At 35.3% G+C, this 72,089-nt stretch overlaps 4 protein-coding genes across 4 annotated transcripts; 3 read left to right on the plus strand and 1 right to left on the minus strand.

Annotated features, from left to right (window-relative positions):
• The first annotated feature begins 13,069 nt into the window (after positions 1 to 13,069).
• Positions 13,070 to 17,426, plus strand: LOC132643494 (signal recognition particle 14 kDa protein). The gene is made up of 4 exons (XM_060359929.1): positions 13,070 to 13,227; positions 14,361 to 14,454; positions 14,565 to 14,674; positions 16,976 to 17,426. The coding sequence occupies exons 1-4, from the start codon at positions 13,225 to 13,227 to the stop codon at positions 17,144 to 17,146; spliced, it is 378 nt and encodes a 125-aa protein (XP_060215912.1). The 5' UTR covers positions 13,070 to 13,224; the 3' UTR covers positions 17,147 to 17,426.
• A 29,821-nt stretch (positions 17,427 to 47,247) lies between these two features.
• Positions 47,248 to 49,166, minus strand: LOC132615348 (endochitinase PR4-like). The gene is made up of 2 exons (XM_060329971.1): positions 48,746 to 49,166; positions 47,248 to 47,777 (listed from the first exon to the last, which is right to left on the minus strand). The coding sequence occupies exons 1-2, from the start codon at positions 49,164 to 49,166 to the stop codon at positions 47,365 to 47,367; spliced, it is 834 nt and encodes a 277-aa protein (XP_060185954.1). The 3' UTR covers positions 47,248 to 47,364.
• A 2,396-nt stretch (positions 49,167 to 51,562) lies between these two features.
• LOC132643503 (endochitinase PR4-like) lies at positions 51,563 to 53,825 on the plus strand. The gene is made up of 2 exons (XM_060359937.1): positions 51,563 to 52,063; positions 53,241 to 53,825. Exons 1-2 carry the CDS (start codon positions 51,625 to 51,627, stop codon positions 53,651 to 53,653), a joined length of 852 nt encoding a protein of 283 aa, XP_060215920.1. The 5' UTR covers positions 51,563 to 51,624; the 3' UTR covers positions 53,654 to 53,825.
• A 13,001-nt stretch (positions 53,826 to 66,826) lies between these two features.
• On the plus strand, positions 66,827 to 68,453 carry LOC132643513 (RHOMBOID-like protein 13). Its single transcript, XM_060359944.1, has one exon. The coding sequence runs from the start codon at positions 67,350 to 67,352 to the stop codon at positions 68,163 to 68,165; it is 816 nt and encodes a 271-aa protein (XP_060215927.1). The 5' UTR covers positions 66,827 to 67,349; the 3' UTR covers positions 68,166 to 68,453.
• Positions 68,454 to 72,089: the final 3,636 nt, after the last annotated feature.

A 72,089-nucleotide genomic window follows, 5' to 3' on the forward strand; every position in this document is an offset into this window, starting at 1 on the left:
AAGCAAAAGAAGAACATAACAATGATTCGGAGGACCAAACAAACCACGTGCTGCACTCTTTTTCCTTCGATCGATTTTTATCCCTAAACAATTGAATAAGCGTTTTCCGACAAGGTTTTTTAACGAGGCAGCAACAAGTATGTCACTCTGAATGATGGTCAAAATTTTTAGTTTGATGAAAATATCAAGAAAGACTCCAAGGAGAATGGCTACAAGAAACTTTGATTGACTCAAGAGTCATGTCTACAAATATTTTTCAAGATAAATATTGTAAGAGCTGGGGATTGTGTACTAGATGCAAAGTCAAAGTATAAATTGCAATAAACTTGTTGTTCAGATTGCCAGACTCATAACAAAAAAAGAATTGTGCTGATTGAATAAACCTCTTTTCAGCCCAAAACATCGACTGAATGGTTAATTATTTCCAAGTAGTATACGAAATGATAAGTTTGCATTCAAAGCAAATAATGCCTAAATGAATCGGAGACATCTGATTCATTAGCATATTTATAAGGCCTTATTCAAAGAAAATTAAACCGGATGATTTATTCCCTATCAACAAATCATAAATAAAGGTAAAAGAACCCTCACAAAAGACAAATTCGAAAAAATTTGTGCATAAAAACCCGAATAAGTCAAGTTCTTGATACAGGCTCTTGGATGTTTAATCTTGAAAAGTCAAGCTCGTAATCAACTGAGTCCAAGATTATCGAGGTAAACTTTAAAAAATAATAAACAGCTCATCCCGAACAAACAATAAAATTATTTTGCAGTCCAATAAAGAAATAATTTCACCAGAAGAATTATGGCGGAGTGTGCAAAAGTAGTGAAGGGAACGCCTTTGGAAAAATAGCATATCCGGGTAAGTAACGATTACTTACATAAGTTACGATTTATTTTGCATTAAATCTCAAAATTATAGACAAAAATGCAACAAAACTCATGCTACTTTAGCCAAAAACAAAAAGACGTCCATTAAATGCAACCGGACCGGTGATTAGTCTGCTTCAAAACATCTATTATCCTCGGAATAAGAGTGAAAAATTCTTCCTGTATAACTATGGTAAGACAATGACAAAAGGATATTTTGCAAAGAATTCCTTTATGGCAAGATTAATTCTATAAGTCCCCTCCTCTAAATCTATGAGTCTCCTCCTCTTCAAACCTCTCTGGAACCTTCTGCAAGGACTAGCAGGGAAAAGCTTAACAAGCTCATCGGTAGACATATCGATAAGAGCATCAACATTTACTCCTCCGTAGCTTAAAGATCTTATCGGTTGATATATCGAGAAGAGCATCAAGATCTACTCCTCTTTAGCTGAACTTCTTAAATGTTCTTTTCTTTGGTTGCTGTCCAGCAGTTTGGATCCAGTTTTCCTCTTAAGAAGCCTAAGAAGCGAAAATAACTGAAGGATTGTCAAGTGTTCAAAAAAGAAAAAGAAATAAAATTACAGGTGTTTAGAACAAGTACATGGGCTAGATGTCTGGGGAAATCCCGGCAGCCGGAGGAGATTCGGAGTCTTCACCTTCCCGGTTAGTTTGTCTCTGGGTCCTGGATGTCCTCGAGAGCCATCTCTGCAGCTTCCAAATCAATTATCGCTTCAAGAAGCACCGTTGGGAGATCGATCGGGAGCACTTGACTTTTCGAGTGTATCCCTCCTTGTCTCGAGAATGGCTAAATCACGATGGAGTCGCAATTTTCGACATCGGGCCCTCAAGTGTTCACGGGAAATTTTAACACTAAGAAGCTGGTCTCGGATATTGTTTAAATCATCCTCAAGACGGGCAGATTTGTTCTGAAATCCTACGTAAGAGGAAGTCATAGTTTGTAAAGAGTTTTCCCGATCCCGCAATGAATTGGCTGCATCTTCCAAAAACATCCTCAGAGAAGCCTGGTGGGAATCAGAGTCCTGGATCTCGGCCTGCAATCTTTCTACTTCTGCCCGAAGACGGTCATTATCTTCCTGGAGCTTAACCTCCTGATGGAAAGAAGCAAGTGAGCGTGCAAGATTAGAAATGGAGATAGCAGCAACATGTCCCTTAAAAGCATAAATTGCAAAGAGGTTATTCGAAGATATTGGGGACTGGCATAAAAGATCGGAAGAAGTGATGGAATGGGTACCTGAAGGAATAAATTGGCGAGGTGAGCCAAGGAGGCTTCCAGGCTAGCAACCAGAGGCTTGAGGCGAGGAGACGAACCTGAGGTCCCTACTTTAACAGGAGGAATAAAGCTTCTTTACGATGGCTCGCTAACCGGAGGAGTAGGACGACGCTGGTTGACAGGAGGAGTCCTGACTTCTCCGGACGCTTTGCTAGCATCACCAGGTATGGACTCGGGGCGCCATCGGCTTGCATGTCCTCATAATTATCAATAAGAACTACCCCGGGAGGGGTGTCTTGTTGAAACTTTCTCCAAGCTTTCATGAGCAAGCGACGGCTGCGCAACCTGAAACCAAAGCCCATCTAAGTTACTCGGACTCGGCAGTTTCGGTGCCGTACCCGTGTCGACACGACACCGACACAAGTAAGGGTATGGTATCTGTGTCGGATCCGTTCAATCGAGATCGGGTGTGTTGATCAAAATTTTGGGGAAAAAGTTGAGATTTGATTTCCCAAAGTAAAATTTTGAAGGGATGGGAAGCGAAACACCTTCAATTCCGCTACTATGTAGTAATTTATACTAGTCCTTTTGTTTCCTTTGAATTTTTTTTCTTGGTCAATCTTCTTGTTCATGCTGCAGGTTTCTGAAATCAAGAGCTTGTGGTGTTCTTTTAAGAAGCAGGGAAGCTGAGGATAAGTGGATAGAATGGATTGTGTTGGGGAGGGATCGAACGGGTCTCGTGTTGGGGAGGAAAAAAACAGAGACATGGAATACGTTTTGTTGGAGAAGAAGACGAAGAACACAAAAGGAAAGAAAGAAAGAATCGAACGGGTCTCGTGTTGGGGAGGAAAAAAACAGAGACATGGAATACGTTTTGTTGGAGAAGAAGACGAAGAACACAAAAAGAAAGAAAGAAAGAAAGAAAGAAAGAAAGAAAGAAAGAAGAAGAAGAGGAAGAAGAAGAAGAAGAAGAAGAAGACGACGAAGACGAGGCTAATTAGCCCTTGTTAATTTCAATTGACCCTTTGCTACCACGTTGCTTTATGACTTATGAGATAAATATTTTTTTACCGTAATTATGAGATAAACATTACATATAGAGATCTCTTATACTCCATCCGTTTCAATTTATGTGAGCCTTTTCGGAGTACGAGGGTCAAACTTTATAACTTTGACTATAAAATTTGACATAGACTTTTCAAGTTTGTAAAATTAAAATTTATATATTTAAAAACTACATGAAAAATACTATAAGTCATGATAATTTATAATTCAGATAATTTAGCAAAAATGTAAGAAAAATGTGGTCAGAGAGTGATCTCGTAGACTCCTCAAATAGTAATAGGTTCAAATAAATTGAAATAGAGGAAGTATATACTATCTCTTCAAGATGTTTAAGTTGGTAAAAATTAAAATTAGAGTTTGAATTGTACCAATAATAGTTAGAGTTTTAATCTAAACAATAAACAATTATTTAGTTGTAAATTAAAAATAATTGTATATGCTATGATTTGAAGGCACATTTTTCATTTAAATAAACTTCACATATATTACAAATAAGTATATGCTCTAAGTAAACAAATTTTATTAATTAACCTAATTATGCTATTTATGAATATTTTTTTTCTCATAGAAAAGAGGAATTAGCATGTTAATTTTTTGACAAATTAATTTATATTTATGCTAAATTTATTAATTTTACGGAATAAAATTGACCCTTTTGTTCTCCACTATATGCTATGTTATGACACATATTTAGAAAAACGACAATGAAGAATAGTCGAGAATTTTAGATAACTAAATCAACAATTAGAGAATTTAAGAAAATTTAATTTATATTAGTTAAATTTAACTAGAATTATTCAAAGACTTGTATTGTTATGGTATATTTGATTATAACCACCAATTAATATTGAGCCATCTAAATACTTGAAATATAATTAATTAATTAATGATTAAGATTATATAACTTTCAGACAAATCACATTAATCAATTAGAGTAGGAAACTCGTCTTGTTAGATCATTAGATAACAAGATATATATTCACTATCATATTAGGGATACCGTCTTGTTAGATCATTTGATTCTTCCTATCAGTACAAGTTCCGAACTATCAAAATACTTGAAATGTATATATATACAACTGAAAGTAATTGACTTAATCTAACTAATTTAACCAATAACAAGATATACACACTATTTTATTAGGGATCCCATCTTGTTAGATCATTTGATTCTTCCTATCAGTACAAGTTATGAACTATCGAAATACTTGAAATGTAATTATATATTCAACTGAAACTAACGATTGGCTTGATCTGAGTGGTTTAACCTATAACAAGATATATACACTATGATATTAGGGATCTCATCTTGTTAGATCATTTGATTCTTCCTATCAGTACAAGTTATGAACTATCGAAATACTTGAAATATAATTATATATTCAACTGAAACTAACGATTGGTTTGATCTGACCGATTTAACCTATAACAAGATATATACACTGTGATATTAGGGATCTCATCTTGTTAGATCATTTGATTCTTCCTATCAGTACAAGTTATGAACTATCGAAATACTTGAAATGTAATTATATATTCAACTGAAACTAACGATTGGCTTGATCTGACTAATTTAACCGATAACAAGATATATACACTATGATATTAGGGATCTCGTCTTGTTAGATCATTTGATTCTTCCTATTAGTACAAGTTATGAACTATCGAAATACTTGAAATGTAATTATATATTCAACTAAAACTAACGATTGACTTTATCTGACTAATTTAACCGATAACAAGATATATATATATATATATATATATATATATATATATATATATATATATATATATATATATATATATATATATATATATATATATATATATATAGGGATCCCATTCTTGTTAAATCATTTGATTCTTCCTATCGGTACAAGTTATGAACTATAGAAATACTTGAAATGTAATTATATATTCAACTGAAACTAACGATTGACTTTATCAGACTAATTTAACTGATAACAAGATATATACACTATTATATTGGGGTTTGAGGTTTGAAATTTTAATAATAATTATATTTCTATTATAATAACTAAAAAATATTTCAAATTAAAATGATAAAACCAAGTGGGTATAGATCTCATTAATGCAACATTTGTACTATTTCATTGAAAAGGGGAGTCGGAAGGAAATTTCTTGTCAAAAAAGTCAACATTATGCCAAAGCCCCTTCACAGCAAATTATCTTTTTTTTTTTAAAGGAAACTTATCAGCAAAGCCAAAATATATCTTTAAGACTTTTCTACACAGACTTTCCCTCCAAAAGCCCAAGAAAAGAGACAAAAGAACTATTCTCTCTCTCTCTCTCTCCCCTTCATCCGACCCTCTGTTTCTCGCAAAAGCCAAAGAATTTCAGAATTTTTTTCATCCAATATCTGTTAAAATGGCATCATCAACAACTACGAAACACAAAGGAAAGGGTATTTCAAGACCAACAAAAAGTGTTGGATCAGATTTTGATGACAAACCTTTATGGAATCATGTAAAGGTTCTTTTTGTTCTTCCTAATGGTGGTGGAAACAGAATGTGGTCTTGTAGTTTTTGCAATAAACAAGTCACGGGTTCATATTCTAAAGTTAAAGCTCATCTTCTAAAGATATCGGGTCTTGGGGTTGCAGTATGTAGAGAGAGTAGTCAAGAAGTATGTGCAACATTGAAGATGGAGAATGAAGAAGCTGAAAAGAAAAAATCAGATGCACAGCAGAATGCAAGAAAAATAGCAGATTATGTGTCTCTACCGGAAGGCTCGGATTTATTACAGCCGAAAAAAAGAAAAGGTTCAACCGGTAGAGCACTGGAGAAATCTTTTAACATATGTAACAGAAACAAAGCCGACAAGTTGGCGGCTCGTATGTTCTATGGATTAGGTTTATCATTTAATTTGCAACTTCTCCTTACTTTAAAGAGTATTCAGAGTTTTTGGCAGCGAACCCTATACCTGGTTATGTTCCACCAACTTTTAATAGGTTAAGAACGAGTCTTTTGGCCTCAGAAAAGGCTAATATAAATAGAAAATTACAACCTATTAGAGATACATGGAAAAGAAAAGGATTGTTGATTTGTCCGGATGGATGGTTGGATATTAAAAGGCGACCATTGATAAATATAATGGGAGCATCTAGTGGTGGACCAATATTCCTGAAATCGATCAATTCTACTGGGATTGTCAAGGATGGTGACTATATTGCTAAGTTGTTTATTAAAGCCATAGGAGACGTCGATGCAAAAAATGTTGTCCAAGTTATCACCGATAGTGCAAGTAATATGAACTTGCCGGTTCTATTGTTGAGAAAACTTTTCCACACATATTTTGGACACCATGTGTCGTTCATTGTTTAAATCTTTCTTTGAAAAGTTTGTGCCAACCTTCGGACAAATCAACTCACTTCGATAATCGCAAATGGATAGTAAAGTTGATTGGTCAAGTGAGTAGCTTAAAGAATTTTGTCATGAATCATGACATGGCATATGCCATTTTCCAAAAACATTCGGAGTTGTCTTTGTTGAAAGTTGCGGAAACAAGATTTGCTTCCCATATTATTATGACTTCTCGTATTAAAACAGTAAAATCGTCATTGGAAAAAATGGTGATGGATGACGAATGGAAGAATTATAAGGGAGCTAATATAATTGAAGCTAAAGCACACGACATAAAATCTCTTGTGATGGATGACAGATGGTGGGATACTGTTGCTTACTTTTTGAGGTGTACGGAGCCAATTGTGTCCATGTTTAGAAGTGCCGACCTTGATTGTCCAAAATTTCACCTTATTTATGATATGTGGGATACAATGATTAAAAAGGTGAAGGTGATTGTATTTGAGCATGATGGGAAAGATCTTATTACCGGCCAATCGAATTTTTTTGATACCATTTATGCAATTCTTTTGGCTAGGTGGAATAAAGTAATACTCCATTGCATAGTATGGTACATTCATTGATTCTGAAATATTATCATGAATCGTGGGTTAGAGGTGAAGGTAATGGGATAAGAAGACAAGCTCCTAATGAAGATATAGAGAATTTACAAAATAGGGTCCAATGCTTTGAAAGATTAAGGGTCCAAAATACTTAAAGCAAGCTTTTTTGGAGTATGGGGTATTTTGTTGTGAGAATGGTTACGTTGGTCAACCTCATGTGCTTGATGCTATGGGGTATGAGGAGCCTCTATCTTGGTGGGCTAACCATGGTGTAAATGCTCCACTTTTACAAAGTTTGGCTTACAAATTGGTTTCCCAACCGGCTTCTTCATCTTGTTGTGAAAGGAATTGGAGCACTTTTTCATTGATCCATAGTATCAAGAGAAACAAGCTAGCTACCACTAGAGTCGGAGATTTAGTGTTTGTGCATTATAATCTTCGCTTGCTCTCTCGAAGAAAGGAAAAATATACAAGTGGACCAACCAAATATTAGGATAAAGGTATATCTACATATCCATCATTTGATATTTCTTGAGTAATTCTTTTAGCATGATAAGTTTCTTTCACAATCTTCTAAATTCATTTTGGTGTTATTATAGGTGGAGATCATTTTAATATTGATGAAAGTATCGATGGTCTAGTTGAATTGTAAATAGACGAACCTCAACTAGAAGGAATCTTCTTTGAAGAGGAAGTTGAAGATCTGCAAGAAGTTTCCATTGAAGAGATTGAGGAAGACGACCTTTGAATAGAATGTACTCATGTAGAGTGGCTTGAGTGACAAGTCTAGATTAGTTTAAATGTGCTTGTTATGTACTTATTTTTGGTTTGTGAACTTGCAATTTGTGTAACACTTTTGGTGGTCATTTGACTAACTTAATTTCATAATTTGAATAGCTAATTATTTAAAACTTTTGACTTGTGGCTCTCCTGACTCTCTGTTAGTTTGTTTAGTTCAAACTTCTAAAGGTATGTTTCATAATTTCATTTGCTTTATATCTCTATATCTATTTTTTAAGTTTTATTTGTTTGATTTCAATAGGTTTATAATATCTTATTTTAATACTTTGTTGTGTGAGTTGTAGGAAAATTGATGAATCGTGCCATTTTGGAGAGATAGGCATAGGCTCCTCGGTCCTCATAAATAAAAGACTCAGTCACTACACTCTACAAGGCACAAGTTACATGTAAGTATTTTACATAATATCTCATAATTATGCATATTTTTAGATTTATATTTTTAATTTATTATTTTGCCGTATCCCCGCACCCGTACCTAGATCCGTATCCCTGAATCCTAAAATTTAGATCATGAAAGATCCAACCTTTCAATCCGTACCCGTGTCAGACACTAGCACCCGAGTCCGAGTAACTTAGATGCCCACCGGAGAAACAAAGACATCTTTTGGTTTGCGTTTCTGACTGGAAGAAGCAGCATTTATGATGTTCGACAGGGCAACCTTCTGCGTGTGGATTCTCCGGGGAATAGGTTTTCGAACCGAAAGATCTGCAATTGCATAAGTGTTTAAATAGGGAAGGAGAGACTGAAACAAAGATAAAGGAGATATGGAAAGTTCATCTCACCATGGTTCATCCCTCTCCACCAGTCAGTCGTCATGTTCCTCTAGAAGCGAATCAAATTGGGAGAAGCACTCAATAATGCTACCACCCATTCAAATATCCGGACTATAAGCTCTGGCTCAACGAGAACCACTGAAGAAAGAAGTACGAAAGTATGACAATATTACGAAAGGGTAAAATGAATATAATTAACGGTGTCAAAAAGAAAATGAATGAAAGAAAAAGACTCACGAGTGGGATTCCAGGCTTCCGAGAAGGGCTCAAGATCAAACCGGTGGAGGTGACTAGTTCAGATCATGATAAACCTATGGAGCCAACCTCGACCAAAAACGTCCTTAGGGTTAACCAGGCTGCGCCTTCCTCGGGGGTACAACTGAACTAGCCCTCCCCGAAAAACTGAGGGGCGTATAAGTGCATCAGGTGATCAAGGGTAAAATATACTCCTGATATGCCAAAAATTGGATACAATGGAAAATGCACCAGATTTACAGAGCAACTTGTCCCACGCATGCACGGTATCGGCGACAGAAGTCCTCAATTATTTGTGGAATATGAAGACTGAAGCCTATTGTAAAAAGGTAAGTATAAAAAGTGGTAAAACCATCCGAGTGATGATTCATCTTGGCCCCATCACTAACGGCAGTGATTGCAATTTCGAGAGTAAAATTGCAATCTGCATGAACTTTGGGGATAATATTAGTGGTGATAAATGACTCAATCTCTTCAACGCTTTGATGGTGATCGACATCACTGAAGTCCTCATGATATTTGAACCCAGCAGGAAGAATGTCAACAACAAGAGAATTCAAATCAATTTCTTGATTTGAAGGAGAAACTGGAGCTTTTTCGAGGGATTGTCAGTATGATCCGACATGGTTGAAATTTGGTGAAGACGGAAAAGATATGAGTGAATAAGGAAGTATTTTTGAAGAAGGAAATGTTTTGCTTTAAGAATAGAAAGGATTTGATTGAGTTTGGTGGCTGATTTCTTGCCTTATTTATAATTAAAGTGGGAAGATGAAACGTTTGGCATTCAAAGGGACACAACTTCCAATGAATGACAACTTTATGTCAATCGTGGTGACTGAAGGGTTGCCGGCGCTTCGCAATAGGTTATTAACTTCAAAATTAGCAGTTGCTTTTTTTGTTGTTGAATGAATCGAGGGGTCGATTCATCTTCCCGCCATTAAGTGGCGGATCCAGTGACGTTTTCAATTCCACTCTCCGGTTTCACTTCGTTATACCGGAAAGTGGGGGGGACTATCTGTATACATGGCAAAATATAGCTTTACACGTGGCAAAATGTTATTAGAACGCGTGACAAAAGGCGATGAAGCGATGTACGTTGCTTCATTTAATTCGGGTAGGGAACACTGAAGGCACCCAGAGTAGAATTGCAAAGATAATAGCACGGGGTCATTAATATAATGATAGCTATATACGGTCGGTCCGGATATGAAGCGAATATTATTATTCAACATTAAAGTAGTATTAAATTGTCACTATCAGCATTTATTAGGTTACTATTAAAAGGCTGATGTATGTTGTACTACAAAAGGGATTCTCTGGCTCTGAAGTAATCATCGAATACAACATACTATACTTTATTCTTACAAGCTTTTTCTATTTAAATTGACCCTCTTAAGTTATTCTTTTGCTCCAGAATATTGCTATAGCTTTGATACTGTTCCCACCGGATAAAGCTCATCAAGAGATTTACTCCGGGGATTAATCAAGACTAGGCTTAATCATTTCATTATTATTTATTTCAATTATTTTATCTGCTTAATATCACGTTCTTTTCTGCTAATTATTTATTTCATCTCTGATAAGGAAACAAATCACGTATCCTTTAAATCCCTAAATAAATTTAAATGTTCCCTCTATTTTTTGGTTAAACATAGTGCAAGTAAAATCTTTTTGACGCTGAGAGGAGGAAAAAAGGGCACATTACAATATTATCTTCAGGATTTAGAATAATTGACAAGCGTTCAAAAAGCACAAACTTCCATAGCGAAATACCTACGGACTTATATTCCTTCCGTCCCAAAATAAGTGTCATCTGAGTAAAAATTACGTCCTATTAAGAAATTAACAGATACAAATTATAATGTGGAGTTTACTAAACCACCCTTATTTATTAGATGTTTTTTTTTTTTTTTAGAATTGAGTGAATACTGCTTCTTTCTGGAAAAAACAGAGGGCTACTTCTTTAATGCTAAGGGCATAGTTGGAAACAACTACCGTTTTTTATCTTGAATTTCTAAGGTGACACTTATTTTGAACAATGTTTTTTTGTGGCTAAGATGACACTCACTTTGCGACGAAGGGGGTATCAGATATTTGATAATCTCATCATTTTTACTTATCCACAAAAAATTTGTACTCCTCTTGTTATAAAAAAATGAAGTGGATATTTTATTATAATACCAATATTTATTAGTGTATAGTCTCTCAATGAACTTGAGAAATAATTTGGGGAATGAGAAGTTAATGTTAAGGAAAAATATAAAAAAATACTATTTTTCTAGGACTATGCTGAAGTGGACAAGCAAAAGCGAAAATTTATATTTAATATAGCGGACAAGTCAAAGTAAACGTAGATAGTAAAATTTAAGGCTTAAAGTTTTGGACCCCTTTAAACTTGACACGTTTTGTTTAGTAAGCACATGTACTATTGTTGGTCCTAATTACCCCTCCGAACATGGTGTTTTGATTGCCTTCACCCCTCCTAAAGGCTTACATGGCAAATAGCGTGAAAGCACTCTCTTTTAGGCACAACGACAACAACAATGACATATTCAGTGTAATCCCACAAGTAGAATTTGGGGAGTGTAGAGTGTACGCAGACCTTACTCTTTTTTAGGCACGTGAGAGTAATTTTTTTTTTGAAAAATTAGCTTCAAAAGCAGATATTTTTCAACAGATAATTGCCACATAGTCAAATAAATAGCTTATTTGTTTCAAACTTGGTATTTTTTCTTACTTCTTCTTAATATACCACACCAATACTACATTAATTATATGGATGTTACTTTTTGTTATGCGATTGATCAAATACTTTCTTAAATAAGACTAATTTTTATTATGTTGCATCAAAATATTATTATTTATGCAGAATTTCATACATGAATTATCTAACTAATGGGCCAACCAAACGACTCTTCTATATTATGATTGACCGCATATTTATTTTTATATTATTATTTATGAAATAACAATTTAATATTATCTTATACATAAATAATCTTTATATTACAGTGAGTTTCACTTAACCTCCTTAACCTTTAAGGGTTAGAAGATAATAACCCCTCACATCTGAAACCGATACTCCCTTGAGCAATATTTTCCGGTGAGATTTACAATTTTAGTCAAGGAAAAAGGTTATTGATATCTTTTTACTCCTTGGTATAAGATCATTATTCTAGTAATGAATATTGGTAACAAACTTTTAGTCTAAGAATTTTTGCCAGTGGGATAGCTTGGAGAATCAAGTCTTTGGAAGTAAGCTAAGCTGTAACATTTTTTTCCCAATGTGAATTTTGAGTAAGGGTATATTAGTTATATATGATAGAAAAAAATTAATTATTTCACAACATTTAAAAGATCATGGTCATAAAATTTATCATGTGTTTTACATCATCAAAGGCCTTACAACCAGACACAATCGTTAATATCTCAATTTCAGTAGTTAGAGAACTTAGAATGTGCTGCCTTAATTTATAATTTCATATTTGTATTTATAGCAATAAGCAGTATGCAATCACATTAGAATTAAACAAACTAGTCTTATATATGTAGAGATAGCAAATTGGATCGACAAAAGGTCTGGCATTTCTCCATAAAGATAACAAACTAGTCTTATATATGTAGCAATATCAAGGCAAAAACTAGCCTTCCACTTCTCCTTATTTCATAGAATTAAACATTTCACATCCAAAAAAAAAAAAAAAGAGAGAGAGGGGGGAAATAGTAATACTTTTTTCGTATTAAAATTTTCAAGTTCACTGAAATATATTGTTCAAGTGGGTTATCGTTTCATTCGAAAAGTATGTGGGGGTATTATTTCCCAACCTTTAGGGGTCGTTTGGTTGAGAAACAACTTATCATGGGATTAGTTATTCCGTCCTCCCACAGGGATAAAATAACACTACAATCTTGTGATAACTAATCCCGAGATTAGTTATAATGCGATTTTGTCCCAACCAAACGTGTGATAAACCCATCTCAAATTTAATCCCGAGATTATTTATCCCTCGTACCAAACCAGCCCTTAAAGTTTTAGGAATTAAGTGAGACTTACTTTATTAAATTAATCTTTACCTAGTAATTGTTAGTTATCTTATTTTCTCCTCATAATTCGCTAATTTTCTTCATTTTTTTAGGTCCTTGCAGGACAAGAAATATATATATTTTTACGGTTTTCCCATAGGCTTTTCTTTTGACCCATTTATAAACCTCACTTGTTTTCCGTCTTCCTCTTCATCGCGCTGTGTTTGGGTTTTGCTGCTGTTGAAATTTTGACACGAAAACACAAAGGGCTTCGAAAATGGTAAGCCCAAACTTCAATTCGTCAAAATCAGTTGATCTTACTACTCCTTTATTTAATTCTTTGAATCAAATCTGAAATTCAAATAATATTTTGTATTAAGAATTGGTACATATCTGTGTTAGTTTTTCTGATAAATTGTACATTGATGTTAATTTTTTCTTGTTTAAACCGTTTAGAGATTTGTTTTGATCCCCAGTTTGCTATGTTTCTTTTCTGAGATTGTGGGGTTTGTAGATTACAAAATTCATGTTAGATTCTTAGTGTTCTTGAGTGATTATGTATTGTAAATTGAATTCCAGTAGTTAATGCGAGTTCGAATGTGGTTGTTGATTGAATTGACTGCATCCCAGTTCCAAACTAGTTTGGGTTTGATGGAACCCTTTCCCATTTACTGATTAAATTGCACATTGATGTAGCACGTGTTTAGGACAGAACGTAACCATGAATTTCATGTGTAGGGTTAGAATTTGTGGAATCCGATATTTTTACTCTGGTTATCACCCTCCTTTTTACTGGATAAAGGAGGAAGGATTACATGGGTTGATAGCCAGAGTAGAAATAAGCTATGTAGCTTGGACTCTTCAAAAATGTCATCAGGTATGCGTGTCGGATACTCCAAAAGTAGTGTATTTTTGGAGTATCCGACACGCTTGCGGCATCTAAAGTGAAGAGTCCGCGCAACTTAGGAAATAAGCATAATTCCATGAATCCTCTAATTCTACACATTGAATTCATCCCTAGATGGTCTCCTGAGCATGCACTAAAGTTATCGACCTATCTTATCCTTTCTTTCTTTATCCGGGATGCTGTATTTCCAAGATTGGATTTCATATTCGAATAAACCTCATAATGATAAGAAAGTGAGCTTTTTAGTTATGGGCCTAGCAAAAGAAAAATTGGGATAGGATTCTATAGGATCTATCCTCCTTCAAAATCGGTTGTGAAAGGAAACGGCACTGATAATGCAAACTCACATTGGTTATGTCAAATTTACATAGTGGAGCTCAATGTGCTTCACATTTGTGAAATTATATGGTACTTTTGCTTATTTTAGGGAGTTTGAAGGAGTGGGGTTGTCCTTCTTTTTGGTAGAATATAAGTTGACAGTTATTGATCTGAATTGAATTTGTCAGGTACGATTACAGCCAGACCCATTTCTCAATGAACTGACAAGTATGTTTGAGCGAACTACTGAGCATGGTTCTGTTTGGGTTACTCTTAAACACTGTGAGTTTGCTGTCTTCATTGGTCTTTCTGTATTTTGTTGTTATGATTGATTAACGATAAAGCTGTAGATTGAAATACTAAATGAGCAATCTTGTCCTTTGTATCTACAGCTTCTGATAAATCTAAAGCCCAACGGAATAAGATGAAGACAGCTGGCGAAAATATTGAATTTAAGTGCCTCATCCGAGCAACTGATGGGAAAAAGAATATTTCCACAATGGTAATCACAGTAGAAAGTATTTTATCCCTTTCCATTGCTTAGTTTTGATTGGAGTGTGGTTACGCCTTCTTTTTGCAAGTCTTGCCCGTTTTCCCTTTCTTTTTGCTTTGTTGATAAACACTATGTTCTCTGATAGGAACATTTGAGAGTGTTAATTTCTCGTATGAATTAATTCTTAAGCATAAGTTTAGACGTGCAAATACGAGTTAGATAGATTCTAGCTCCTGGCCTTTATCTTTGAGATTGAGAGCAGGAAATTTCAAATAGGGGATGTTAGCCTTTTGGTGAAAAGAGAATGATAGTTGCGGTCCTTGTTTACCTGATTGATAACTAATAGTCAACGTATATGCTTGTAATATAATATTAGGGCACCTAAAGGGATAATTTATTTTTGCTTCCTCGTATTAAACAAAAACACTATATTATTCTAGAGACACTTTCCTTCCTACTTATTTTATGCCTCTGATCATCTCTTTCCCCTACTACCTGACTACCTCTGACGATGTCCAACTTAAAAATTAAGATGGAAGGAGAAAGAAAACAAGCAAAGGAAGAAAAACTGGAGATTGATTGAGCATTACTTGGTGGAGAAAAATGTATAGTTACTAGTACTTATGCATAAGTGATTCTATAGTTCTGGTTTTAGAAATCTTATACATCTTTCCTTACTAATAAGTAATAACTAAAAAGACAGATGTAGACTAGTATCTGCAGGTGCTTCTGATGCTTCTAGCATCTAAATTTGACAGCAAAAACTTGATTTTGTTTACGTTTTGGCACAAGTTTTCCGAAGCAGGGGACAATGGAGTTACTAGTGAGTGAGTGGTCACATGGGCGACTTTACGTGGGGTTTGGATAAGTACCTGCTAGTAACAAAATCAATGCTCTGAAGGATCTATGTATTTTGCTGTTGAGGCAAAAATAATGTTGGAAGGCCTTCCCTATTTGACCGGAGAACTTGAACACCACTAAGACTTTAGTCTAAGTAATTGCCTATTGGATTTGTATAGAGGATTGGGTGTCTTTTGGGAAGAATCATATTTTGTAGTGTTTTCCCTTTTTCGCTATACCTCTTGTATATGGCCGAGTTAGCCTTGTTATTATTAATTACTTGATTAAAAAAGAAGGTCTAACTAAACATGTTAAACACCATTTCGAATAAAATACCATTACATAAAATATGGCCAGTGAGTACAAGATATTTATTCTTGCAGTTGGGCAGCTCACATGTTTTGCTTGTTAATTTATTTCTAATATGCACGTGAGTGTGTTTCTTCGTTTACTATTTTTTTTTTTTTGGTTTATTTTGGACGGGGTATGATGGTAGTAGGTGGGAGTGGAGATCAGAATCCTTGACGACTCATCGTCAAGGCCCATAGGAAGAATTGAGGTTGGAACGGGAGAACTTGGAGCCTTGGAATATGATAGTGGTCTGTATTTTTCAGTTGATTTTAGCATGGAGTTTGTGAGTTAAAATAACATGGTTAAGGTCATCACCATCCCAAAATATAAACATTGTCAAGTTCGTCAAGCTTTCACTGCTAAAAATAGCGTGAAAGTTGTAGTTCAGTTCGTCTCTTCAGTTCACATGTTGGGTTTGTATAGGTTTTTTCTTGATGAGCCAGTTGTATTTTAATCTATCCAGAAGGTACTGATTAGGTGTTCCTGGTGTAAATTTCTTGTGGCATTCATCATAGAATATATTTGTAGCAGTGAAAGCGTTTGTGAGGGTTTGCCATTTTTTCACTGTTCTGAATTTTGCTCACCTGCACATGCAAATACACTTTGGTTTGTTCTTGAAATTGAGAAGTTGACAAGGTTTTCCACATGGTACATATGTATGGCATGAAGTTTGGGCTGAAACAGCTCGTCATTTGTCTAAGAATGTGTTATTAATCCCTTTAATATAGATCTGGTATGTCTGCTAAGCTAGCCTTTCCAGTTTTACTTCCTAAATGCCTCCCCACATCCTATAATGGAGACAAGTACACCAACTTAAGTTGTTTTTACCTCAGTTGTCTTAAATTTTCTTCATTTTATGTGTTTTCCTGTCTTGCTTGTTGCTCTTTTTGATAAGGTAAATAATTTATATACAAGCCGTATACCAAAAAAAAAGAGAACCTAAACCAAAATATTGTTCTCTACGAAAGAAAACCAATTACATCTGTAACACAAGCACCTTATGGGTGGTGCCATTTATTTGTATTCATGATTTGCTTGTTGCTTTTGTAGTTTATATGATTATTATTTATGTTTTGATGTTTTAACTTTTTGTGGCTAATGATGCACTTGGACTAACAGGTTGGAGCAAAAGATCACCAGCGTTTCCAAGCATCTTATGCAATTTTGCTGAAGGCCCGCTTGACTGCACTGAAGAAGAGGGAGAGGAAGGACAAGAGGAAAGCTGCTGATTCTGACAAAAAGACTGAAAATTCAAAAAAGAAATCTGCTGCTACCAAGGCCTCTACATGAACTTTAGTCCTTTGGTTTATCCCCCATTTTGTTTCTAGGATAGAGTTGCAGGATTTGAACCCCATTTTGGGTGACAATTCTGAAACTGCATTACAACTCCAATGGCATAGAATGATGAAAGGAGGTGTTTTACTCATTTGTCTCCCTTGAATTAGGCAAACTTCCTGAATAGCTTGTTGGGATTATGGAACATTTGAAGAAATTTTGTCATAATCTTGATTTTTAATTTCTTGAACTACAGGTTTGGTAATTGAAAGTAGAGTGGAACCAATTGGAGTAATCTGCTTACCTACTTCAACGTCAGTTGCATCTATATATACTTTTGGTTGTCGGAATAAAATAGTTTTGTAGTAGTTCTTATTCAACCACATTTTTGCTGTCTTTAGACTGTTCCAGAACCATTAAGTCATGAAATACACATTTTTTTGGTGGGTTTTCTTCTAATCTTGACTGACATATTTTCTTGTGAATGTTTTGGTGATTAGTGATGTGATCTGGTAGAGATATCGAACATTTTGTTTACTACAAGTGTATTACTACCATTGTTTTAAAAGACAGTGTCAGGACTCGCCCCGGGGCTTGCCTCGGGGCAAGGCAGTGGCAAAACGCCCTGGGGCTAACGTGCGGGGCTTAGTTCCTATGAGGCTTACGCCCTAAGCGCTCAACCGTACGCCCTAAACACGCCTAACACCCAACGCCCAGGGCTCGCCTAACAGTTCTTACACAAATTATATTTTAAATTCCTTAATTAAAATAATTCACCCTCATAATTGTTTAACAAAATAATGATACTTAATAGTTTTTCATCTATAGAAATAGCAGATTGGGTGTAACTCATTTAACAAGTCGTAGTATTGGATATTTACTATTTGAGAACGTCGTGAGGGTGAATATCACTTAATTTTTTTTTAAAAAAACACATAGCGGAATTGTACATTTTCACTTGTCATTGGTCATAAGTCCTATGTATCAGAATTATCATATAATTTTATTTTTTGTTCATGAAGAAGTTATGTTTTAATTGTAATATTGATAAATTTTATTGATTATTTGCTTATAGGGAGATAAAATGAATAATATGATAGTAATAGTGTTTTAAGAAATTGTGTTTTTTTCCGTGTTTGAAAGTTAAAATGTTAGAATTGTTTTGCATTTCATAATAGCTTTTATTTCATTGTATTATTTATACTTGTAAAATTATGTTATATATAATTACAAGTTATAAGCGGTGTATAATGGATTGATTTGATCATTTTTTTGTGAGGATCAAGCGCGCGCGCGCTCACACACACACACACACACACACACACACACACACACACACATATATATATATATATATATATATATATATATATATATATATATATATATATATATTTCATTTATTTATAGTTTTTTTTTTATTTTTTAATGTAATTTTACCAATTTAAAAATATTTATTATAATTATATTATTTTAAGAAATACTAAAAATTAAATACCCATGGGGCTTACGCCCCGTGCCTCGAGGCTTACGCCTCGTCGAGGCATATGTAAAACGCCCCGCCTTACGCCCCCACCTTTTAAAACACTGATTACTACTTATATAGAAGCCGCTAACGGGAGGAGCTTAGGGTCGGGAGGGTATTTTCGGAATTTCAGATGTAATTGCTATTTCTTCGATTTTTTTCTGTTTTGACACGTTCTCCAGCTTCACGATTACATCAGACTGATATCTCCATAATTTTGATTTCAAAGGTATCCCGTTTTGCTTCGTCGCTTCATTCTTCTCTGTACCTGGTCAGTGCGTTGCCTGTAGAGTTGTTAGGTGACGTTTTTTTTGCCATTTCTCCTTTCTTTATCCCATCTTTTCTGATTATCAGTGTTATTTAGATTTAAGATTATGTTTAGATTTAATTTGAAGAATGTTTTCTTCTTATGTTTTGAATCTTACAGATTTAAGATTTAACTTACTTTCGCCTAAAATTTTAAGTTAATTGGTGATTAATTGTTTCACCTTTGTTCTGTGTGTTCTGCTTCGCAAATCCAGATTGTCTGACCAAAAATAGCTTTGAATAGGATGTTTCGACAGTTGGCCCAGCCGTGTAATCTAAGAGCTTAAAAAGGTGATGCATTATGCTTAGGATTAGGGCTGTACATGCATCGGGTTGGTTCGGATTTTTTAAACACCAAATCAAATCAATTGCGTCAGGTTTTTAAATTTATACACCAAATCAAACCAATAAAATTTGGATTTTTCAATCTCGGGTTTTCTCGGGTTATTCGATTTTCTTGGATTTTTTTTTTCCGGAATAGTCTTGATACAATACATATAACTTTACTTCAAATATTTCTGTCCTAGTAAGATGCAACTATATAATTAAGGTGTTTCTTAAAAAAATAACACAAAATGTAAAAAGAGTGATAACATTGTATTAAAATATTCAACAAAAACTAATAAAATCGGTTAAAATAAATATTGCTAATTACCAAGCCATAAAGAAAATGACCATAATCTAAAAATACTAAGTCATGCTAAAATAAACACGGCTAATAAGTATTAGTTACATGAAAAAGAAAAAAAAACTTAAGTTATGTATTTTCACTCTCTAAACTAATTATGCAAAACTAAATAATAGATATCCAATATTATTGTCATTCCTAGTGGTAAATTGAATTTCTTTTGCTAGCGTTAGTGTTGAGCTGGTTTTGGTTTGAACTTTATTTGAGTTACAAATATCCATAGGATATAAAACTTATTGACATTCAAAATTCTAAGTTCAAGCTTGAATAATATGATAATAGATAAAAAAAACTACGAAAAAATAAAAGAAATCTCTATAAATTCCATTACAAATAAATATTTTTATGTATAAAATATTTTAAAAATTGAATACATGTAATGTCGGGTTGGTTTGGTTCGGTTTGACTTTTTTTAATTAAAACCAAACCAAACCAATTATGATCGGGTTTTTTTTCTCAACACCAAACCAAGTTAAACTAAACCACTAGTCGGGTTTTTTTCTCGGTTTATCGGTTTAGTGCGGTTTGTCAGTTTACTTTGTACACCCCTACTTAGGATATGTGAATAAAATAAAAAGAATGAATTAAATTATGGTGTTAAGTTATAATTATTTTTGCTTCAGATCACTTTGTCCGCCCCCCCCCCCCCCCCCCCGCCCCTCCCCCCGCCCAAAAAAAAAAAAAAGGAGATCTTCAATTTCTACATGGCTTTTTGGATTATGCTATTCAAATTGTTCGTCTTACCATTGGTTTAATCGAGCTGTCTGCTACTCTCAAGAGCTATAATTGGTCTTTCCACTCACCATGACAATCACTTATCTTCCATTCTCTTCTTTCAACTGTAAGTAGAATTATAGTAGGTTAAAGCGTTAACTCTGTTAACTCACAAATAAATAACAGTCTAGAATAAAGCTATGCTGGAAACTACTCTTTGTGGAAGTAAACCAGTTTCCTGTTCTTCTCAGGAAGAGTATCTTAAAACCGCAGCTACTACTGCCTACACTTAGGAGGTCTAATTTCAAGTCACATAGGACGGTATGCCGTAATTTAGATGTCTCACATAGCTGAGTATGTGAACTGGAAAACATAAACATAGAATGTTATGTCGAAGAAAAGGTTCTCTTGAAGTTCAACTGCACATTGAAAAGCGCCATGAAGGGAAGCAGCCTCAACTCATACTACTTTTTTATACTTGCCTTTTTGTTTGTTGTTGTAGTAATGGTGCCTTTTTTTTTCCCGGCGGATACCAATCTATACATTTCGTGTCTCAAAGTTTCATCTCAGCATCTGGTTTGGCTGAGCAGGGATGCTTGCTCTTTTCTGAAGAAGGCATTAGTCCTGCAGATTATATCGTATTCAAGTTGTATATAAAGTATTAAAATAACTATAGATTACCCCATAGTCAGGAAAAATAGCAACCAGCAAAAATTAAGTTAGCTTATGTAAATGCACGGAAGAATGGAGTTCACCAACTTTGAGAGGTTATTGCTGGTATAGCCAATCGATGCCTTCAGTAATGAAGGATTAGAGAGGAATTTCGAGTGCTATCGTCATGGTGAATGCTAAAAGAATTGATGAACCTATTATTGCGGAGCAAATTCCAATGTATTAATTGAGTCTGTTGAATTTGATAAACTGACTTATAATCGGTAACCTTTTTGTCTTTCTCTATAGGAAGTAAGTGATTGATTGTGATCAAAGGGCATATCCAGAGGTTAGTATCGCATCCATTTAATGTACCATGCTCTTGTAAGGTCCAAACTTGTTATGAAATCCTAATGTAGGTAAAATTTCTGCTAAAATCCATCCTACTCTGTCATTGTGCATGAATGTGTAGGAAAAACAATTCTGCTAAACATGTTTTCTTCCAACTGGAGTGACGAATGGAAGACATTTAAATAGGAAAATCCCTATTGAAGGTTATATCAGCTGTAAGCTTTTGATGGCTTAGCAATTGATTGCTTTTTGGTTTGTCATTATAAATAAAGGTTGACAAAGCTGGAGAAGAAAAACGGAAATTTATGAGCGCAGCTGTATGTAATTCAATGCATTTCCTAAAATTAGTGATTCAACCTGCCAATTTGGTCCCATGATCACTTCATACATGTCATAACAGTTATACCAGTTAGCCAGTTGCAAACTTCTTTCAGTACTCTCATTGAAGAAGAGTCAATTAGCATTGGTGAATAAATTTACTTGGCGGTTGGAAATATAGGCATTTATTTTTCTGAATAAGAATGGGTTCATGACATTCTTTTTTATGGGACAACATCTACATGTTTGATGTACTGAGTTCACTTATAAGACTGGTTCTACCTGTTGAGAGAAATAACCAGCATATGAAGCCAAAGCTGCAAAAAGGAAGGCCGAGTATGAAAAGCTCATGAATGCTTACAACAACAAGAAGGTAAGCTTCCTGTAATTTTTTTTTTTTTTTTTAAAAAGAAGAAGATTCATATGGTCTTGCAGCATATTTATCATCATTATAAAGCTAGAAAACATGCTTTCTTATTCTCATTTCATTAATAAAACTAGCCGGAAAGCTCAAACTATGAGGGCGAAGAAGAATCCGAAAAGTTAAAATCTGAGATACATGACGAAATATCAAGGACAATGCGCAGGTATTAATAGTTTTCGCAATTCTTGAGTTTTTTATTGAGTTGATGCTTATGAGTGCATTTAATAGGTTTAAGTTTATGTTGACAACCTGTTACGGGCTTACGGCTCACAGTTCTTATCACGTCCCAAAATACCCGCTAGACGTGATTGGCACCCAGCAAACACCACCCGCCAGGTAAACCAGATATCATACCCTTAATCATTTACAAAAGCACTAAAAGAAAATAAGTGCAGGTCCAACAACGCTATTAATGATAAAAATATGAAATAGTCGCCAACCAAATCCATAATCGATTTATGAAAACCTACCAACGCTAAGATAAAAAGAATCTCTAATCCACATCCCACGCTAAGACCATGGAGCATCTAACAGAGTAACATGAGTTTGAATGTCGAGCATGTAAACCCAAAATAAAAGGAATAACTAGAAATAAACTAAATAAAGCTGAAATGGCTGCCTCCACGAACAATGCGGTGGCTCACCTCAGCAAGAAAATCCACTCACGAAATCTTCAACCACCAGCTTCGTTCTCAACGATAGTATTTGCATGGACATGCAGGTAAGGAGTGAGTTATACATAAATATAACCCAGTAAGATCCTCGACCCGCCACTTTAAATACCCCCTGAAACAAGTGTTAGAACATACAAACACACAACAAGCACAAAATATTACGCACATGAATATATCACTATATAATAGAAACCAAGGCTCAAACCACCATTTATCAAGTATATTATATATCTCAACACAATTTACACTAAGGACCTGTCATAAACGGCAGTTAAATAATTAATCAACACCATGAATCCATGGCAACATACACAATATGCCAAATATGTCGGGAAGCATACACAATGCTAAGGGAAGCATACACAATGCCCCAATATCATCAAGAAGCATACACAATGCTAAGGGAAGCATACACAATGCCCCAATATCATGGCTCACAGCTGTACATCACAAAACAATTTATAAAGAGAGTTTTAGATTATTTGAAAATAAAGTATATACGGCTGGCCTTAGGGACCACCGATTCTGCCAAGCACACACTCGCCCCAACACATGGACCAGGCAGACAAAACATATTTTTAAAACGGGTTTTGAAAAGCAAGTACCCAAAGCTTAAAGTCTCACTTACCTCAAATTCACAATTCAAGCACACTTCCCAATAAATCAAAACTGCGTTCTCGAGTCTCCGGATTGCCTCAAACTACACAAAAACGGATTTAGAATGGTCAAAACTCTTAGGGTAAACCACTTCTATATTTTTAGAGGCTTAAACGATTAAAGTTAAATTTTAAAGGACGCAAATGCCCTTTGGTCAATGTGTTCAAAACCCGACAAGACATATGTTTTCGGGAAGGCCTTAACGAGAGGATTCCAACGATATATAGAAGTCTAAAATCCGACACTATTTGCCCTTTCAAATCAATGATTTTGATTGAAGAACCCTAGAGCTAAACTTTCTCAATTCCTCAAAATATCCCCATATTTTCACCATAAAGATTCACCCATAATTATGTAATAAACTTAAATAAAATATTAGAGTCATTACCTTGATGATTTGGGATGAAAGTTCTTATTTTTATCTCTTCTTTTCCTTTATTTTTCTCCCTTTCTTTTCCTTTTTTTCCATTGGTTTTTCTCCCCCTGTTGCTTGCTCTCTTTTATTTTCCTTTCAGCTTTGTACAATTAATCCTTCACGTCTGATGGTTTAACTTTTGAAGTCTTTAATATTTTTTTTTCCTTTTTGGGCTTAGCCCACTAAATTCCTTCTTTTCAAATTTCTTTTTAATTCTAATTTCGAATTTCTTTTCTTTTTTAATTACTTTTAGCTAAAATTACCAAATAAACCCTTATTTAAAAAATTGGGTTATTACATTCTCCACCACTTAAAATAACGTTCGTCCTTAAACAGATCTAGATCATACCTGTCGCGTCAAATAAATGAGGATATTTATCTCGTATGTCTTCCTCGGACTCCCAAGTAGCCTCCTCGGTTGGGCGATTACGCCATAACACTTTGACTGAAGCTACCTTCTTCGACCTCAATTGTCGCACTTGCCCATCAAGAATAGATATTGGACCCTCCTCATAAGTCAAATTCTCATCGAGCTCCACATCCTCTGGCTGAATATTATGGCTATCATCACCGACATATCGTCTTAGCATAGACACGTGAAATACAGGATGAACAACAGACAATCTTGGAGGTAAAGCAAGTCTATATGCCACCAACCCAATTCGATCCAAAATCTCATATGGACCGATATACCTAGGGTTAGCTTACCCTTCCGACCAAATCTCATAACTCCTTTCATAGGTGAAACTTTTTAAGAAGACTTTTTCACCCTTCACGAACTCCACATCACGAACTTTCTTATAGCATAGGACTTTTGTCTGCTTTGTGCTGTCTTAAGTCGGTCTCGCATCATCGCTACTTTCTCGAAGGCTTGCTGAACCAAATCTGGACCTAATAGTTATGCTTCGCCCGGTTCGAACCATACGACTGGTGAATGACACATGCGACCATATAGAGCCTCAAACGGCGCCATCTGTATACTCGATTGATAGCTGTTATTATAAGCAAATTCTGCCAAAGGAAAATGATCGTCCCAATGACCACCAAAATCAATCGCGCAAACTCTAAGCATGTCCTCCAAAATGTGAATAACTCGCTCAGACTGTCCATCAGTTTGTGGATGAAAAGCTGTACTCAACTCGACCTGTGAACCCAACGACTTCTGAAAAGACTTCCAAAACTCAGCAGTATATTGTGCACCTCGATCAGATATTATAGAAATGGGCACACCATGAAGTCGAACTATCTCACGGTGGTAAATACTCGCTAACTGCTCTGCGGTATAAGTAACCCGAATCGGTATAAAATGAGCGAATTTTGTGAGTCTATCCACAATCACCCAGGCTGAGTCATGTTTCTTGAAAGTATTCGGCAAACCAACTACGAAATCCATCATAATCCTTTCCCACTTCCACTCTGGGATAATTAAGTTTTAGATTACTCCACCGGGTTTTTGATGTTCATATTTAACCTGCTGACAATTTAAGTAACTAGTCACGTGTTTCAAAATATTAGCCTTCATACCTTTCCACCAATATAATCCACCCAAGTCTTGGTACATCTTCGTAGCACCTGGGTGGATGGAGTATCGCGAGCTATGAACCTCTTCAAGAATTAGTTGCTTCACATCACCCACCATAGGAATACACAGTCTACCATGACAACGTAACACGCTTCGCCATCAATAGAGAATGATTTAGCGCCCCTATTTTGCACTCGATCTCATAGTCTAGCAAACAGGGATCTTCATATTGGCAAGCCTTGACGTGTCCCACTAAGGACGATTGTGCCACCATACTTGCAAGTAACCTGCCTTGCACTGTATGATCAATTCGAACTCCGCGGTTGGCTAATGCCTGAATATCCTAAGCCATAGGTCATTCTTTAGCAATAAATCAGGCCAAGCTGCCTATAGACTTTCTACTCAAGGCGTCTGCCACCACATTCGCCTTACCAGGATGATACAAAATAGTAAGATCATAATCTTTAAGTTACTCTAACCACCGTCGTTGTCTCAAATTCAGATCTTTTTGCTTGAATATGCATTGCAGACTCTTGTGAGCAGTATAAATTTCACACTGCTCACCATAAAGATAGTGACGCCAGATCTTGAGTGCAAATACAATTGCAGCCAATTCTAAGTCATGAGTCGGATAATTCTTCTCATGTTTCTTTAGTTGTCGAGACGCATAAGCTATCACCTTGCCATTCTGCATCAAGACACAACCTAACCTGATTCGAGATGCATCACAATAAATGGTGAAACCATCCTCATCAGTAGGTAAGGTCAAAATCAGAGCCGTAGTCAATGCAATCTTTAACTTCTGAAAACTTTCTGAACATTCATCTGACCACTGGAATACCACACCTTTTTGAGTTAAATGTGTCAATGGAGCGGCTATCTTTGAGAAACCCTCCACAAACCTTCTGTAATATCCAGCTAGTCCCATGAAGCTGCGTATTTCTGTGGGAGTAGTGGGTTGAGGCCAATCTCGAACTGCTTCAATTTTCTTTAGATCAACTTGAATCCTATCTCGGGACACCACGTGTCCTAGAAAGGATACGGTGCCCAACCAGAATTCACATTTTGAGAGCTTGGCATAAAGCTCTCGTTCTTTAAGCGTCTGTAGCACAATTCTCAAGTGTTGTCCATGTTCAGTCTCACCTCGAGAGTAGACCAAAATATCATCAATGAACACAATCACAAAATGCTCTCAGTATGGATTGAATACCCTGTTCATGAGGTCCATAAATGTTGCAGGTCCATTAGTCAACCCGAAGGACATCACCAAAAATTCGAAATGCCCATATCCGGTCCGAAAAGCTGTCTTAAAGATATCTCCGGTCTTAATTCTCAGCTGATGATAACCTGATCTCAAGTCAATTTTGGAAAAATGAGTAGCACCTTGCAGCTGATCAAACAAATCATCAATACGAGGCAATGGATACTTATTCTTGATCGTCACCTTGTTCGGTTGCCTGTAGTCAATGCATATTCTCATCGTGCCATCTTTCTTTTTCATAAATAACACAGGTGCACCCCAAAGCGATACACTAGGCCTAATGAACCCCTCATCAAGTAGCTCTTGGAGTTGAACCTTCAGTTCTCTCAACTCAGCTGGAGCCATACGATATGGAGGAATAAAGATAGGTTGAGTCCCTGCAACTAAATCAATACTGAACTTGATTTCTCTCATCGGGGGTAGGCCGGGTAAATCTTTGGGAAACACATCCGCAAATTCGCGAACAACAGGAACACTATCAATAGTAACATTCTCCGCTCGAGTATCATAAATGGCAGCAATAAAACCCAAACACCGATGGTTAATCATTCGGCGTGCCTTTACATAAGATAATATTTTTCCTTGAGTCACAAGAGTCATGCCTTTCCACTCTAAAGGTTCTCCGAGAAATATAAAACGTATAAGCTTAGCATAGCAATCAACCAATGCATAACATGATGCCAACCAATCCATGCCCATAATCACATCGAAAGCGGACATCGGTAACACACATAGATCAACTACGGTATCCCTGCCCTGAACAGATATCACACAATCTCTATAAACTCTATCCAATAATATACTTTCCCCCACTGGGGTTTCTACCACATATGGCACATTAATAGACTCAACTCCCCGTTCTAAGAATATAGTAAAAGAAGGAGATACATATGAATATGTAGAACCAGGATCAATAAGAGCATATGCACCATAAGAACCGATAGTAATAATACCTGTGACTACTATATTAGATGCCTCGACATCCTGTCTGGCCATAGCAAAGAATCTCGGCGGTCCACCTGCTCCCTGAGCAACCTGTGCACCCTGTCGACCTTGTCCATGAGCACCCTGTGGAGCGGTCCTAGCTGGCTGAATCTGACCCTGTGTAGCTGTAGTAGTTCCCTGCGGCTGTGTAGTAGTCGACTAGCACCAGAATTTCCTTTAGGACAGTATTTAGCAATATGCCCCTTTTCACCACAAGTAAAACAACGACCATTGTGATTTCTACCACAGTTAGAACACCTCAGATGATAACCTGACTGATATGAGCTACTACCCTTCCTCTTCATCTGCTGCTGGCCCTATCTAGCTGAATAACCACTAGAAGACTGCACCACTGATTCTGACTGAGTAGGTCTGGACTTCCCACGATAAAAACTACTCTTGCCCCCGGATGGAGCTCTACTAAACCCAACTATGTTACGTGGCTTTTTTCTTTCATGCTCAATTTTGTCCATTTCTAGATAGGACTCGTAATGGAGAGCAGTGTCAACTACATCTGAATAGGTACCACATCGCACATCTCGTACTACAGGACCACGATAGCGATGATCAAGTCCATCCACGAATCGTCTCACCTTCTCTCGGGGATCCTCAACCAAAGAAGGCACATACTTGGATAAATCTGTAAACTTGGCCTCATACTCTGTAATGGTCATAGTTCCCTGCCACAGATTATTGAACTGACGTCTTATGTCATTTTGCTTGCTTAATGGAATAAACCTATCCTTAAATAGTGCTAAAAATTCTGACCAAGTAATAGGTGGTAACTCTTCTTGTCTACCTCTCTGAATCGAAATCCACCAAGACTCTACACACCCTGAGAAAAAAAAAGTGGCAAATTCCACACCAAGAGTCTCCTTCAGCCCCAACGTAGTCAATATCTTTTCACAACGATCAATGAACTTTTGAGGTTCAATAGAAGTTGGTGAAGCATCAAACTCTGGTGGCTTAAGATCTATGAAATTCTTAAACTCCTTGGATTGCCCTGCAGACTGGACAACCTGTTGAGGGGCCAACTGCGGTGTCTGATTAGTTGCAACATTCAACTGAACTTGAGCTTGTGCTTGTGAAGTAACCTGAGGACCTGGAAGTCCACCATGATTAGGCGCCAATGCCTCTAACACATTCAATAATTTGGTCACCACATCTGCGGGTAAAGCAATAGTAGGTGTAGCAGCTGATGCCGGTGGAGTGTTCTGACCCACTTGTTCTTGCACTTGCTCTGACGCAACTCGAGGCTGACCCCCATTCACAACTTCAGGCTGAGGAGTGGCCTGAGTCCTAGTCTGAGCTCTAGTCTGATGAGCCCTAGCTTGGATACCACCGCGGGTAGTACTTTGTCCAGCACCACACATAGCAGATGAAGATGCGCGTTTCTTAGCCATCTGCGAAATAAATATTATAAGGTTAGACTTGATTCAACTCACGTAAGAATAAGGAATGAAAGAAGGGAAAACTTCTTAGATGTTCAGTAGCCTCAAGGTCAAAAGTATGGGCTTCTACATACCCATGAACAAGACTCTACTAAACACTGCTCCATGACCCACCACTTAAAGCCTAAGCTCTGATACTAACTTTGTCACGTCTGAAAATACCCGCTAGACGTGATTGACACCTAGCAAACACCACCTGCCAGGTGAACCATATATCATACCCTTAATCATTTATGAAAGCACTGAAAGAAAATAAGTGCAGGTCCAACAACGCTATTAATGATAAAAATACGAAATAGTCGCCAACCAAATCCATAATCGATTTATGAAAACCAACCAACGCTAAGATAAAAAGAATCTCTGGCCCACATCCCATGCTAAGACCATGGAGCATCTAACAGAGTTACATGAGTTTGAATGTCGGGCATGTAAACCCAAAATAAAAGGAATAACTAGAAATAAACTAGATAAAGCTGCAATGGCTGCCTCCACGAACAATGCGGTGGCTCACCTCAGCAAGAAAATCCACTCACAAAATCTTCAACCACCAGCTTCGTTCTCAACGACAGTATCTGCATGGACATGCAGGTAAGGAGTGAGTTATATATAAATATAACCCAGTAAGATCCTCGACCCGCCACTTTAAATACCATGGAACAAGTGTTAGAACATACAAACACACAACAAGCACAAAATATTACGCATATGAATATATCATTATATAATAGCAACAAAGGCTCAAACCACCATTTATCAAGTATATTATATATCTCAACACAATTTACACTAAGGACCTGTCATAAACGGCAGTTAAATAATTAATCAACACCATGAATCCACGACAACATACACAATGTGCCAAATATGTCGGGAGGCTCACAACTGTATCACATCACAAAACAATTTATAAAGAGAGTTTTAGATTATTTGAAAATAAAGTATATGCGGTTGGCCTTAGGGATCACCGATTCTGCCAAGCACACGCTCGCCCCAACACATGGACTAGCCAGACAAAATATATTTTTAAAACGGGTTTTGAAAAGCAAGTACCCAAAGCTTAAAGTCTCACATATCTCAAATTCACAATTCAAGAACACTTCCCAATAAATCAAAATTGCGTTCTCGAGTCTCCGGAGGCCTCAAACTACACAAAAACGAATTTAGAATGGTCAAAACCCTTAGGGTAAACCACTTCTATATTTTTAGAGGCTTAAACGATTAAAGTTAAATTTTAAAGGACGAAAATGCCCTCTGGTCAATGTGTTCAAAACCCGATAAGACATATGTTTTCGGAAGGCCTTAATGAGAGGATTTCAACGATATATAGAAGTCTAAAATCCGACACTATTTGCCCTTTCAAATCAATGATTTTCATTGAAGAACCCTAGAGCTAAACTTTCTCAATTCCTCAAAATATTCTCATATTTTCACCATAAAGATTCACTCATAATTATGTAATAAACTTAAATAAAATATTAGAGTCATTACGTTGATGATTTGGGATGAAAGTTCTTATTTTTATCCCTTCTTTTCCTTTCTTGTTCTCCCTTTTTTTTTCCACTGGTTTTTCTCCCTCTATTGCTTGTTCTCTTTTATTTTCCTTTCAGCTTTGTACAATTAATCCTTCACGTCTGATGGTCTAACTTTTGAAGTCTTTAATTTATTTATTTTTCCTTTTTCCTTTTTCTTTTTCCTTTTTGGGCTTGGCCCACTAAATTCCTTCTTTTCAATTTTCTTTTTAATTCTAATTTCGAATTTCTTTTCTTTTTTAATTCTTTCTAGCTAAAATTACCAAATAAACCCTTATTTAAAAAATTGGATTATTACAGTTCTCCCTTTGGGGGTTGCTAAAGCAACAGTGGTGTCGACTTATAATCCTGTCATCGGTAAGGATTAGAGAGAATAAGTTCATATTCATTCATCATTGTACTTCCCCTTTTCTGTTTCTTATGGATCCAAGACTTTTGTAACCCAAAAATAAATGTTTGGAACCAAAATAACTCATTAAAAAAAAAAATAGGCTTTACGCACAGAATATGTGCATAAAAGGACCAAAGTGTACATTTACACTTAAGTTCTTTTACGCACATATTCTGTGCGTAAAATCACTGAAATCCAGCCTTTGTTCTTTGAAAATCACTTAACATTAAGTTTTTTTCCGTACTTTGACCGAAGATTAGTTACGTTTCTAAACTCCAGGATATAAATATTTTATATAGAACTTAATATCTTTTTTAGCGTACAATAATGTCGGCTCATTACATCAGGTATACATATATGTTTGGATCGTCATTTTAGGGATTGTAAAGTGCCTCGAAGTAAGTTTTGGAAACTTAATTGTTATCTTTAAGTTTTTTTTCGTACTTTGACCAAAGATATATAAATATTTTATATAGAACTTAATATTTTTTTAGCATACAATAATGTCGGCTCATTACATCAGGTATACATATATGTTTGAATTGTCGTTTTAGGGGTTGTAAAGTGCTCCGAAGTAAGTTTGGAAACTTGTTATCTTTAGGTTTTTTTTCGTACTTTGACCAAAGATTAGTCACGTTTCAAAACGTCGGAATATAAATATTTTATATAGAACATAATATTTTTTTTTAGCGTACAATAATGTCGGCTCATTACATCAGGTATACATATATGTTTGGATCGTTGTTTTAAGGGTTGTAAAGTGCGCCGAAGTAAGTTTGGAAACATATATGTATACCTGATGTAATGAGCCGACATCGCACGAGTTATTATTAATTGACAATAAATACTAAAATAACTAATTATCATTAAAAAAAATAATACCCAAAAATATATATAATATTAGCATAAAAAGATATATGTATACCTGATGTAATGAGCCGACATTATTGTACGCTAAAAAAGATATTAAGTTCTATATAAAATATTTATATTCCGACGTTTTGAAACGTGACTAATCTTCGGTCAAAGTACGACAAAAGACTTAAAGATAACAAGTTTCCAAACTTACTTCGGGGCACTTTACAACCCTTAAAACGACGATCCAAACATATTGTTGACACCTAATTTTATCCCTCCTTTATTCCAATTTATTTCCTTGGGCTTCTAAATTTATTAACGAGCTAAATACTTTATTTTTACCACTATTTTTTATTGCTACTACTATTAATATTGTTATCCTTCTTATTACCTTCATCTTCACTATTTTACTATCAACATTACTAGCATTACTTTATCACAATTTTTAATGGTTCGTCATCATTTCATTTTCGGATTTGTACTCGTTAAATTAATTATAAGTCAATACTTTATTAAGTCCTTTATTTTCTACATATTAATCACTAACTGTCATTATAATAAATATAAAAGTTAATCACTTAAAAGTCGTAGAAATTAATTACTAAGAAGCCCAAAGGGAATTAAGTTGAAGGAAGAAAAGGCCATGAAAATTCGGCCAAATTGAGCCCATATCTCAGCCAAGTTAGCAGCCCAATTAATACCCAAATGAGCAGCCCATTTCTCTATAGAACCCAACACTTTTCAACCTTAATCCAAACAAAACAATCAGCCGCACACCCCCACTTTTTTTTTTTCCTATTCTACACAAAAACGATGCCCTAATCTCCTTCAACCTTCCACGCCACCTCAACAACCCCCTCACAATTTCCAGCTCATCTCTTTCAATTTTGGCAACAGTTTAACGCGTCTTCACCCTTTCAGACCGTGCTCGGCCATTTGGGCAAAGCTTTTATTGAAATTTGTCATCTTCTCATGATTCAAACGGTAATACGCTCATCCCTCTCCCTCACGTGGGATTTGACTAAAAATGAAAAGAACTTCCCTTTTTCTATCGTTTTCCCACTGTGTTTCCATGGTAGCAGCTTTGCTTCACCATTTTAATGAAAATAACAACCCTCACCACATGGAAAAGCTGCCCCGTCCCTGCCATTTTTTTTTTTGCTTGCTCCAACCCGTGACTCTTCTTTCTACGAAATTTTGAATTTAAAAGTCTCAAGAACCCGAGAACTTCTCTCATATATATACACCATAAGCATTCAGCCGAAGGGGGAGGCGAAAAATCTCATCATACACAATATTTTATCTTTGGACTACTACTATAAACCTTGAGATCTTTTTAAACTTTTCGTTCATCGAGGTTCGGATCTATCCATAACGAGAGTGTAGATTCGAGGCCGACACCCTGTTCACTGCACCAACAAGACGTAAATCCAATCCTTTTACTCGTTTCTTTCTTTGTTTGAGACTAAAGTCCATCCTTATAGATTAATGGATAAATGCTAGTGAACATGAATATCATTTTACTTGGTTAATTTAGGTTCTGTTTTATGCCATTATTAAACCATGTATGTCGAAGCTTTAAGAAGAAGTTCTGGTTTAGGCGTTTTGTATTCCTGGATGTTGGCAAAATCATGTTCATCGAGTTGAGTTTAAGGTCATACTTTTGGATGTGTTAATTCTAAATCATGAATGATAAATGGTTGACGAAATGCTCGTGAACTCTATATTTGTTTAATGAGGAGTGACTGTGGTATGCTATATGTTAAGTCAAAGTGCATAAAAATGAGAAGTATATGTGCATTGTGCATCAAGATTTGGACTTGTATTATTCTGTTATGTTTAAAAGGTTTAACTTTGAATCCTTTATGGATTAGCCATTATACGTTAACAGATTCATTTAATCCCTTCTTTAAGTAGAAATTGCTTTTCAGTAGAAAGCATGCCTATGGAAAGTAATCTATATTTCATTTAGCCTTGGTATTGTATATACAGTTAAGGTTTGGTTTATCCTCACTAATCTTTTATTTTCTTCTCTTTATCTTGCATGACACACCGGAGCCGAAGAGTTCCACTTTGGGACTCGACGTCGCCGCAAGGCTTGAAACATACATCTACATCTCCTCCGGGGTCTCTGGCTCACCCAAATATATCCGAACAGAATTTAAGAGGGGCCAGAAATGGCGGACAACTTGCCACAAATGCTCCTTCAACTATTTGTTTCGGATATTGCATTTGCTTTTGGTTACTCATCAAAGATTTGAAGTATTCTAACCTTGTGTGATATTTGACTGTCATTTGTGTCAATAACATGACTAACGTTTAGGTTTGTTTGGGTCATAGTAAGTTTCACCTACAGCTAGCAGCTAAGAGAGTACTTTGTTTTTTTTTTATGTGACAGTAGTATACTCCTGTTTTCGTTACTTTAGCACATGGGCTAAATTCCTTAAAATGTTTTAAACTTATTTTCTTTTTCAAGTCATCCATTAGAGGTCAACATAACTTTTAAGTATGGTTTAAGTCATGGTTTAACTGATTTCGTCTTTAGGTAATCCATCCTTTTTTTTTATCCAATTGGAAAAGAATTTATCTCCTCATATCCGAATAGAAATCAAATTTTCAAATGCACCGGTCACTTTGGAATCTTTTCCTAAGTTCGAGTCCTGGTGGGAAATATATTAACTTCCACGCTATTTTCAAATATGTTTAAATACAAAGTCATTTTTTTCTATTTCAAACAGTACAATCCGCTAGTTCTTTAGGAGTTAATACTCAATACTTTACAAGGCCCTTTTAATTAATATTAAGTCCGGTCGGTTACCTGTCTTTTAACGGATCTTAAAGGATGCTTAATACCTTCCCTTTAGATTAATTGAGCCCTCACCTAGAATCTTTAAGTATCGTAGACTTTAAAACGGAGTTAACTTTAGACGATAACTTTAATTAACTTTAGGTGTCCTAATTCACCATAATAATTAGGTGGCGACTCCTTAACTTTAATTAACCCCGAAATTACCGGGATGTTGTAAACCATTTTGACCCTGGTTAAAATGGGGTATAACAGCTTGGCGACTCTGCTGGGAACTACTTAGGTTCTAACCATAACGGACTTAGTTTAAATAGGCTTTGTGTGCTTGTCTTAATTACTTTATATGCTGTTAACTGTTTTTTACATGCTATTAATTGCTTGTTTGCTATAAACTATTTAAGTGTTACTGCTTTCCTTAATTGTCATTCCATTCATACTTTCTCCACTCCTAGAATATTCACACACTTAAAGCGATTTCGCGGTTCGCAGCCGTACACTATTAAATCACCCTCTAGTTGGATCGATCTTATGGATTTAGTCGATCGGCGGTGCAGTCGACAGCCACGGACTTTCCACTCCCAAGTTGCCCACTTGGGAGAGCCTTGTGTCATAGGAAACCAACTCTTAGTCAGCCTAAGATAGAGCTCAACCAAAACCCCTCTTTACGGACATGCATCATGCAAACTTAGGAGGCTTAATACCCAAGGTGTATTAAGTCCATTAGTCAACCTTACCCAAACGTCCAAGTGGGTCCACGACCCCAAGTGACACTAATCATACTTTATGTGCATGTTTGAAGGATAATTATGCCTAAATATTGATCATTTGCTCTAACTAATTATATTTTAAGAGGGAGGGAATGACTAACGTTTCTATGACAGGCATGGATCTTACATTGGAGTATATCTGTGATCAACAATTGACAAGAACTAAGGACACCACAAAATGGAGCTAGAAATTTAGACATAAGAAATTGTATTTACTTTACTTAGATTGGGAAACACTTTATGTTGTATTCATTTGATATGTAATAAATATTACATTACTTTTGTACTTTATTTTGGGAAATAGAATTTGTTTAATTAGCCAAAAGCAATGGGATGACGTATTATGGCACATTTTACCCTTCAAACAAACGTTAGGCCTACCTCTGGTACGAAGAGGCCACAGGCATATTAGGACGTGTTATTGTTGTTTGATACACTTGTTTACATTTTGCTTAACAACTTATTTGTCTTTATTTGATGGATTATTTGCTACATTGACTTATTTAACTCTATGTGATCATATTTTAATAATGAGACTAATATCATTTGCATTTTATGTTTCCTTTTTTATTTTTTTTTTATTTTTATTCTTCCCAAGAGAGTTGATTCGTGTTGACATTTGAGTAGGCCGACCATCCTTACTTCACAAGGTCAAAGACGTCAGCATTGCCTCGACGTAGTTGGGCAGTCCAAGGAAGGAAAACTACTATGTCTAATCCAGCCGCATCTATCTCAACTGGTTTGGAAAACATCGTGATCTCTACTGATCTTCCCGAGACTTCCGAACACAGAACTACTATTCCACATGATGAACATATCGCCCGCCTGACTCAAGAGATTGAGGATCTACGTGGAGAGATGAATCGGGTTAGGGACTTGACCAATTTGTCCATCACACTCCAAAGTCCAACTCCTGAACCTAGAAATGTTGCACCAAACCCACCTTGTTTTCCATCACTTGAATCTCCAGTTCCTGATCATTTCCCTCCACAAAATAATGCACCTACCAACAACAACTTTCCTCCAATCACCCTCACAAATCCACCAAATCCATCATCCGTCTATACTCCTCCACAGAGTCAACCACCCACCTACACTACCTATGCTACTCCTAATCCACCATTCGTCAACCCACCAAGTCAATCACTAGTTCATACTCCTTACGTTCCTTTATCCACTAACACTAATCCACCACCTGCAACTACTCTTCTAAACCCACCAAACCAACTACCTATAAATACCACTTATAACACACCACCTCCAATCCAAAACACTCTCACCGTCCAAACTTATCCAACCCAGCATATACAAAGGGCACATTTTGTCACTCCTAATGCACAATATGTTCCTCCGGTATATGCAGCGGAAACACAAGCCTTTAACCAACCCAGTAACGATCAGGTTCCAACCCGAGGTGGATCAATATGAGGAAATGGAAAAGGATGCAAAAGCAAGGGAGGATGATATATTATTAAAAGAGATCCACACTCTCAAAGAAGCAATGAGAAACCTTCAAGTTGCTAGGGGAAGCAAAAGTGTGGAATATGAAGATTTGTGTGTTCAGCCTGACGTTGATTTGCCCGTAGGCTACAAGCCGCCGAAATTTGATACATTTAATGGAACAGGCGACCCTCATACGCATTTAAGGGCTTATTGTGACAAACTGGTTGGAGTAGGTAGAGATCAGAATATAATGATGAAGTTATTCAGAAAAAGCTTATCTGGTGAGGCTCTTACTTGGTATACGCAACAAGATGTCCGTAAATGGCGTGGTTGGAGTGATATGGCACAAGACTTCATATACCGATTCAGTTTCAACACCGATATCACACCAGATAGAGTCTACATGACTAAGGTAACTAAGAAGTCAACTGAGTCATTCCGTGAGTATGCACTACGTTGGAGGTCAGAAGCAGCCAGGGTTCAACCCCCAATGAGTGATAGAGAAATGAATGCTACCTTCATTGAATGCCAAGCTGGCATATACTATGAGAAAATGATAGGCATGATGGGACAAAAGTTCACGGAAGTTGTCAGAATGGGAGAAGCCTTAGAAGAAGGAATCAAATCAGGAAAAATTCAGGATCTTACTGCCTTGCATGCTGCAAGCAAAGCTATTCAATTTGGTTCTATCAGCGGAGCTAAAAAGAAGAAAGAAAATGTAGTTGCAGTCATGAATATCCAAGGACGTAAGCCAAGCCAAGCCATCACATACTTTAACCATCCACAGCAACCTTTCTACCCTTACCAATATGCTGAACCCTACCAAGCTCCACTAACTCCCTACCCTGTTTACAACTCCCAAGCAAGCTACTACCAACCCCGAGCACCTCCATATCAAAACCCACGTCCATATCAATCTGTTCAAGCTCCAACTTACCAAAATCGACCACATGCTACACCTAAAGCCCGTTCAAACCCTGAAATAAAAAATGCCCGTAATTACACTCGATTTGCTGAACCCTTGGCTCAATTATTTGAAAGACTGAAAGCAGCAGGCGTGATACAACCAATTGAAGGGAAAATTCCCGATCCTATTCCAAGATGGTTTGATGGTTCCAAGAGTTGTGCATATCATTCTGGAGTTGCTGGGCACGATACTGAGGATTGCTACGGTCTCAAAAACAAAATCGAAGCCTTGATTAAGGAAGGAGCGATCCAACTTACTGGAGCTCGACCCAATGTAGACAATAACCCTTTACCTACTCACGAAAATGCTAACGTGAACATGATAACTGTTGAGAAAGATAGGGATTTGAAAGGAACCATTATGCTAATTGGAAAGGTGGAAAAGGGCATGTCATCAACCTTTGTTGCTCCCGTGGGAACAGTCCAAAGACAAGCACCAAGGAAAGTTACTTCTACAAATACTCACAACACCAAGACACCGACCATCTGGGGTGCCGAACCAGGACAGAATTTGAAGAATTGGACTTGTACTCCGTCCTTGGTTCGCCGGGAGTCTTGAACATGTAGTGAACTTTTGAAATAGCACAATTTTAAAAATATTGATGCTTGAATCGTACCCAAAACTTTTGTTGCTTTACCTCATCTTTTGGAAGCTTAATTGCAAAATCTATGAATGCATTTCTGATTTTCCTTAACTGTCTATTATTTGTTATTTTATTTAGTATATAAATTATCAAATCTGTCAATTTTATGATTGTGACACTAATGAATAAAGTTTACGTGTCGGACACGATTATGAAGAACTAGAAGACAACATACATCTCGAGAAAATAACAGAGAAATTCGAGGACAAGACAAGATTCCACTTGGAAGAAATTGAAATAGCCGATAGATAATGACACAAGCATGAAGGCTATCAATTCAAGAAGAAATCAAAGGACGACATTAGATTAGATTTCCTAGTTTGTAACATTTCCTTTAATGTAATTACGAACTACGCTGACCTGATTCCCGTGGTGGGATACGTAGGCAGCCCACATAGGGTTCGGTTGCATTATAGCAGAAAATCCAAAAAATCCTTATTATTTGTATGTGAGGAGAACTACGCATGGCCTGATTCGCTCGGCGGGATACGTAGGCTATCAATATACGGTTCAGTCATAATTAGGTAGAAATCCAACAAACCTTTAGCCATTTATGTAACAGAACTACGCTTGACCTGATTCCTATGGCGGGATACGTAGGCAATCCACATCGGGTTCGGTCCCTTTATTAGAAAATTTTAAACCATATTTATATATCTTATGAACTACGTTCTGACCTGATTCCCTTGGGGGGATGCGTAGGCAACCTATATAAGGTTCGGTCACACTACAACATAAGTTTAGTGTACCCTCCCGAAGTAAAAACTGGGGCAGATTTTGAAAAGATATAGACAAGAGAATGGTTGGACATCGACAAGATTATGGCTACCAGACAGGAAGTATTATAAACAAATGATGTTTCAATTGTTTCAGAAGTATCACAATCTAAAAGTTGGCAGAAAATTTTTACAACTTATATACAGTTACATATATATATCTTTCCTTATATACATATACTTACATATATATATTTCAAATGAAACATTTTCTTTCAATTATTTTCACTACTATTCATCTACCGAGGCTTGAACGGAGATCACAAGATCCAAACAAACAAGACAAATGGAGCACCAACAACGTCAAGCTTCGAGTCAACACGAATCAATTTCCCCCTCCCAAACTAAGAATTTTTATTTGAGTGCAGGAATAAAAAACCGCGAGACCAACAGTCAAGTCTATTAATCATGGCCGAAAAGCATCATTTGGCTCATTATGGCCTCGCCTTAAAAGCAAACGGCTTTATTTCCAACTTAATCTTTAATTCTATTTTTATCACAATAAATTTATGACTTTATTAACAAATACACCTGTTTTTTTAGGTTGTCGAGACTGAAGGCGAATTAAATCAGGATTACGTGTCGAAAATCGAAGACGTCATTAATTTGGCCTGTCACGATCTCATCAACATCATTAGCCAAACGGCTACGCTATCACTTTACTCCATACTTTATCAATTACTTTATCATTCACTTTACCTACTTTAACTATTTTACCCTGAACCTTACAGGAATCAACATTAGGTCCCCGAAGACAACCGGAGACGTCATTTGGCTATACAGCCTCATGTGCATAAGCCAAATGGCTACACTCTTATCATCCACTTTACCTACTTTAACGACTTTACCCTGAACTTTACAGGAATATTCATCAAGTCTCCGAAGACAACCGGAGACATCATATGGCTATACAGCCTCATTTTCATAAGCCAAACGGCTGCACTCTTACTTTACCCCCTACTTTATCAATTACTTTATCATTCACTTTATCTACTTTAACGACTTTACCTTGAATTTTACAGACATCATTTATCATCAAGTTCCCAAAGACAACCGGAGACATTAGCCTCATCTGCATAAGCCAAACGGCTACACACTTACTTTACTTTACCTACTTCAATGACTTTACCTTACATGTTACAGACAACATTTATCATTGAATTCCAGAAGACAGTCGGAGGCCTTTTTTTATAATTAAAGTCTGCGAATACAACTGGGGATATTATTACGTCTTCGGCATAAACATCACGCATTCATTCAAGTCCATGAAGACAACCAGAGACAACATTTGGCCACACGACCTCATTATAAGCCACACGGCTTCATCCTCATTCTCACACTCATATTTATTACCATTTTTTACACTCTTTATAAGTTTTACACTTTCAACTTTACCCCAGACTTTATTAATGATTTTTGACATGAATTTCAGTTTTGACAGAAAGTACAATCTACATACAGAGACACAGCAAACCGTGGAACTTTATCTTATGCAGTGAACTGGGGAAAATATGTTAAAGAAGAATATCAAACTCACAAGCAAAGGTCACGGATCTACTCTCGAACTCAATTCCGCCTACGTCCACAAACACGTGATACGTAGGTTAATATTTTCTTCTATATCCACCGCTAAAGCTCTTATGTCCCTTTCTATATCCCAGTGTCCCCGTAACTCGACACTGGGGCAATTTTTGAGAATTCATATCGTACCTAGTAGAGTCCTACTTATGGGTGTGTTGTGCACCACATTTATAATTAGGAGGCTATAAATATATGTTCCTTTCTCGAACATTCTTATTACCTATCTTTAACCCTCGAGTATACAAATGACATCTCATCCAACAACTTTTCAAAATCATTAACGCCTCTCAATACCCCATCAATCTTCACTCCACAACACCCTAGTCTCACCATAATTCAACACTGGGGCAAAAAGCGTACCGTCGGTATAGACCCGCTTCTCTCGAACTACATATAGCCTGATTCTCATGGAACCCATGACATATAGACAACTCAAAACTGGGGTTCGGCCATAATTTTTTCCAACCATCCCTTCTGCCCCTATAATATTTTCCACCAATTCTCCTAACACATATTTTCTTCCAAGTTCATATTTGTTGGTCGGAACAAAATTGGCTACTACGTCAACTTCTTCGCCCGAAAACTCTTACATAGTCTCCGGTCGAAGAGGGGCAATCTGTTGACACCCAATTTTGTCCCTCATTTATTCCCATTTATTTCCTTGGGCTTCTAAATTTATTAACGAGCTAAATACTTTATTTTCACCACTATTTTTTATTGCTACTACTATTAATATTGTTATCCTTCTTATTACCTTCATCTTCACTATTTTACTATCAACATTACTAGCATTATTTTATCACAATTTTTAATGGTTCGCCATCATTTCATTTTCGGATTTGTACTCGTTAAATTAATTATAAGTCAATACTTTATTGAGTCCTTTATTTTCTACATATTCATCACTAACTGTCATTATAATATATATACAAGTTAATCACTTAGAAGTTGTAGAAATTAATTACTAAGAAGCCTGAAGGGAATTAAGTTGAAGGAAGAAAAGGCCATGAAAATTCGGCCAAATTGAGCCCATATCTCAGCCAAGTTAGCAGCCCAATTAATACCCAAATGAGCAGCCCATTTCTCTATAGAACCCAACACTTTTCAACCTTAATCCAAACAAAAAAATCAGTCGCACACCCCACTTCTTTTTTTTTCCTATTCTACACAAAAACGATGCCCCAATCTCCTTCAACCTTCCACGCCACCTCAACAACCCCCTCACAATTTTCGGCTCATCTCTTTCAATTTTGGCAACATTTTAACGCGTCTTCACCCTTTCAGACCGTGCTCGGCCATTTGGGCAAAGCTTTTATTGAAATTTGTCATCTTCTCATGATTCAAACGGTAATACGCTCATCCCTCTCCCTCACGTGGGATTTGACTAAAAATGAAAAGAACTTCCCTTTTTCTATCGTTTTCCCACTGTCTTTCCATGGTAGCAGCTTTGCTTCACCATTTTAATGAAAATAACAACCCTCACTACATGGAAAAGCTGCCCCATCCCTGCCATTTTGTTTTGCTTGCTCCAACCCGTGACTCTTCTTTCTACGAAATTTGAATTTAAAAGTCTCAAGAACTCGAGAACTTCTCTCATATATATACTCCTTAAGCATTCAGCCGAAGGGGGAGGCGGAAAATCTCATCATACACAATATTTTATCTTTGGACTACTACTATAAACCTTGAGATATTTTTAAACTTTTTGTTCGTCGAGGTTCGGAGCTATCTGTTACACCTCGAAAAATTTCCCGTTGGCACGCGAGTAAACGAACTAGTGATGTGTGCGAAGAGTGCGAGTGTATAATGTTTCATGAGCAATGTGCGTATATGGACGAGAATGATTAGAATGAAAAGTCGAGAAATGTGAAAAGTTGAAAGTTGGCAAAACTGCCCAGTGGTCGTAAAGTGCAAAATACGGACCGTAAAATGGAATACGATCCATAAACTGGCAGTCGTAAATTGCCATGCAAGGTTTCAAACTTTCTGCCCAGTTGAGAAGTGGTAAAATACGACCTGGTGGACGGACCGTAAAGTGATTTACGGCCCGTAAACCATGGTCGTAAATCACCATGCATGCAGCCAAAGTTTTTGGTTCTGCTTAAGGTTAAAGACGACCACGAGGGACGGTCCGTAAACTGGAATACGAACCGTAAACCTCCATGGACGACCACTGTACGCCTCAGCACAGAATTTCAATTCATTAAATATGAGGACCAAGACTTGTTTTATTTCATTTCTACATTACACCACTTCCCTCTAGAATCATCTCTCTACATTTATTTCATAAGTTTTCAAGGATTATAAGTCACCAACAACATAAACAAGTGAAGCAAGTGTAAGCAAGCCATTAAATACCATTCAAGTCAAGAAATGCAAATGAAGGAAAACTAGGGTTTTGCTCAAAGTGGAGTATTATTAACTAAAGCTTGTTCCTACAACTTCTAAGGTAAGATTCATGATTTTCACATGATGTTTAAGGTATTGAAGAGTTGAAATACATGGATTGTAGAAAATATGGTCAAGTAGGTCATGAATGATGAATAGTGGCATTTTGAGGAATAGTTTGAATTGAATCATGAATGTTGTTGTGTTGTGATATGAATGCATTATAAATGGTACTAAGATCATGAACTAGACACTTTAGACGAATGGACGAAGTTGGATGTTATGACCATGAATATGGGTGAATTAGAGGCAAACTAAGGAATCTAAATAATGTGGATAACGTGAATGACTAATGGCCATTGTTATGATATTAATGAAGGTATAGACGCTAGCATTGGAAGGAAGCGTGCACGTGTAGAATAGTCCGACGAAAAGGTATGTAAGGCTAACCCTTCTTTTATAAGGCATGGTTCCTTGGCCAAACTCTTAAATCCTCTATATGAGTATGTTGTATTCAAGTGATTGACACTCCGAGCTCATAAGCTCACGATCCTCGATACGTGCTACGAATGTACTACGCGCCCCATTTGACGAGTAATCATAAGATAGAGATGTAGCGAAAACGATGATGTTAGTGATGACGATGATAATAATAATGATGCTAAAGGTGCCTACGGGCTATTGTATTCACATGTGCCTATGAAGGGCTATAGTGACACCCCGACCTTATAATGCCGGGTAGAATATATGTATATGGATGTATATATATATATATATATGTATATGATTACGTAACGCGCGCATACATCTGCAGATGGTACGGATAACTCTGAAGCCTTGGTAGGGCCAGGTAGAAATAACATTGAGCCTTGGTTGGCCAAGTATGTATGAAACACCGAACCTTATGGTCGGGTACGCTATGTATGTATATAAGTGTATGGCTATGTATATAATATGAATATGAATATGAATGTGAAAAGACTATGTATATGAATGCGAATAGGGGCATGTATACGAATACGAGCACTATTATGAAATACGCATGAAAAATGGAAAGTTCCTATGAAAGGCAGGTAAGTGCCATGATGATGATATTATTGTCTTCCCTCCTATGCCACTTCATATATTGTCTATGATGCTTCTATATTGATGTTAATCATGTTTTACATACTCAGTACATTCTTCGTACTGACGTCCTTTTGTTTGTGGACGCTGCGTCATGCCCGCAGGTGCACAGGGAGACAGACTTGATCCATAGCTGCTTATTCAGAGATTACATAGCGGAGCTCCATTTCCTTCGGAGCCATAGCTTTTGGGTACTTATTCTTTTGTGTATATAATTATGGGCATAGCGGGGTCCTGTCCCGCTCATGTGATATGTTATACTCTTCCTAGAGGCTCGTAGTCATGTGTATATGGTTAGACATGTCCGTCCTTGTCGGCCTATGTTTTGTGTATCATTTTGTCGGCCACGTTGGCCCATGTACATTGATGTGGCATAGATGCCTATGGTGATATAAATGTACTGTTGTCCAATTAGGACTAGTTGACGAATGAATGGAAATGTATGTATAATTATGTGGCTCACCTAGATGTAAGTATAAGAGTGAGCTATGAGGGTGCTCGGGTGGGCTAGCACCGGGTACTCGTCGCGGCCCCGAGTCGGGTCGTGACACTATCCATAACGAGAGTGTAGATTCGAGGCCGACGCCCTGTTCACTGCACCAACAAGAGGTAAATCCAATCCTTTTACTCGTTTCTTCCTTTGTTTGAGACTAAAGTCCTTCCTTATAGATTAATGGATAAAAGCTAGTGAACATGAATATCATTTTACTTGGTTAATTTAGGTTCTATTTTATGCCATTATTAAACCATGTATGTCGAAGCTTTAAGAAGAAGTTCTGGTTTAGGCGTTTTGTATTCCTGGATGTTGGCAAAATCATGTTCATCGAGTTGAGTTTAAGGTCATACTATTGGATGTGTTAATTCTAAATCATGAATGATAAATGGTTGACGAAATGCTCGTGAACTCTATATTTGTTTAATGAGGAGTGACTGTGGTATGCTATATGTTAAGTCAAAGTGCATAAAAATGAGAAGTATATGTGCATTGTGCATCAAGATTTGGACTTGTATTATTCTGTTATGTTTAAAAGGTTTAACTTTGAATCCTTTATGGATTAGCCATTATACGTTAACAGATTCATTTAATCCCTTCTTTAAGTAGAAATTGCTTTTCAGTAGAAAGCATGCCTATGGAAAGTAATCTATATTTCATTTAGCCTTGGTATTGTATATACAGTTAAGGTTTGGTTTATCCTCACTAATCTTTTATTTTCTTCTCTTTATCTTGCATGACACACCGGAGCCGAAGAGTTCCACTTTGGGACTCGACGTCGCCGCAAGGCTTGAAACATACATCTACATCTCCTCCGGGGTCTCTCGCTCACCCAAATATATCCGAACAGAATTTAAGAGGGGCCAGAAATGGCGGACAACTTGCCGCAAATGCTCCTTCAGCTATTTGTTTCGGATATTGCATTTGCTTTTGGTTACTCATCAGAGATTTGAAGTATCCTAACCTTGTGTGATATTTGACTGTCATTTGTGTGAATAACATGACTAACGTTTAGGTTTGTTTGGGTCATACTAAGTTTCACCTACAGCTAGCAGCTAAGAGAGTACTTTGTTTTTTTTTTTATGTGACAGTAGTATACTCCTGTTTTCGTTACTTTAGCACATGGGCTAAATTCCTTAAAATGTTTTAAACTTATTTTCTTTTTCAAGTCATCCATTAGAGGTCAACATAATTTTTAAGTATGGTTTAAGTCATGGTTTAGCTGATTTCGTCTTTAGGTAATTCATCCTTTTTTTTTATCCAATTGGAAAAGAATTTATCTCCTCATATCCGAATAGAAATCAAATTTTCAAATGCACCGGTCACTTTGGAATCTTTTCCTAAGTTCGAGTCCTGGTGGGAAATATATTAAATTCCACGCTATTTTCAAATATGTTTAAATACAAAGTCATTTTTTTCTATTTCAAACAGTACAATCCGCTAGTACTTTAGGAGTTAATACTCAATACTTTACAAGGCCCTTTTAATTAATATTAAGTCCGGTCGGTTACCCGTCTTTTAACGGATCTTAAAGGATGCTTAATACCTTCCCTTTAGATTAATTGAGCCCTCACCTAGAATCTTTAAGTATCGTAGACTTTAAAACGGAGTTAACTTTAGACGATAACTTTAATTAACTTTAGGTGTCCTAATTCACCATAATAATTAGGTGGCGACTCCTTAACTTTAATTAACCCCGAAATTACCGGGATGTTGTAAACCATTTTGACCCTGGTTAAAATGGGGTATAACAGCTTGGCGACTCTGCTGGGAACTACTTAGGTTCTAACCATAACGGACTTAGTTTAAATAGGCTTTGTGTGCTTGTCTTAATGAGATTTCAAACTTTCTGTTTAAGTGTATATTTCATAAAATCATCTAGTAGAACTACCAAATTGGTGAAGGACAAGCCACATAATCAGTGGGTTTCATTAATTTTATAGGGGTTAAACTTACGGATTACCATGCACTCAACAGTCAACGAGCCAAATTTGATGACAGAGAGTTGATTTCTTGGTGAGTCATTCCTCTTCCAACCATTGTTGAATTCAACAAGGGATAGAGGAAAATGAATTCCTCTCATTGTAACCATTACATATCTATTAGTATCTTCTAATTTCTACTTTATATTTTGTTCCCTTTTTTACGATTTTGTTTCGGACGTATGCAGAATGTTATTCGATTATCTGATGTATGCAGAATACACACCATTTCTGTTCGTTTACGGATTGTCCCTTAGGTTCTTAACTTAAAAACAATGGATAGAGGCAAATGAGGCAATTTTTCTATGGTAAAAATTGTCTAATTATGGAATCTTTGTTGTTGCTACATCCGTGTATAATCTAGTTCATGTACTTCTTTATCTTATGCAAATATAATTTTGAAAAATTTAGCCAAAACTGTCGAACTCAAGTATTAACTTCCTTCAGAACCCGTTTTATTAGATTGACAATTTTGTATTGTATAGTCAGTATTTAATCATTTCAAGTTGGATATCTCAGTCTGAAAGCATATCAGTTATTCTCCTAACAAGAGGTACTATTCCCAGTCTCTACACCAAGTTGGTGACAATATTCAGTGTAATAGTCAATCCTTCTTGCAACAGCCGGAGGATTGCCACCATCACACTCAAACGGGCCATAAATAGCTCGAATCGTCGCCCCGAAACCTAGGCCAGAATTAATGAGAGAGTGGCAAGTGTTCATCCAGTACCACAAGGCTGTCTTGAATGATATAATGTTATCTCTAGCCACGATATCGGGGTCGTTTAGGCCATCGAATCCGATGTCTTTTCCGGCTGGCCCGTAGTTGAAGTTCCATGACAGTTGGATAGGTCCTCGACCGTAATATTTCTTGCCGGAGACACAAGGGTACTCTATGTTTTGCTCGTCGCAGTAGTTCCTAGATGGACCATTTATCTCACTTATGTAGCACATGTCTGCAAAAAAGAAAAATATTCTATGGTGTTAGTTGAGTAAAGTGCACACTTGTTATATGTGCTAATTAAGTTGTAAGGAATTAGGTTAGGTGGTGGTGGAGTTTTAGGGGTAGGGTAGACAGTCAATACGGAATGCCTTTTATGAAATTTATTTTTTCCTACTTAAATTAGGAAAGTCATTTCCCAAGAAGGAAAAAAAAATCAAAAAATTTGATCAACCAAAAATGAGAAAATTGAAAAACATATATCCATACCAAACACACCCTAAAGATTAAAGATTGTCATTCATTGTAAAACAAGTTCAAAGGAAATTAAGGCTTGTCATAAGTTGTAAGAAAAATGACTCACGTCCAGCCTCATGATCGTCAAATGAGCAAAGAAAACGACAATCTCACGCTTGGCATAAAATAAAATTTATATGTTGTTAGTTGAGTAACGTGCGCACTAGTAGGGGCAGACCTAGCTTAGAAGTTATAAGTTCACGTAAATTCAATAATTTTTGTCTAGACCCTATTTATGTATTAAGTAATACACGAAATATTTGACTGTGAACTTAGTTATTATTAATTATATATTATTCCCTTTGTTTCAATTTATGTGAACATATTTCCTTATTAGTCTGTGTCAAAAAGAATGACCTCTTTCTATAATTAGAAACAATTTACCTTTACGAAATGATTTATAGCTATACGAACCATATATGACTCATTTAACACCACAAGTTTAAAAGTCTTCTCCTCTTTTTTAAACTCCGTGCCCAGTCAAATGGGTTCACATAAATTGAAACGGATGGAGTATTAACTTGAGTCGATATAGGAATCAATAGATTTCAAAACTCGAATCCGCCTCTGTTCACATGTTATATGTGATAAGTTGTATGAGATTTTAGATTAAAGATTTTGATTCTTAAAACACGTTCAAAGGAAATTATATAAAGCATGTGATAAGTTGTAAGGAAAATGACTCACGTCCAGTCTCATGGGTGACATGAGCAAAGAAAGCGGCAATCTCACGCTTGGTATCATTAGAGGAACCAATAGTTGCAAAGCGAGGATAAGATTTCAGAGCTTCAAGAAATGCTGCTCTTGTGTAAAACCCTTTGCCATCACAGCTTGAAGCAGCTTGATTAGCAATTCCATTAAAGAATGATTCAGTAACAATATCAGAAATTCCATTATTACTATTGTTTGTTGAAGTAGTAGTATAACAAGATCCTTCTTGGCAGCCTTTCCCACAATAATCATTTCCATTGCCACAATAACCCCATTTGCTGCAGCATAAACCTTTTGCACACCCACATTTCTGAGCCATTATCCATCTTGGAATTAGAACTATAGCTATAGTATAAATAAAAATTAAGTTCTTTCTTGAAGAAAAAATGTTAATCATTTTTGGTGTGAGTATGGAGGAAATTAAATAAAAGATAGAAGTATTTATAGAAGCAAAAGATGAGCTAGTAGTGTTAAAAATTGTTCAAAATTCAGTAACTTTAGTGTGAACTTTGGGTAGGTTGACTTTTGACTTATTTGAGTCTCGTAATTTATTAAGAAGGATATGGTTATGTCATGAGGTCCTTGCTTATTCATGCATGCAGTTGAGGCATTACTGATTAAACAGATCTTATCAAGGCTTTTGATGAATGTACCTGCTTTCATGTTTTGAGAACTAATTGTAGGTTATGAGCCGTTTGGCTCAATGAGTGAACCAACCAATTAAATTTGACATTCGATAAGCGTGAAGTACTTAATTCACAAATTTCAATGAAGGCATAAGTCAAGTGGGGTCTTGATTGCTTTAGGATGTTGAGGAATGTCAAATAACTACTAGACCTACCTTCTACTTTAATTGTTTCTTACTATGACTTTTATTCAGTACTCATATCTTAAGTTAAAGACTAATATTTAATCTAAAACAAAAGATTATTTAGAACTCTTTTGAGAAATTTTGTTAGTTTTGCTTTCGTACTGTCTATATTACGTTGCAGAATTTATATTTTTCATTGGAGACATTTTCTAGCATATACGTGTCAAAGTTCACAATGCTTTATTAGCCACCAGCATGTCTTTTTCGAGCAGGTACAAAAGTCAAAGTTCACACGGCTTTATTAGAATAGCCACCCCAGAAGGATAAATATTAACTATATAATTAACTCTTTGATATTTAAAATTTACTTGTTCTGATTAATTCATATTTAAATTTGATATATAATCACTTATGAAAAAAAATATACTCTAGTGAAATATTTTTCATTTCTTGAGTTTGAAATCAAGACTTCTATTTAAGAGTAAATATTCTGAAGAAAATAATAACACAAACACTATCAAAAGGTTTCAAAGTCTTGCTTGACTGATCTCAATGTCATACGTTATACACTCATAGAGATCTATCTAGGTTCGGACTGTCTATCATATTCCTATTTCCAACCCGTACCATAGTCCATACAGGCACAAACTTTTCGGAGATACAAATGATAATGTTACTGCTTTAGGTCGGACCCTTGAAATGATTTTGAGACAATTCTATGATAATTGCTTGCTTAGAAGACCAGTGAAGCCCACTTATGTTTCTTTTATTATAGCAGTCACTGTACCAGTCTTCACAATATCAAAAACGCCTTTGTAAGTGGCATATGAAATTATTGAAATTGACGTAGCTTCAAAAGAGAACCATCGCAATGTGCCTAAGAAAAATTACTTACCAGGCTACGTGTTATTCCTTTAGTTCCAAGCTTTATGTTTTCACTCGTAAAGTTATCAACACTAATACTGCAGGAAAGAACATCATTTGGTGACATGAAAATATATTCGGATATCTAGGAAGTGAAAAGGTGTCTTTCAGAAAAACAGAGTTAAGCACCATGCAAATATTGAAGTTATTATAATATGTCATACAATTCTTAGTCATGAATGAAATATAAATATTACCGAAATTAAAAATTAGACAACGCGAGCACACAGACATACACACGCATGACGGATCTACAATAGAAGTTACGGGTTCGACAAAACCCAATAACTTTGGACCAAATCCTATGGTTGTGCTAAGAAATCAAAGGGAAATCGATATAAATAGTCGTCTACTAAAATAATAGCCAGCGAATGTATATCCTTTGTGATTAATGTATAATATACACAATATTATGCCTTATATATATATATATATATATATATATATATATATATATATATATTAAACATAATATATAATGTATATTTTTTTATAGATGTAGCTAACGAATGTAATTATTTTTGGTTGACCGCCCAAATGTGTAACTTAATTTGCTCCAAAAATAACCTAAATCTGATATCATGTATTAAAATTCAGAACTAATAAACTTAAATTTTAAATTCGTCTCTACACACAAGTACATATATATACACATAATTTTAATTGTACGAAATTGGAATCTTTTTGGTTGTACTGATTACAATATGATAGCCATCAAACACAAGCACAAGAATTTATCTTGTCAAGTGACGCTTCCAAAACAACCTCAAAATAAGATAGAACTTAAAATTAATTCTTAAAAATTTCAAGGGAGGTCTTTGCAATTATCAAAAGCGTCAAGGATTCCTTGTGATCAAGTGATCTTTTTAATGAAAAAGCTTGGCCCCAGTGAGTTATGACCTAACCATATCCTTCCTAATTTATTGCAACACTCAAATTAATTTTAAAAAAATAATAAAAAAAAACCTATACATAAAGTTCACACTAAAATTGCTGAATCTTAAATAATAATTCAACATTATCGACTCAACTTTTTGCTTCTATAAATACTTATATGATTTACTCTTAACTTCCTCAGCCTAGTCCATCAAATAACAAGTCTCTTGTTTCCTCACCAAAAATGAAAAACTTTTATTCTTCAAGAAAACACTTGATCTTATTATTTATTTGTATTTGTACTATAGCTATAGTTGTAATTCCAAGATTGGTGTTGGCTCAGAAATGTGGGTGTCCAGAAGGATTATGCTGCAGTAGATGGGGTTATTGTGGCTCTGGGAATGCTTATTGTGGGCAAGGCTGTCAAGGAGGGCCTTGTTATACTAGTACTTCAACAAACAACAATAATAGTAATAAGGGAATTTCTGACATTGTTACTGAATCATTCTTCAATGGAATTGCTAATCAGGCAGCTTCATACTGTGAAGGCAAAGGGTTTTACACAAGAGCTGTGTTTCTTGAAGCTATAAATTCTTATCCTAAATTTGGAACTGCTGGTTCTTCTGATGATAATAAGCGTGAAATTGCTGCTTTCTTTGCTCATGTCGCTCATGAGACTGGACGTGAGTTGTCTTTTTCTTACAACCTGCCTATGGTTTACTATTGTTTGTCATTTTTACTTGGATCCTCCTTTCAACTTTTTAACTTCTAATAATTCCTCCGTTCCAATTTATGTGATGCAGTTCAATTAGGTACTGAGTTTTAGAAAAAAATAAAGAATTCTGAAATTTATAGTGTGAAGTAAGTCATAGATAGTTGTGTGACTATAACTTATTTAACTAAGAATAAAATAAGAAGTTTAAAATTGAATTGTTTTTAAAATGTAGTATAATTTTTCCTGAAACAAACCAAAAAGGAAATTACATCGTGAGAAGCAATAAAGTAAATATTTTGTGTTTGTAACACTCTTAGGGGTCGTTTGGTTTGAACACAAATTATGATGGAATTAATTATGTTGGGATAAGTTATACTGGGATTAGTTATCTTGATATTATTTCTTATTGATTGTTTGATTTGTTGTATTAAAAGTAACATGCATTGCATGACTTTTAAGTTATCTCAGCACTATTTTTAATCCCGGAATAACTTATCGCACGATTAATAACCAAACAAAGGATAAGGTGGAGGTGTTAAAACAAGAAACTACACTTTGGAACAAACTAAAAAACGGAGCATCAGTATTTTTTACATGCTTTGTGGTATGTCGTCTTGTTAGGTGCCATCTTATGCTTACAGCTTACTCATCTCATGATTTCATATGATGGTATATGACTGGTTAGAAAATTAATTTAAAATAAAATAAAGATGTTTGGCATATGCCAAAATATCCTTAGAATTAAGTCGTGGATCATAACATTTCTATGATTATAAAAATGGATGAAAAATTTAAATTAAAAATATTCAAATATAAAAACATGTCATTAATTAAATAGATGAAAAAGAAAAAGAGTCATATAAAAGGACACATGTAATAGTAATACTGTATAAGAGTTTAACTAAGAACATTTTAATCCTTCGTAAAACCAAGATTATTAACTTGGAAAATAAGAAGGGGAATGGAGAGACACACCACGTCTTAGTCAAAATGAAATGACTATTTTCAGATCCGTCACAGCTATATATACCATTATTACACATTTCCACAACTGCAGTCTACACAAACAACTTTCAACATATCACATCATATATATACTTTAAAGTTTAAACTCACACTATCATTTCTTTTTCACTTTAATGCAGAAATGTGCTACATAAACGAGATAAATGGTGCATCTAGGGACTATTGTGATCAGACAAACTCAAAGTACCCTTGTGTCTCCGGCAAGCAATACTACGGTCGAGGGCCAATCCAAATATCATGGAACTTCAATTATGGACCAGCCGGAAAAGACATTGGATTCGATGGCCTAAACGACCCAGATATCGTGGCTAGAGATAGTCTTATAGCATTCAAAACTGCCTTGTGGTACTGGATGAACATTTGCCATCCTCTTTTTACTTCTGGCCAAGGTTTTGGGGCGACGATTCGAGCCATTAATGGTCCACTTGAGTGTGATGGTGGCAATCCCGAGCCGGTTGCTAGAAGGGTTCAACATTACGTTGAGTATTGCCAGCAACTTGGTGTAGATACTGGGAATAATCTCACTTGTTAGCAGACTTGAAAAAAGTTGATTTTCAGGCTACGAGAGTATATTTTATGGAGATTCAATTAATAATTACTAGAGAATGGACATTTAGTTGTTTATTCCTATATATAAGAAAAAATTGTAATGTAATGGGAAGGGTTATTTCATTTATGAATGAAGAAATTAAATTACTACTTGAGTCCGACTCAGCACAAACAGCAGTGCCCAATTAATTTGATTCACAATCGGATCCCTTTTTTTTTTTTTTTTGTGGGGTTGTTGGGGGCGGATAGCAAAGATAATAATATGGGAAAAGGGTCAAAAATACTCCATGTCATTAAAGTTTTCAAATATAACCATGTCTCCATTAAGACGGGTATATTTGAAAACTTTAATGACGGGAAGGGTATTTTTTTACCCAAATTTATAACGGATGATATTTTTAGCCCTTTTTCCAAAATAGAGGGGTATTTTTTGACCCTTTTCCCTAATAATATTATGAATACTACTAAAGTCTATTAGTATATAATTTGGTTTGTCTAGGCTAGCTACACCTATACAATCATTTTCTAGACATGATAATACAGAAGTAGGTGGAAAATTATAGATCCTTAAGCTCTCAAAAACTTGCATGTTGCTTCCATATTTTGCTAAGTCGTTCGAACCTGTATATTTGCATTCTCTCATAACTTTTGACCGTTAAAAGCTCCATGGAGGTGATGTATTTATGTTCAGGGAAACGTCCAGTAGCTAGTACATTTCATGAATACTTTTGATTTCTAAATGTTTTAGAGGCCAATATGCTCTATGTTTTTTTTTTTTTTTTTGGTAATGAAATGTGAATTATTACCATAACAAACAAATAAGCATTACATCCTAAGGAGCATCTAGTGTTCTTAACCACCTTCTAGGAAGGTTGTCTTGAAACTACTAGACCTTGAGCCAACAGAACTAGTTACATAATCTCTGAATCAAAATTTGACACCTACGGGCTCTCTTTGAACAATTCAGCATGCCTAATCTTTCCCTGACCTCCTTTTGTATCTGTACTGTAACAAACTCTTTATTTACATTTGCTTCCTTGAATATTTTCCAATTTCTTGCTTGCCATGTGTAGTATATCAATGCTCCCCAAATTGCTGTGACTATCTCCTTCTGGAACTGCTTCCATCGTCTTCTTTTAATCCATCTAATTGTGTCAAGTACTCCCTGGCCAATATGCTCTATGTTATATATTAAAGGTTATGAATAATTTTAATTCATGAGGCATACGTAGTTTATCATGGGATAGAAGGCTAAGCGGTCCGGTCAATGTAAATATAAGATATCGTGTACCGATCACTTCCCCTTATGGAATTGGGTATGACACAATAATTATACTTTTATTGGCTTAATACAGAGGCCCATTAAATTTGTTGGGATATTTCATTTAGTCACTTGAATTAAACCTTGTTCTAGTTGAACACCTCAACTCCTATTAAAGTATTCCAATTAGACACTTTCGGTTCAAAGTTTGAATTTTTTTTGAAATTGAGGAGAGATTCTTATCCATGAAAAAGAAAAGATACCCAAACTTGGTCATTTCACTTTGATTTTAAAGCATTGCAAATCCAATAATCTTTTTATTTAGTTTTTTTTGTAAGTTAATATATCAAAGTATTACTTACTACTATATTTCCAGTTAAAGTTGTAACTTGATGAATATGATGCACAGAATTAGGTCTTTTTATGCGAAACAAAAAAAGAAATAGCTAGGCTTCATGCTATTAAAATACACAAATTCTAGACAAATTCCCAATCACTATCGATTTTTTTTAATAGTACAACTACTTTTTGTGTAAAATCAAAGACTCCTAATTCTGTTGTAACAATTTTCTAATAGCTCCAGTGTCCTTCTGCACCTCACGAATGCAGTGTCCAGTCCATTATAGCAAGGGGGGAATGCGTGACGACAAAAGCTAGAACACTCCTCAGATTTTTGCATTGTTCACCTATGAAGGATGAACCTTCCACACTCTTCAAGCCTATAATCAAATAAAAGTAAGATTTCATCGTAAACTACGATAATTTTAGTACCTGGGTAAAGATAAAACAAAAGTACCAAACTCGTATAAGACACAAAGTCACTAGACAATATATAGTATAGGCCATCGTATAAAAAAACGGATAAGAAGAAATATGGTAAGTTGAAACGCCTCAATCCGAAACTAATTTAGATATGTTTATGAATCGTATATACATGTTTCATTTATTTATGTTCATTTAATTCCAATACTAAGGAAAACCGATAGGTTCTTTAAACCTAGAAATTATATAAACTAGTGAATTTGCTGAGGTTCGCGGTTAAGAGAACGAAAAAAATTAATTCATATATCCTATGAAAATTCTTGTTAATTTATAACTTCTACTAAATACATACAAAATACAAAAAATTAACAAATATAAAAGGCAAGACATTCATATGAAAAACACAATTTATTAGATTATTCTTTGAAACTTTACGCTGGTTATATTACTTTATTTCGTAGATATTTGTTTATATGTGTATTTATTTCTTATATTTTCTAGTATGTAAATATGTTTTGACTACATAATTTTTTCCACTTGTTAAATTTTAAAAATATAAGAAAAAAGAAATCAATTAAAGTAGAAAAAAATGAAGAAAACAATGCCAAATTGTTATCTTCGTTGGCAGAATCATGAGAATTTTCACTTTTTCTCCCTGCCTACATATTTCTTCTTTTTCCTTCTCTTTCCTTAATTATCATCCTTTTACTTTGGGGAATTTTATAGCCTAATGCCATTGGGTGATTTAGTTACAATATTTGACCAAATGTATTTTATTTATATACTAGACGGCCTATGCCCGTGCTGCGCACGGCCCAACACTTTAGATTATAATATATCTATGTGTATGTAATTGTTTTTGAATAGTGATTATATATATATATATATATATATTATGTTCAAAACACGATTAATATAACATTGTAGTTTGTGCTCCGTATCTAAAATTTTATTATATTAATGTTCGCTACGAATACAAAATCGGCAAATTTATTAATATTTTTTAAAAGAGAAGACATGTTTAAAAGGAAACTATTTTCCTCTGTTTGAGATAAAACAATAGCAATATTTAAGCATCAGTTGATACTTTCAATTTTAATTCGATTAATTTAAAGGTGTAAAATACTTATTATTTTTTATCAAATTTTGATTTGGATAATTCTAATTCAAATTATTAAATTAATTTTACATGTTTAAAACAAAACAACGTAGAAATTGATTTTCTATTTAAACGAAAAAATACTATTTTTTAATTTTTGGTAAATATTCTCGGTTTAGCTCATTTTACTTGTCATGTTGTCTTTTGCATGGTTTTTTAAGAAAACATCGATTAGAATTATAATTTGACTAATTTACCTTATTCATTATTTGATCTCCATTTGATATATTTTTTTTTACGACATTAATCTCTTTTCACATTTATTAGAGTAAGAATAAAAATAAAAAAGTAATTAAATTCTATCTTATTTTAAAATATAAATATTTTAAGTATATTTATTTTAATAAACATAACAAATAAATGACATTGCGGAATAGCAAATACAACAGTTTAATATCTAGATTAGATCTCAGGCTAATATAAAAAAAAAATTGTATGGTTTGACTACTTAACCTTTTGAAGAAAAGCAATTTCATTTGCTCCCACTAATGGATTGATACGCACGTGGCAATGAATCCATCATTATTGACTTAATGAGATACTTTGGAAATTAATGAATATTGTTTGATTTTTTAATATGGGGTGCACTTTTTTTTTTGGACATTATTAATTTGCACTATTTTTATGCATATATGTATATATACTATGTTCAAAACACGATTAATATAACATTGTAGTTTGTACTCCGTATCTAAAACTTTATTATATTAGTGTTTACTATGAATACAAAGTGTGCACTTTTGTTTTTGACATTATTTTTTTTTTAATATGGGGTTCACTTTTTTTTTCTTTTTTTGATATTACTTGATTTTGTTAATATGGGGTCTACTTTTTTTTACCGTGAGTTTAGAGATGGTGGGTTCCACTTTTTATTTTTTTTATATTGCTTGATGTTGTTTAGTATGGGGTCTACCATTTATGGGGTGCACTTTGTTTTTTTGGACATTATTAGTTTGCACTATTTTTATGCATATAATATATATACATATACTATGTTTAAAATACGATTAATATAACACTGTAGTTTGTGCTCCGTATCTATAATTTTATTATATTAGTGTTTGCTATGAATACAAAGTCTGCACTTTTTTTTTAACATTATATTTTTTTTAATATGGAGTTCACTTTTTTTTTTTTTATATTGCTTGATTTTGATAATATGGGATCCACTTTTTTTTCCCTTGAGTTTGGAGATGGTGAGTCCCACTTTTTTTTCTTCCTTTTTTTTTATTGCTCGGTGTTATTTAGTATGGGGCCCACCCTTTTTTTTAAGGGACAACGGACGACGAAGCATGGGTCTAAACCCATGCTTTATATAATTTCTTTTTTTTTTTATTATTTTTTATTTTTATATTGCTTGGTGTTGTTTAGTATAGGGCCCACCCTTTTGGACATTATTAGTTTGCACTATTTTTATGCATATATATATATATATATATATATATATATATATATATACTATGTTCAAAACACGATTAATATAACATTGTAGTTTGTGCTCCGTATCTAAAATTTTATTATATTAGTGTTTGCTATGAATACAAAGTCTGCACTTTTTTTTTAACATTATATTTTTTTTAATATGGAGTTCACTTTTTTTTTTATATTGCTTGATTTTGATAATATGGGATCCACTTTTTTTTTCCCCTGAGTTTGGAGATGGTGAGTCCCACTTTTTTTTCTTCCTTTTTTTTATTGTTCGGTGTTATTTAGTATGGGGCCCACCCTTTTTTTTAAGGGACAACGGACGACGAAGCATGGGTCTAAACCCATGCTTTATATAGTTTCTTCTTTTTTTATTTTTATTTTTTATATTGCTTGGTGTTGTTTAGTATGGGGCCCACCCTTTTGGACATTATTAGTTTGCACTATTTTTATGCATATAATATATATATATATATATATATATATATATATATATATATATATATATATACTATGTTCAAAACACGATTAATATAACATTGTAGTTTGTGCTTCATATCTAAAACTTTATTATATTAGTGTTTGCTACGAATACAAAGTGCACATTTTTTTTTTTTGACATTGTTTGTTTTTTTAATATTGGATTCACTTTTTGTTTTTTTATATTACTTGATTTTGTCAATATGAGATACTATGTTCAAAACACGATTAATATAACATTGTAGTTTGTGCTCCGTATTTAAAACTTTATTATGTTAGTATTTGCTACGAATACAAAGCCTGCACTTTTTTTTTGACATTGTTTGTTTTTTTAATATGGGATTCACTTTTTTTTTATATATTGCTTGATTTTGTTAATATGGGGTCCACTTTCTTTTTTCCCGTGAGTTTGGAGATGGTGGGTTTCACTTTTTTTACTTTTTTTTTTTTTTTAATATTGGTTGGTGTTTTTTTATTATATTAGTATTTGCTACTAATACAAAGTCTGCACTTTTTTTTTTGACATTGTTTGTTTTTTTAATATGAGATTTACTTTTTTTTATATATTGCTTGATTTTGTTAATATGGGGTCCACTTTATTTTTCCCCGTGAGTTTGGAGATGGTGGGTTCCACTTTTTTTACTTTTTTTTTTTTTAATATTGGTTGGTGTTTTTTTATTTTTTTAATATTGGTTGGTGTTTAATATGAGGACCACACCTTTTTTTATTTTTTTATTTTTATGTTTAACGGACGACGAAGCATGGGTTGAGACCTATGCTTCTGATTTTGTTAATATGGGGTCCACTTTTTTTTTCCCATGAGTTTAGAGATGGTGTGTTCCATTTTTTTTACTTTTTTTTTTTAATATTGGTTGGTGTTTTTTTTTTTGTTTTTTTAATATTGGTTGGTGTTTAATATGAGGACCATACCTTTTTTTTGTTTTATGTTTAACGGACGACAAAGCATGGGTTGAGACCCATGCTTCTATATAGTAGTAATTTAGACATATAATATACATAATCAGTGTATAAGTTTTGTATATTTTGGCCATATTGGTAAATAAGTTTGACTCTATTGTACATATTGGCAAGTTTCCTTTTACTTTTCATCCGCCCTTCTGTTCCCGCCCCAATCTTAACTCCGAACAATTTAGAAATTGCAATAATAAATTATTTTTTCTTTACATAGCTCTTACTACTATTTCATTATATTTTATTATTTTCTAGAGACTAAGAAAAATGGCAAAAGATTAAGTGAGAAACGGTATAATGAATTGCTCAAATCATGCATCATCTCAAACTTTCAGTTTGCTACTATTTGATAGATCACATTAATAAAAATAATTAAAGTAGAATTTCGATATGCATTTGGTTAAAAATATCCTTGAAATCAAATATTCTTGGGAATAATGGTGTGAACATGAATTTGTGTTTCAAAATTTCAAACATTAAGTTAATTTGTATTACTAAATACTTTTATGTTATGAATTCAAAATCGTGACTTTAGGCATATAAACATATATGAAACTTAATGATTTCAATTTGAATGAGAGAATAAAAGAGAGATAACCTATTGTGACGAGTATCATAAAAAACATGGGGAGCAACGTGATGAATGCCTTTCTCATTGCCATGTTAAAAAGTGTGCAGCAATTTTTTAATGAGATGTAGTTTGCACAAATACCTTTCCCCTTTCTTGATATATATATATATATATATATATATATATATAGCTTTTGAGGATCAGTCGAATTAAGCTTATTGCGATCTGAAATGAATTTGAAAAGATTGTCAAATAATTAATATAGATAGCGTGAGGAAGTTTAAGTGGATTTGGTTACCATTGTCGGAATTTGGACACAATCACTTTCTTAGCAGTGATACATAAAGATTTTACAGTTATAAACTTACAACAATAATCAATAATATATATCTTGCCAAAGGATTTTTAAAAAAAAAAAGTAAAATATGTGTAGACTAATGAATTTTAAAATAAAATGAGACGAATTATATAATTGTGAATCTCTTTTGGACAAACTATAGAGAGTGTGTGTTTTATAAATATAATTAAACCAGGTTTACTGTATTATTGAAAACTTCTAGAAATGTTTTTACTATTTTTTTCGCAATAATACTGCAATGCTCATAACTGACATGACTCAGATTCGGCATTTATGTCGTGTTTCACGATCCAAATCTGACTCCTATACCGCGATAGGATACATGGCGAGCTACTACGATGAGCTACTATCCATAAGGCAAAGCCTTCAAGCTGAGATATGCAATAATTATGAAATCAAAGAGAATATAGTCTCAAATGTATTATATATAGATATAAGTGCGGAAGCTAGAGTAAAATATAAGTCTACCCATGCAACCCAAAGCATAAAAGTCACAAAGCTACTACTATCTCGAATACAAGATACGAGATGCAACTCAGTAACACAAGAACACTATTTAATCATTGTAATTTGCACCCCCTTGAACCTCTAAAACAAATTCAATTATTATTCTAAATCACGGTTTTAGTGATAAACAATAAATGTCTTTCCAAGCCTAAGAGAGGTGCCACATCGGTTATCTTAAGCCTAGCTTTACATATTTATATAGATTATGCAATTCACAGTGAGCATGTTGTACCCATAGTGAAGCACGTATCTAAACTTAGGGGTATTCATGGTTTGGTAAAACGTCGATTCAAATTGCAAACCGATTAAATAAATCGATACTGTGATTTCTTAAGAATTGAAAATATTTTATTTGGTTTGATTTTATAAAAACAAATTGAAGAAAAAATTGAACTTAAACTGACAAATTGTAAACACTATCTTTATCAGTATATAAACGCAATTTATTCTTTTATAAATAATTTTGAATATTTTGTATTAATTTTCATCAAAATTTAATTTTTACTATCATTTTATTTCTAACAAACTAATGAACTTTAGGCCTTAAGCCATTTCTTAAAAGAAAGACATGAATCAAAATTAGTCTATGCAAAATATATAACTATGAGATTTTTACCTAGACTTTTCAAATATTTTTTATAAAGTTTAACCTAATTAAATCTTATAGATCTCAAGATATTTTCTCCGTACTCCAAGAAAATTATAACCACCATAATAAAAGGCTAGTAAAGGATTATAGGTTGACGAAGAATAGAAAATTCTTTCCACATTGAAGGGGAAAGAATAAAGAGAAAATTTATCATTACATTTCTTAAAAACCGGAAAACCAAATCAAATCGAACAAAATCAAACCAAACCGATAAGAAAGTATTATGTTTGGTTTGATTTAATTTTAATAATTAAAACCGATTACTTTTTTATTTTAACGAAAAATCATCCCAAATCGAACCATCATGAACCCGCGTATAGCCTATATAAATTAGTCGATATGCCTCCCTAAAACGTTGTTACATTTTTTTTTTTTTTTAACTTCCTCTTCCTTCCATGTAACTTGTTGACCTTTTTCTTTTATTTAAAATAGCAAAAGTTTGAATCACAATCCACATTTTTAAACAAAAAAAATGCTCTCTCATTACTAATGGCCGGTGAGTGAGTAAAGTAAATAAAAATTCAAAGCCACCATAATTATAATTGAAGGTTAAATACATTCACGACAAAGTCTCACGGTAGGTTCTAGGGAGATGTTCAGAGGCTAGAGATGTACATGTGGCTTACACTAGGGCAATTAAGGACACGTGCGATGGAGTCAATGCCAAGGTGAGGACTAGGGGTGTATAAAGTAAACCGACAAATTGCACCAAACCGATAAACCGAGAAAAAAACCCGACTAGTGGTTTGGTTTGACTTGGTTTGGTGTTGAAAAAAAAACCCGACCATAATTGGTTTGGTTTGGTTTTAGCTAAAAAGTCAAACCGAACCAAACCAACCCGACATTACATGTATTCAATTTTTAAAATATTTTATACATAAAAATATTTATTTGTAATGTAATTTATAAATATTTCTTAAATGTTTTCGTAGTTTTTATCTATTATCATATTATTTAAGCTTGAACTTAGAATTTTGAATGTCAATAAGTTTTATATCCTATTGATGTTAGTAACTCAAACAAAGTCCAAACCAAAACCAACTCCACACTAATGCTAACAAAAGAAATTCAATTTACCACTAAGAATGACAATAATGTTGGATATCTATTCTTTAGTTTTGCATAATTGGTATAGAGAGTGAAAATACATAACTTAAGTTTTTTTTCTTTGTCATGTAACTAATACTTGTGAGCCGTACTTATTTTAGGATGCTTAGTATTTTTAGATGATGGTCATTTTCTTTATGGCTTATTAATTAGCAATATTTATTTTAACTGATTTTATTATCTTTTATTGAATATTTTAATGTAATTCATCACTCTTTTCACATTTTGTGTTATTTTCTTAAGAAACACCTTAATTATATAGTTGTATATGTACATGTTTTGTATCAAGACTATTCCCGAAAAAGAAAAAAAACCCAAAAAATCCGAGAAAATCGAATAACCCGAGAAAACCCGAGGTTGAAAAACCCGAATTTTATTGGTTTGGTTTGGTGTATAAATTTTAAAACCTGACGCAATTGGTTTGGTTTGGTGTTTAAAAAATCCGAACCAACCCGGTCCATGTACACCCCTAGTGAGGACAGTGTTAGGAGACTCAGAGCACTTCCCAGTCATGATGTGGTTGCACCTAGGGATTGGCTCCTAGCCCATTCCTATTTGCCTTGGTTATGAATGAACTGACGCGGCATATACAAGGTAAGGTGTCATGGTGTATGTTATTCGCATGTGACATAGTATAAATTGACGAGACTCGTAACAGAGTTAATGCTAGGCTAGAGGTTTGGATACAAACCCTAGAGTCTAAATGGTTCGACTAAGCAGGACCAAGACTGAATACTTAGAGTGAAATTTCAGTGATGCAACGCATGAGGTCTGCGTGAAAGTGAGGCTTGATACTCAAGTCATCCCTAAGAGAGGATGTTTCAAGTATCTTGGGTCCTTAATTCAATGTAATGGAGAGATGATGATATCACACATTGTATTGATGCGGGATGGGCGAAATGGAGGCTCGCCTCAAGAGTCTTGTGTGATAAGAAAGTACCGCCAAAACTTAAAAGTTGTACAAAGTGGTGGTTAGATCGACTATGTTTTATGGGGCAAAGTGTTAGCCGGTCAAGAACTCTCATGTTTAGAAGATGATTGTTGTGAAAATGATGATGTTGAGGTGGATGTGTGGGTACATTAGGAGAGATAAAATAGGAATGAAGATATCCGGAACAAGAAATGAGTGACCTCCGTAGTGGACAAGATAAGGGAAATGAGGCTGAGATGATTTGGGCATATGAAGAGGAGAAGCGTAGAGGCCCTAGTGAGGAGGTGTAAAGGGTTGGCAATGATGGGCATAAGAAGAGGTAGAGTTAGGCCAAAGAAGTATTCTGGGGAGCTGATTAGACAGGACATCACGCATCTTGAGCTAACCAAGGATATGACCTTAGATAGTAGGGTTTGGAGGTTGCGGAATATGTAGAAGATAAATTGGTAGTTGAGCGTTCTCTCGCTATCCTGGGGGATAGGCTTGATGGTCGTACATGTACGTACTTTCTTACTAGTAGTATTAGCAATATTCTCATAGTTTCTTGTTCTTCGATTTATGTTAGCACCTATGTTTCTTGTGCTTCAGTTATCACATTATTTCGTTGTTGTTACTATTCTTTCTTCGCTATGTTCTGCTTTCCATCTCGCTTATTTTGTTGTTGTTATTGCTTTCATTTATGTATTCCCTTTTTCAAAATGCTTTGAAATGCTTTATTTAAGCCAAAGGTGTATTGGAAACAACTTCTCTATCTCTAAGAGGTAAGGGTCAGATGTGCGTACATTCTATCCTCCCCATACCTCACATGTGGGATTACACCGAATATGTTGTTGTTGTATTAGATTAATTATTATTTCATTTGAGTTTTATATTTATTATTTTTAAATAACAGGAAAAGGCCAAAAATACCTCTAAGGTAAGAAAAATGGCTCACATATACCTCATTCCACCTTTTGGTCTAAAAATACCTCAATCTTTATTTTTGGTTCAAGGATACCCCTTCTTCGACTTTTTGATCTACAAATTATATCCTTAATCTTTATTTTAAGTTCAAGAATACCCCTCTCATGAACCAACTAGTACTAATATTGGTGTTATAGTAGTATTGGTGATACTATTAATACTAGTTAAAATAATACTTGGTATTGAAAAAAAAAAAAAACACCTGTTGGTGGGGGCTACTGTTGGCTTGGGGTGGGGGGGTGGGGAGGGTAGACGTGTCAATGGGATAATACAGTGAACAAAATAAATCTTTAACTGTAGGTCTATCTTGATACTGTAAAGATAATTTAGTTTCCGCTTTTAATTTATGCAAATCCTTCGTTTCAAAAAACAAAAACAAATAAAAAAAAATTTAAAAAAAACTGTAGAAAGATCCATGATTGAACTTGATTGGGTTGAATATTTAAATTCTTATCACTTAACTTACTACTTCAAGAATTGTTATCTTAAATGAATAAAATGGAATTTGCTTAATGCATATATATGCGGCCCCCTAAACTTGCCTCTTTTTTTCATTTTGATACCTGAATTAAGTGTTGTTCCTATTGAATCCCTGAACTTGATTTCAAATGTATCTATCAAACACAATCTGACTTACATAATATATATGATGAGTTTCATTTTTTTAGCCTTGCGTGTGAATGTCAATCGCATCCAACGTGGAAAATTCAACCAATTAAAACACTCCGCCCATTTATTTACAGTAGAATGCCAACATAATTGAGCTTTTAGTGGCGGGGGCGAATTAGTGCATGCTACTTGAAATATATGTCATTTCTAGTTCAATTTGGTATAATCTATGGGGAACACTAGACTCGAGTTAATTGTTACAAGTTCATTATGCAGATTACCTCATGAAAGAGCGAAGAACATTTTGAGAATGCTTTGAAAAAAAGCTAGCTTGTTGTAAGTTGAGTAGAATCCGCTGTCTTGGTTAGTAAGCGGGCTTAGGCGGTGGATGCACTCCATTGATCATATTTTATTGAGTTGTTGCCTCATTAGCCCCACTTTCAAGAACTTCTTTTCTGACTGTCTACATTTCATTGAAGTGGCATTAGCAGTAGACTGTAAATGATTGCATGTTTTTAGTGATTTGGTCTCGTTGGCGTAGGATTTTTCGCGTAGGATGCGATTGACATTCAAGCGCAAGGCTAAAAAAAAATGAAACTCACCATATATGCTATGTGAGTCAGATTGTGTTTGATAGATACACTTGAGGTCAAATTAGGGATTCAATAGGAACAAAACTTAGTTGAGGTGTCAAAATGGAAAAAAAAAAGGCAAGTTTAGGGGGTCGCATATGCGTTAAGCCAATGAAATTCATATTTCATCTAACAGACGGATGAGATATCTGAACCAAAAAATAACAAAAATAAAGCTTGAGGGTATTTTTGTATCAAAAAGTGGATGGAGGAGTAACAAAAGTCAAGAGGATTTTTAGACCAAAGGTGAAAAGAAGGTATTTGTGACACATTTTCTCTATAGGAATTAGGAAATAGTCTCTTATACTTTGCACATAGGAGATTGACCCCAGCATCCTAGTTGAGGTCAAATCCTCTTTGACAAGATTACAGACTTGGACACTCACGACTCAATAGATTTAAAACTTTTTTTTTTTTTTTGCTAAATCAAGTACAAAATATTTTTATGAAATGCCCAATATCTGTTTTATATCTTTGCTGCGAAAATGTTCAATTTTCAGAAGATCTTTTTCCGGTTACGAACATCTTGAGAGAAATAGGATTCTACCAGAAAATCATGGATTTTTGAATTTTCGTCGTTGGTTACTGGTTTCTATAGTTACGAGTATTTTTGACCCTTTTGCGTTTAAATAAAGATAGATTATATATATATATATTCAACTATTGAAAAAATAAAATATTTTGAATTATTTAGAATTTATATCTTAATACTATATATCAATATTCAGATCTATATCCAAATTTAGACTAATAAAGTTTAATAAAAACAAAATGGTTTGTTTGATGTGATGAAAACCAAAATTAGAAACCACGATTGTAACATTTCCATTTTGCGTAGTGAACCTCTCGACTCTTCACAAGAAAACAACTGAAATCCCTTTTCCTAAATACATTAATTTTCTGACAACATTTCTTCAAGACCAACCGACTTTCTTTGATTCCATGAGAAACTGTAAGTATTCATACATACAATTTTTCTTTTTTCTTTTTTAAAGATTTGGGATACCATTAAACTATCTAAATTTATTGAAAATTGATAGCAAGATTGATCTTGGTATAAGGATTTCTTGAATCTTAGTTATATTGGATCTGAATAAGATTGCAATGAACAAATTTTGAAGTTGGGTTTCCAGATTTGGGTCATAGTTCAAGATTCTTGATTTTTCTGATTTGGGGTTTCTATATTTGTTTCAAGATTCAATTTTTATTTAGATTTCATATTGAATTTGATTAATTGCATAACCCCAGAAGGAAAAAAAAAAGAAAAAGAGAAATAAATATTGGTTTCTTCACATGGGGAAACCATTGTTTTATGAGATATTGGAAAAACCAGCAACAAGTTGTGCAATTGGAATATGCAGTGCAATTTGGTTCTATATTCAGAAGTCAAATATTGGTTATTCGCATGTTGGTTTGAGTTATGAAGCTGCTATGGAAGGTCATTATTGGAGGATAATAACATCAGCATTATCACATATTAGTGTGCTTCATCTTGTTTTCAATATGAGTGCACTTTGGAGTCTTGGAGTTGTTGAACAATTGGGACATTTAGGTCTTGGAGTACAGTATTATCTTCATTATACGTTGGTCTTGGTTGTTCTTTCGGGCTTGCTTGTCGTGGGAATTTATCATATCTTGATTCAGAAATTTAAGATAGAGTATTTTCGGAGAGTTACTGCTGTTGGATATTCTTGTGTGGTGTTTGGATGGATGACGATTCTTTCGGTCAAGCAACCGTCGTCAAAGTTGAATCTTTTTGGTTTTCTTTCACTTCCCATCAGTTTTGCGCCATTTGAGTCGCTCATATTTACTTCTATTATTGTTCCTCAAGCGAGTTTTATTGGACATTTATCAGGGATTATTGTTGGTTATGCTGTTGGTTGGGGTCTGATACATGGGATGAACAATTACTGGGCGGTTACAATGCTGGGATGGACTGTGCTTGTGTTTGTTTTCAGTTTGAAAAAGTCGGGTACATTTGATTTGAACTTTCTTGAGATTGAACCTGTCACGGATCCCTCTTTGCCGTCTGTACGTTTCCTTGCAGCTGGAAATGGTAGAAGTTTACAGATGAGTACATTGCCTGATGCTGGTCCTGATCTTGTATAGCTTTCGGAAGATTACCAAAACTGTCATTTACCCGATGATATATTCATTGGTTCTTGAAACACCTGTTTAGGTAACCACTGTTATTTAGGTAACCACTGTTGTTTATAAGTGTGGTGGACAAAGCTGTTATTAACATTTTATAGACGCACCCTGATGTGTTCCACTTAACACTGAATTTTTATGGTTAGATGCTTTAGCCATTGTGTTCCATCTATGCATTCTAAATCTGGTGATGGAAAATTATTTAGCAGGATGACATTTGCAAATCTCAAGAATTTCTTTGTGTGTTGTTTTAGGCTACGTAGTGAACAATTACATTTGGTATTGTCAATTTCTGTCCGTTGTAATGCTTATTTTATCTCAGAGTAGATTCATAGATGTTGTTTGTACTGTAAAAGCGTCAACCTTATTTACTTATCTCTCTCTCTCTTTCTCTGATGCTCTGTCCTTATACCATGGTCCTACCCTACTACTCTCCAATGAAAGAAACAGAAACAAAGAAAAACATGGGAACATTCACTACCTAGTCAAGAAAAAGAGAGTCCTGTTAAGGATGAAGATAGCCTTCATAGAGAGGAAAGGCACTGCTTCAACTATCTAAGTTATGTCTATGAATGAAATTTGGAGCGAGATCAACTTCTGGATTCTCCTTTGGGAAGTTTCCAGAAATTGTAAAGGCATTAGTTGTGAATCTTGTCCTTAATTTGCAATTTCTTGTTAAGTTTTACTTAAAAGGAGGAGGAGGAAAACAAATCCTGTTAATGCCGGAAACCAATATCTTTTCCTTTTTTGTTTCCGTTGGCCATGTCAGTTTTGGCCTATGCTTGCATTATTATATAGAAGATACCACTAGGTGTATGGAGAAACGCTTTTGACATGTAATTGGTTGCTAACTTAATTTATCATTCTTTTCTTGGACTGTTATAGTGATATCTTTTAATACCTAGATCATACACCTAGCGTCTAGTCTCATGAATTACTTCTTACACATTTGCTTTATACTATGTTAATTGGATGTTTGCTTAAATTTTATGTAATGGAGTATATATCTTAATGTTTGATCTTAATAGGAACATTATGTTAGCTAATTTTGGGTCAGGTAGTATATTTGTACCTTCATTAAGCAGAACAAGTTGGAACTGTTTTTCTTAGATCTTTTGGAAGACTATATTGCAATCTCTGCAAGGTCTTTTATATTATTAGGTAGTTACAAGGTAAAGTGGAAGCTAAGAAAGCAGCGTATCTAAAGCTAGTAGAGAGCACAGACGAAGAGCAGTATAAGAAGGCAAGGAAAGAGGCGAAGTTAGCGGTTACGGCGGCTGCTTTTGGACGCTTGTATGAAGAATTGGGGGGAAAAAGTGGGGACAAGAAGTTGTACAGGCTAGCCAAAGCGAGGGAGAGGAAGGCTCGGGACCTGGATCGAGTGAAGTGTATCAAAGACGAGGGAGAGGAAATTTTGGTGGAGGATGCCCTTATTAGACGAAGATGGCAATCCTACTTTCATAAACTCTTGAACGAAGAGAGGGACCGAAGCATCGTTTTAGGCGAATTGGAGCTCTGAGAGCCGCCGTGATTTTGGGTACTGCAAGCGGGTCAAGGTGGAAGAGGTCGACAGGCTTATGTGGAAGATGACAGGGGGAGAGCGACCGGGCCAGATGAAATACAGGTAGAATTTTGGAAGAATGCGGGTAGGGGAGGCTTGGAATGGCTTACGCGGTTGTTGAATGTTATTTTTAGGACGGCAGAGATGCCGGAAGAGTGGAGATGGAGCACCATGATTCCGTTGTATAAAAACAAGGGGGGTATCTAGAACTACAACAACTATAGGGGTATCAAGCTGTTGAGCCATACGATGAAAGTTTGGAAGAGAATGGTGGAAGCGAGGATGAGGAAGATAGTATCTATTTCGAAGAACCAGTTCAGGTTCATGCCGGGGTGTTCAACTACAGAAGCCATTCACCTTGTGAGGAGGTTGGTGGAGTAGTATAGGGATAAGAAGACTGACTTACACATGATGTTTGTTGACCTTGAGAAGGCTTACGACAAAGTCCCAAGAGAAGTGTTGTAGAGATGTCTGGAAGCTAGAGGTGTTTTTGTAGCATACATTAGAGTGATTAAGGACATGTATGATGGAGTCAAGACCCGGGTAAGGACGGTTGGAGGTGACTCAGAACACTTTCCAGTCATGATGGGCCTGTACCAGGGGTCCCCACTGAGCCCGTTTCTGTTTGTTGTGGCAATGGACGCTCTGACAAGCCACAGTCAAGGAGAGATACCGTGGTGCATGTTGTTTGCAGATGACATCGTGCTTATTGATGAGTCGCGGAGCGGTGTTAATGCGAGACTGGAGGTTTGGCGACGAACTCTGGAGTCGAAGGGTTTCAAGTTGAGCAGGACTAAGACAGAGTACTTAGAGTGCAAGTTCACTGATGTGAGTCAGGTAGAGGACGAGGACGTGCAGCTGGATACTCAAGTCATTCCGAAGAAAGAAAGTTTCAAGTACCTGGGGTCGATCATCCAAGGGACTGGCGAGATTGACGATGATGTCACACATCGTATTGGAGCGGGATGGATGAAATGGAAGCTCGCACCGGGGGTGTTGTGCAATAAGAAGGTGTCGCCTATTCTAAAGGGAAAGTTCTACAAAGCGGTGGTTAGACCGACTATGTTGTATGGGACGGAATGCTGGCCAGTTAAGAAAGCTCATGACCAGAAGATGAAGGTAACAGAGATGTGGATGTTGAGATGGATGTGTGGGCATACCAGGAGAGGTAGGATTCGGAATGAAGTGATTCGGGACAAGGTTGGTGTGGCCCCTGTGGTGGATAAGACGTGGGAAGGGAGGTTGAGATGGTTCGGCCATGTGCAGCGGAGATACGTTGATGCGCCAGTGAGGAGGTGTGAGAGGATTGCAGTGGTGGGCCTGAAGAGAGGGAGGGGTAGGCCAAAGAAGGCCTGGGGAGAGGTGATTCGGCAGGATATGGCGCTACTTCAGCTTACCGAGGACATGACCAGTGATAGGAGGGGGTGGAGGTCGAGTCAGGGTAGAGGGCTAGTGGTGGGGGGGGGGGGGGGGTGCAAGGTTTTCTTTCTCGCATTAGGAGTATTTTTATCCTGTTCTATGTGTTGAGTCTTGTCCATCTTTGCGACTTCCTTGCTCTTGCTATTTCTCATTTTCGCATTGCTTTGATTTGTTTGTCCATATCTGACTCTTTTCCCTTGTTTTCTTTTGAGCCGAGGGTCTTTCGGAAACAGCCTCCCTACCTTTCAAGGTGGGGGTAAGGTTTGCGCACACTTTACCTTCCCTAGACCCCACATTGTGGGATTCAACTGGGTATGTTGTTGTTCTGTGTTATACCTTCATTGCGCACAAATTTGGAACTGTTTTTCTTAGATCTTTTGGAAGATCATAGTTTTGCTACCTTTGACCATGATTTGAACAAGTTGGAATTGTGCCGTAGATAAAAGCTTGGTACTTAAGTAGATAAGGTAGAGAGGTGGACTCACTATCCATCGAGTTTCTTACTGTGTACCACTAGTTCTAGGAGATTTCTCGGTTATAACAAAAAGTAAATTTGAACAAGTTGGAACTTTTTTTTTTTTTTTTTTTTTTAAACAAGTTGGAACTGCGTTGTGAATCATGTAAAATTCAGTTTGTCCTTATGGAGTATTCAAGAGTATTGGTTTTTCTTCTCCTTTTAACTTATTTCTTGTGGCGATGATTTTCCAATTTTCTTGTATTAATTTTCCATATCCTTCCAAATAGAAGATAAAGAACTGTCCAACATTCTTCCAAATTTGGTGTATTAATTCCCAACTGGGCAGAGAATGGAAAAGTTCAAATTGTTTGTGAACATCAAGTGTATTAACTTCTACAAACATATGAAAATGGATATGTTAATGTTGATTTGCGCAAACATATGC

Source organism: Lycium barbarum, chromosome 1, assembly GCF_019175385.1.
Source record: "Lycium barbarum isolate Lr01 chromosome 1, ASM1917538v2, whole genome shotgun sequence".
In the NCBI taxonomy this organism is placed as follows: Eukaryota; Viridiplantae; Streptophyta; class Magnoliopsida; order Solanales; family Solanaceae; genus Lycium; species Lycium barbarum.

What these genes read in the sequence shown, in the direction of transcription:
- LOC132643494 (XM_060359929.1), top strand. An exon ending in TTGGGTTACTCTTAAACACT is followed by an intron (nt 14,455 to 14,564) that starts GTGAGTTTGCTG and finishes TTGTATCTACAG; the next exon opens with CTTCTGATAAATCTAAAGCC. An exon ending in AAAAGAATATTTCCACAATG is followed by an intron (nt 14,675 to 16,975) that starts GTAATCACAGTA and finishes TTGGACTAACAG; the next exon opens with GTTGGAGCAAAAGATCACCA.
- LOC132615348 (XM_060329971.1), bottom strand. Translation starts at nt 49,166, where the DNA reads ATGATTAACATTTTTTCTTCAAGAAAGAACTTAATTTTTATTTATACT. An exon ending in TGTCACCCATGAGACTGGAC is followed by an intron (nt 47,778 to 48,745) that starts GTGAGTCATTTT and finishes TCTTTTTTGCAG; the next exon opens with ACATGTGCTACATAAGTGAG.
- LOC132643503 (XM_060359937.1), top strand. Translation starts at nt 51,625, where the DNA reads ATGAAAAACTTTTATTCTTCAAGAAAACACTTGATCTTATTATTTATT. An exon ending in TGTCGCTCATGAGACTGGAC is followed by an intron (nt 52,064 to 53,240) that starts GTGAGTTGTCTT and finishes ACTTTAATGCAG; the next exon opens with AAATGTGCTACATAAACGAG.
- LOC132643513 (XM_060359944.1), top strand. Translation starts at nt 67,350, where the DNA reads ATGGGGAAACCATTGTTTTATGAGATATTGGAAAAACCAGCAACAAGT.